Below are 72,089 nucleotides of genomic sequence, written 5' to 3'. Positions count from 1 at the left end.
TGTAGATTATAATGTTATAGATGTCCCTAGGTGTTAAATGGGGCCCAGGGAGGCAGTTGGGCCTGCTGATTGTATACTTGGCTCCTCGCTATACATCAGCGGCCCTGCCCGAGCTCCTCGAGCTGATCTCAGAGATGGCAGTTGAGATCCCCAGGCTTATGGTCATGGGTGACTTCAACCTGCCGTCGACGGGAGCAGCATCTGAGGTGGCTCGGGAGTTCATGGCTTCCATGACAGCCATGAGCCTGACCCAACTAATTCAGGGCCCCACACATGAGGGTGGTCACACACTGGACCTTGTTTTTGTATCTGAACAGTGGACGAGTGATCTGGGAATAGGGGACCTAGTTATTACTCCCCTGTCATGGTCAGATCACTCATGTCTCTGGCTCGACTTCCCTGTCGCTACCCCTCACCGCGAGGAGGCGGAGCCAGCTCATCCAAGCTGGTACCGCCCCAAGCACCTGATGGAACCGGAGAGGTTCCAGACGGAGCTTGGGCCGCTACCTGTAGCCCTGACCCGCGCTCGGTCGGAGGACCTAGTGGCCGCCTGGAATACGGCGGTGGCTGGGGCCTTGGACCGGGTTGCGCCTTTGCGACCTCTCCTGCGGCAGCGATCCGCCCGAGCCCCTTGGTATACCGAGGAGCTGAGGGCGATGAAGCGCCATAGGAGACGTCTAGAGAGCAGGTGGAGGTCCTCACGCTCCGAGTCTGATCGAACACAGGTAAGATCCTATTTACGGACCTACCTTGTGGCATTGAGAGCGGCCAAACATAGACATTGTGCCGCTCTTATTGCGTCCGCGGATAACCGCCCTGCCACCCTGTTTAGGGTGACCCGCTCCCTCCTATCACAGGGGGCGCGGGTGGCGCCCTTGCAGGGTAGAGCAGAGGAGTTTGGGGAATATCTGCAGGACAAAGTCGCTCAGATCCGGAGCGGATGGGCCCCCTCCAGTGGCACGGACGAGCCGTCAACAGTGAGTCTTGTAAGACCACTCTGGGAGGAGTTTGACTCTGTTGCCCCCGAGGATTTGGACAGGTTGCGTGGACGGCTGCGGCCCACCACATGTTTAATGGACCCGTGCCCCTCCCGGCTGGTACTGGCATCCTGGGAGTTGACACGAGGTTGGCTTCTGGGCCTGGTGAACGCTTCATTGGGTGAGGGATCCTTACCAACTGCCTTGAAAGAGGCGGTGGTGAGGCCCTTACTCAAGAGGCCTTCACTGGACCCAATGGAGCTGGCTAATTATCGTCCAGTCTCCAACCTTCCTTTTTTAGCGAAGGTTGTTGAGAATGTGGTGGCGCAGCAATTTCCACGACACCTTGACAAATCCGAATATCTAGACCCGCGCCAGTCCGGTTTCCGACCCGGACACGGCACAGAGACAGCCTTGGTCGCGCTGGTTGATGATCTCTGGAGGGCCAGAGATAGAGGTTGCTCCTCTATCCTGGTCCTATTAGACCTCTCAGCGGCTTTTGATACCATCGACCATGGTATCCTATTGCGCCGGCTGGAGGGGATGGGAGTCGGAGGCACCGTTTTACGGTGGTTCGGCTCCTACCTCTCCGACCGGTCGCAATGTGTGTTGACGGGGGGGCAGAGGTCGACCCTGAGGCCACTCACTTGTGGGGTGCCACAGGGGTTGGTCCTCTCGCCCCTCCTGTTCAACACATATGTGAAGCCGCTGGGTGAGATCATCCGTGGTTTTGGGGTTGAGTACCACCTCTACGCTGATGATACTCAGCTGTACGTTTCAACCCCAAACCACCCCAGTGAGGCTGTCGAAGTGATGTCCCGGTGTTTGGAAGCTGTCGGGGTCTGGATGGGGGACAACAGACTTAAACTCAACCCCTCCAAGACTGAGTGGCTGTGGCTACCGACACCTCGGTTCAGCCAGCTGATTCCATCACTGGCCATAGGGGGCGAACAATTGCCCCCTGTGGAACGGGCGCGCAATTTGGGCGTCCTCCTTGATGCCCGGCTGTCAATGGATGACCATGTGGCAGCCGTGGCGAGGGGGGCGTTCCACCAGGTTCGCCTGGTGCGCCAATTGCGCCCCCTCCTGGACCGGGATGCCCTACGCACGGTCACTCATGCACTGGTGACGTCTCGCCTGGACTACTGTAACGCTCTCTACATGGGGCTTCCCTTGGGACGCGCCCGAAGACTGCAGCTAGTCCAGAACGCAGCCGCGCGGGCGGTCATGGGGAGTACCAGGTACTCCCATGTGACACCGCTCCTGCGTGAGCTGCACTGGCTGCCTGTGGTCTTTCGGGTGCGTTTCAAGGTTTTGACCACCATCTTTAAAGCGCTCCATGGCATAGGGCCCAGTTACCTGCGGGATCGCATCCTCCCACATACATCCCAGCGGCCAATTCGCTCTCACAGAGAGGGGCTTCTCCTGGTGCCGTCTGCTAGGCAATGCCAGCGGGCGACGCCAAGGAGTAGGGCCTTCTCTGTGATGGGCCCAACCCTCTGGAATGACCTCCCCCCCGACATCAGAACCACCACCGACTTCCGCTCCTTCCGGCAGAAACTAAAGACTCACCTGTTTCGACTGGCTGGCCTGTCATAATTTTAACGCCTATCTCCTGGCATTTATATTCTACTGGTTTTTAAGGGTATTATTCTATAGTCTTAATTTTATTGGGTATTGGGATCTTAATGTCTGTTTATTTTAATTATTTATTAGCAATACAGTCCTGCACATCTTTTATCCTCCTCTTATGCATCTATCCATTTTATATTTGTATATATATATTTTCCATGTAGTAATTTTAATTGTTTTAATTTTGTTCTTTGACATGGACTGTACACCGCCCCGAGTCCCTTTCGGGAGAGGGGGCGGTCTATAAGCGCTAATAAATTGAAATTGAAATTGAAATTTTTGCAATAATTTTGTGATACATGTGATGTAACTTCCCCCGTATAATTCTTATTAGCTTTCATTTGTTTTAATTTTATCAATTTTATCAATTAATTGAAATTATATATAAGCTCTCCTCTTTATCAACTGAGCCAGGGAAATAGGTATGTATTGTGTCACAACCCCTGGTATGCCCAAATATGGGAGGGAACACACTGCTTCCCTTTTCTGTCTTTTGGCTCACTCCAGGAGACCATCCAGGCAGAAAACCATATTTTTTATGTTGCCTTTGTTACATTTGTGTTGCATTTGTGCTGATAAATAAATAAAGGGTGACTAGTATAGATCTATTTCAAGCTATTTAGCTCTCATCAACTAGCCATACCCTTACTGGGAATCGAACCCGGGCTGTATTACATATTAGGCGGTGTATTAGCCACTAAGCCACAGGCTCTCCTCCTTATCAGTTGAGCCAGGGAAATAGGTATATATCTGTCTCTTTGCTTGTGAGAAATATTCCCCCATGATCATTTGGTCCAATTGATTGCTGCACATCTCTCTGCCCTTTAGCCATTGTTAGAAGAGAAACTGAGACTGGAAAAAGGAAATCTCAGCAACATGGCATAAGTGAAAAATTTCTGTAAAGCTGTGGAAATGGTCTAAGTGAGCATTGGTCTAAAATCTCTATACTACTTCATAATCTAATGACAATGTAACCATAAAACCCTTTAAAGCAACCTATTAGATTGTGTTGAGAAAAATAAGGGAAGGAAGAGAAAGAGAATGATCATCCACAGATAAATATTAGAAGAGCAGGGACAGCCAACCATTTCCAATTGATATTTAAAAGTAGCCCTGACCCAATGGAAGAATTGTTTATAGCAGAGGTGTCAAACTCAAGGCCTGTGGGCTGGTTGTGGCCCACGATGTGGTTGGATCTGGCCTGTGAGGCCATCCTGGAAAATATAAGGGGCCGCCCTGTGTTGCTTTGGCCCAGTCTACCGGTGTCACTTCGGCCCAGTCTATCCATGTCACTTCGGCCTGGTTTACCCAATGCAAAGAGGAAACATCAGGCCAGCATGGCTTTGGCCCGGTCTACCCAATGGGAAGAGGAAACATGCTAGCAGTTTGGGGAGTGGCATCAAGCTGGCCATGCCCACCCAGTCAGCCACATCCGGTGAGTGGTGCTATGTTCACCCAGTCGGCCACCTGTGCCTGGCCCCCTGAGGTCAACCACAACCTCATGAATGAAGAAATTGAGTTTGACACCCCTGGTCTATAGAGATAAATGGAGACAACCAAGAGATTTGTTTAATTGTGACCGGATATCCATGTCTTCTCCAGTTTTAACCACCAAACCTTGCAAAGATATTACTGCAGACAAATAGTACTTATTTTACACATCATCATAGTGAAATTTTCTTTTGGGTTTTTGACTAACTCATTATAAGTGATGCAAATGCATTTAAGCATTTTATGTGCTGTTTGCAGTTGACTATTCTTATACTATAGGTATAAGATATAGTAGTAATAAAAGGTGGTTTAGAATCTTTTAATCCTATTTTATTATTCCTAAATTCTTTAATGGCAGATTAGAAAGCAGGATCCTACACTGTTATAAAATGGTACAAAATGGGACATGATTCACTTAGCAACCGCCTTGCTTAGCAACAGAAAAGTTGGGATCAATTGTGGTCAAGGATTACCTGTATTTTCAACATTGGTGGGAACTGCAGATGTAATGGCTTGTCTTTTTTTTATTATTACTCTTGTACCAGTTAGCCTTGAAAACAGATGATGGACATTATCTAGCTGTAAAAGATAAATTGAGTTTATTGTTATATAATTAAATCAAGCATTAGGAATTGAATCCCTGACTTCAAACAAGTCAGGGGTTTAAAACTTGTAATTTTTAAATTGTTGAATCAGATAAAACTCACGGCTTAGTGTTGCAAGAAACCTCATTGGAAAAAAATTGAAAAGAGTAGTTGAAGAATTTTTTATAAGCACACAGGAAGCGCATTAACATATATGCTAATTATTTAAAAAATGCTTTCATGATTTCTGAATATCAGATATCCTTTGCAGACTGAAAAGCAATTTTAGTTACCATGCTTATCATAATTCTGTAATATGGTGTTCATTATTTTGTCTGAAATCCTTCTCTCATCCTGCTGTCAGGATTACTATTGAAAAGGCAAAAGAAAAAGAGTTTGAAAAGGAAGAGGAGAATAAACTCTCAGGCACTCGTTCTTATTTATGCAGTTAATATAACTAGCTAGAATGCATACCTTGTTCTTAGGGAGGAGACAGAGGCACTGGCCCAAGGTCACCCAGTTGAGTTTGTGCCTAAAATGGGATAGGAATTCATGATCTCCTAAATTCTAAGCTGATATCTTCACTACTATCCTTTGTATTCCCACTAAACTTGATCCGTTCCAACATGTATCACTTTCCTTTGTTGTTATTTCTCTTAATCCTTCTCCCAATTTGCTAGAATGATCTGATATGCTAAAATCATCCAAACTTTTATGGCTGATAATGAATAACTTTTCCAATCATTCCTGGAAACTGTCCAGATAGAGAATTTGCAACGACCGAAAGCAAATGGTTCCTTTGTTTTTCTTTGCTTTGTCTTTTTCCTTCTTTAATCTTTTCTCTTCATCCCAGCAACTGGACCAGGAAGATGTCTATGGAGATTCTAAGTCATCCAGGTCACGGTTCTCCCAATGGTGCTTTTTCAAAAGGCAACTGGACTTTCTTTGTTTTTGCTTGAAGATGTTTCGCTTCTCATCCAAGAAGTTTCTTCAGTTCTGAATATAAATCCTTCTATCCTCCACCCTCCAGTCGGAACTAAAGAACCTTCTTGGATGAGAAGCAGAACATCTTCAAGGAAAAGCAAGAAAGTCCAGTTACCTTTTGAAAAAGCATCTGTGTGCCAGGAAGATTGTTTGAGCATGTAGAAGGAAATAGTGCAGAGTTTCCTTGAACATATACAACAGAAGTTAGCACGGTTAAAAAACTAGAGAATCATTGGTTTAAGTTGTTTCAGGCACAACACTAAATGAAGTTTACTTGGTTAATAGCAAAATGAAATTTGTTCAGAGTGGTTTGTGAAATTCTTGGACCTCTCCTTTTAGTATCTTCCTTTTCCACAGGTTTTCACTGATTATCACGTTTGGTAGAAGTTTTTGGGTGAACGTGAGTAAGAGCTGAAAACAGTAATGCCTTGGCAGCCCAATTTCACATTGGAATTGTACAGAAGTTGAAGCCCTTATGTTTCAAGCAAGTTACAATAGAATAACAGAGTTGGAAGGGACCTTGGAGGTATTCTAGTCCAACTCCCTGCTCATGCAGGAAACCCTAGATTTCTTTCTCCTTCTCCTCCTTCTTCTCTTCTTTTTCTCTTTTTACAATGTATGTTTTGAAGACTTTTAAGCACCACCACCAGGGTTTAGTTGTTGATGATTATGCTTTGCATTCCTCTGTGCATTGGCATTTGTAAAACCTGATGTCATTTTAGAGCAGATATAAAATGTGAATTTACAGCATTGGGAAAGAGCTGTGATTTAAATGAAACCAGGCCTGGCAGAATTCATTGAAAATACTCCCCAGTCTTTATACACACAATATTCTGAGTTTATTTGAAATGTCCTCTGAACAAAACAAAAATTACAATGATTTGCACCAGGGACACAATCCATCAAGAAGAACTGTTCAAACCGTACTGGGATGAATGTTTGTGCAAATCCCAATCATTACAGCACAGAATAACATCCCAGGGGATCCTCACAGAATGATTGCTTTGATGCTAGCATAGCCTTCCGCAATTTAATGTTTTCTAGATGTGTTGGACTTAACACCCATAATCCTCCATCCAGCCTGGGGATTTAGGGGATTTAAAGTCCAATGCTCCTGAAAGGCAAGTTACAGAATATTATGCAGGGTTTATGCTAGCAGTAGTATACTCTCTTAGCCACAATGATTATGCTGAACCACAAAGTAAGCATATTTAGAATGGATTGATACCGACAATGGCAATGGAAGTTTGGGAGGGATGGAGATTAGTCCCTATGGGCACAAATGATGATAACCATGGCATATGAAAGGTTGCATAGATGCAAAAGAAAGGAAAGAGAAAGAAATAAAAAGAAAGAAAGGAAGAGAATGAAAGAAAGAAAGAAGAAAGAAAGAAAAGCAGTTATATTGTACAGTATGTCTAAAACTAAGAAAAGAAAGTGGTAATAGATCTGAATGAAGATTGTCTGATATTATGGAGTGGAGCAGAAAGTGTAGGCTTCCTGACATTAAACATTAGTATTTTTAACCTGTAACTGCCATTGAAGAACTAGATTCATCATGGGAATAATGTCTAACCAAAACAAGAATTAAAAGTGGGCAGACACATAATATATGCACCTATTTTAATTCAATTGTACTGCATTCTCAGCACAAAATCAATGAGTTGACTTTTTTTTAAAAAACACAATCTCTTTGAAGTCTAATTGGCAGTTCTTGATTAACTTAGTTCACATCCCTTCACCACTCACATGTGATCATCTAATTATCCCAGATCTATGTTGCTGGCATTTGTCACTTGCTCATCTTCTTACTTTCATAACTTTTTCTCTACATTGCATATACAAAAAGAACTTTTTAAATATGCAATTTACATAATTTAAAACTCTTAAGCATCTTTCCAAGCATTATTTCTTTCAACTGAACATTAGTAATCAATGTTGCAAAATTTTAAGTTTTTCATTGGCCATTTACTCTGTCTACAGTTTGAAATTAATGATGATGACATTATCCAATCAGTTGTGTTTGACTCTTGGCAATTCCTTTGGCCAGGTCTCTCCACATTTTCTGATCTTGCACTATTTCTTTGAGTTTTTCTATGCTCTGGCTGGTATCAGCTTTGATGGTGTCAATCCACCGTGTTCTTTGATGGCCTGATTTCCTTAGTCTTCTAAACCTAATTGTTTTCTCTAGTCAATTTCTCTGCATGAAATGACCAAAGTAAGTAAGACATAGTTTCGTGAGTCTGTCTTCCAATAACATCTCTGGTGTTATGCTCTTCAGTATTAGTTGTTTATCATCTTTTCTGTCCAAGAAATATGCAGGAGCTGTCTCCATCACCACAGCTCAAGCCAGTCAATTTTCTTCGTGCCTTGCTTTTTTAAGATCCAACTTTCTCAACCATAGGTAGCCAAGGGGAACAGAAAGAGAGGACTAATCTATGTTTGGTTGCCAGGCTGACATCCTTTCTTTTCCATATTTGCTCATGTTCATTATTACTGTGTGACCCAGTGGAATATGATGTTTTATTTCTGTGCTGCTTTGAGCTATCTGGGATGCCTAGGAAGTGATTTTTTCACGCTTTCTATCTCATCATCATCAATTTCTATCTTGATGTTTCCATTCTATCTCTTCACCATCACCTTCAGTTTCTATCTTGATGTTTCCATTCCTTGCAACTCGATCTTTTTGATGTTCTGAAAGAGATCAAAATTCTCTTTCTTCTTTGATTTTCTTGATCAGATGTTCCAGACCTTTCATTTCTGAGAGAAGAGTTGTAGCAGCAAATCAAAGATTGTTGATGTTTAGTTCACCAAATTTTATGCTGATTTTTTTTATTCTTCAGGTCTGAGGTTAAGGAATCTTATGACACCTGTCGCATCTAACCTGAATAAGTATCCATTGAGTATGTTTCTATAGGATTGATTCTGTATGAGGTATGAGAAGAAGAATGCCTTCTTCCCAAGTTCTTTTCTTTTAATTCTGCTACAGGGACTTAATATACTCTACATATAAGGGCCAAGGCTAAAGTGTGCGTGTGTGTGTGCATGCATGTATATACATGTGTGTGTACATTTTCTTTCATTCAATTGTATCTGATTTTCTGAAAATGCTTAGACACATCCTTGCAGTTTTCTTGACAAGGTTTTTGAAGTGGATTATAATTGCATCCTTTCTAGTGTGAGAGCAAGTGACTGGCTCAAGGTCATCCACCTGACTTCATACAAAAGTCAGGACTAGAACTCAAGGTCTCTCAGTTTCTAGCTGATGTCTTAAACATTCCACCAAACTAGCTCTCAGTCCAGTACTACAGTCTTCCAAAATTAAGCTATAATCTCCAAACATACTGCAGATACACTCCAAATACAGCTAATATGAATTCCATCATTTTATTGTTTCAAAGTTTCCATGTTAAGGAAGGCATTGCAAAACTTTGATGGAGTGAGTTGATGATGATTCTACCACAACAAAACAATATTCAAAGTGATATGTGTCCCTCTTATATCCAAAAACAAAACAAAGCTGCCTCTTTGCTTTATTTTGTATTATATCACAGCTTCCCCTGACCACATATAATTGTGAATAATTGTGGATTAAAATGCTTTGTGTTAACTCTTTGCCTTGGCAAGAAAAACAAAGTGTTACATCTTTAGTGCAAAACACCTTGTCAAAAGAAATCTAAACCACTCTACCATTATCAAATTAAATGATTTACTTTTCATTATCTGTTAATGGAGCAGCATGGCTCAAATGGTTAGGACACTGGGTTGACAATTTGCAAGCCCACTTTCAAAGCCTGAGTGCTGCTGTGTCAGGGTGAGCTCCCATCATTCGCTCCAGCTCCTGACGACCTAACAGTTCAAAAGTGTACAAATGCAAGTAGATAAACAGGTACCACTTTGGTTGACTCATTACTGGGACATGAAAGGTGCCGCCAATTGAGTGTTCCACGGGGAATGGCGATGTCACTTGTGGCAGAACATTCTGTGCCTGTATTGGCCTTACCAGCCACCTGCGGACACACTGTGGACAGCCTACAATCTGTTAGATGTCAAGGTCCTCTTCGAAAATGATGCACGAACATCTTTACATTCCCTATTGGAGAAAATTGATGTAGCCCCCCAGTTTCTTTGAAACTACAAAGCTACAGAGAAATATACATTAGCTCATTCGTCATCCAGAATTGAGGCCTGCTGGTATTTCACATACATCTTTCTTCCTTTGTTCAGTAGTATACAACACCATCCTCCATTTTCTGATCCTATAAATCTTTTAAATGTTCCTCTAGCTGTTTAGGATTTAATAGACTACTAAAAAGGCTTATTATCTAGTATGTATAGTTTGAGTATAATTGTTTCATAAGAAGACTCCTGAACCTTTAATTTCTAAGCCATGCGTCCTGGAAATATGTATTATGAGGAAATCTTCTAAATAATGTTTTGCCTGGTTTGTAAGAACAAGTCTGAAGTTTTCTATTTATGATGGTTGCTTAGGTGTTAACATAGCACTAGGCTAGGAGAAAAAGAAAATATGTATTAAAAAAGGAATTGGAAATTTATTTGTAACTGCAACTTTAGAAATAATCACTATACACTATACAAGAACGAACCTTTGATTTCTTATGATAGTGGGAAATACTATAATCTCAAAACCTTACTTTTGCCTTTTTCAGTTTTAAACTAGATTTAGATTGGACAATCCATTAAAAACAGCTTTTTAATAATTCTTGGTGTAGAAGACAGTCCTCTGTAATCTTTATGTACCTTGCCTTACTCAATTGCTTGACTACTTTAAAAAAGCATGTAATCCTAAACCAATTCAACTAAATGTGAATTTTGATCAGGGAAATGCTCCCCCTGGAGCCATCAGCCTAAGGAAGATGGGAGAAAAGCAGCATTCTAAATTGATGAAAAAATTCAATTAGTGTTGAACTACCATTTGTTGTTTTGATCTGCCTTGTGCCTATTTTTAATTAAGTTGTTCTGATCTATTTTCTTTATGCAAATTTAAGAAGAACAATAATAGATTAGACCAATCGCCAAGTGGATACTTTTGGAAAGCTGACAAGTGATACTTGAACAACATATTATCCTCCCTCCTGGATTTTCTGGAACTATTTTTGTGAGATCTACTAGCCAAAAATAGCCTTATCTTCCATAAGTTTTAAAATCATCCCTTGTATGTTAAAGATTTGCAAATTGCATTATCTGCATTAAATAACAAGTGAGGTGATGCTTCATAGCAAGTGATAAACAAAGTAATGAAGGAAAAGGGTTGTAAGTTGTAGAAAAGTAGTCAATGATAACAACAACAACAAAAATTCTGTTCAGGACCATAGAGAGCAATTATCTAGCTAAACAACAGAGAAATTATTCCAGCACTAGAATGAGGCAACTGACCAATATAATGCCATGTGGACTCAATCTTCTCAGCTGTTGAAGCTGGCTATAAAATGTCTGACATCTGTTTTCTAATTGCCTTTCCTGGAGATTAACATCTGAATACATTTTAAGTAAATTGGAGGATTTTTTTCTTCCTTCCTTCCTTCCTTCCTTCCTTCCTTCCTTCCTTCCTTCTCTCTCTCTTTCTTTTGTTCATTCCCTCCATCCCCCACTTTCCTTCCTTCCTCTTTTTTTTTAAAAAAATTCACATTTGCTTATTACAATAAATGTTGGTGACTGCTTATTTAGATAACATAGATACTTTCTATTGCTTTTTGGTACATTTATAAATATATTCCTATTCTGCTTCTATCAAGACCCATATTCATGTTATTTGTAAATGCAATAAAAGTGTCATAAATTAAATTTTCCATTTTGTTTTATTTTTTTCTGAGTCCCAGAGAAATTTCTTTTTCCAAGATGTGATCAGCATCTGTACATGGCATATCTTCTCCTATGGCCAAGTATTTAAAATACAATATTTCTTAATGATTTGGAATGGGTGGTCCTGTAGCCAGAATTAATTACAATTACTTTTCAGGAGAGAATTAGATAATCTTTTGATATAATGTTTGTTAGGTAGCTTCATATTAATATTATGTGAAGCTGCCCAATTATGTTTGTTCACATTATGAGGCCTGATTTAAATGTATATCCATCCTTCAGTATGGAAGCTGAGGAGGTCATCATGCTGTCATTCTCTCAAAAAACTCTTCCCATATGCCTCTTTCCTGTTAGTTTGAAAGAAATGGCATACCGAGTCTCTGTTTCTAGAATGATACTTGAATTTGGCCAAAATTAAATAGCTGCTTGAAATAAGGCAATCCTTCCTCATTCCTTATACAGAAGCTATATGGAATTGCATGCTTCATGTCTCTATCTACTACTGCAAACTAATTTAGTGTCCATATTGCAGGATTTATACAGGCATCTCAGTGCCCCAACAGAAGGAAACTTTGGGGAATTCTAGAGAAACATTCAGAATTTGCCATCATGTCCCTTCAGCATTTCTCCTAAGGGCCTCCTATGAGTGTCTATCCAGATAGTTATAAATAATTATCCATGAATGTGCTGTCACTGCCTGTTGCTATATGTACAAAATTACTCCAGCTCTATTCCTACAACTTGGTGAGGCAGCTGCAACATTACATATATAATTTCTCTTGCCATGGTCAATTGGGAAAAGAGTACAAGCTTTCTACTTCCTCCCTGTGAAATACTAATCCCACAGTGCTATGCAGTGAATAAAATGTCAGCTGTCTCTATATAAGCTTCCTGCAACTTGATGCTTTCTAAACTTGGACTTCAGTTAGGCATTTGACAAAGTAGACCAGTGCCTACTTTTTGGTAAAAAAGAAAAATGTGGATAGACAGCATCACCACCAGATGGATTTGTAACTGGCTGCATCAACAGGAGGATAGAATCAAGATTACATAAATAATTGTTTTTATATGTAAATTTAAAATGTATGTACATGAAGCCCAATATATTACCCACTTAAAAGGAGTAAAAATGAGAAATAAGCTCTTTGTTATCATAAATGGCAAATAAAAGATGAATGGTAGAAACATGATGACAGATCTACTTCTAGTCCTGAAAGGCTCATCAGTGACCAGCAAAGCCAAGAGTCCCAAATGAAATATTTTCTGAAATTAACATAAATAAAATAGAAGGAAAATCAAAAGATAGAATTTGTTTTCTGGACAAAAAGACATTCCCAGTTTTAGACTTGTTAAATATTGCTATTTCTTATTGTACTAAAAGCCATTAAATAGCTAGCCATTTCAACTGAAGGTTTTGATAACCTTTAAAGATGGTTGCTTTAGGCTTAGAGGGTTGAAAGAATGTGGAAAGAATAAATGAATGACCTTAATACCATAGCCGACACACTGGAAAAAAATATGTGAATAAGGCTGCTTAAAATGAAGATGGTTCCATTTTAAACTGATGGGCCCTATTCAATCAACTGATTATTTTAGCAGATAGTCGGGTAGCTAGAAAGTTTGAAGTACAAACCACTGAAAATGCAATTCCTAAGGTTTTTGCAACCAGTGTTTCATGGCTGTCCTTGAGTCCAAAGAGGTCATTTTTATGAAAGCAAGAATAAGAGTAATAAATTCTTTGTAACTTTTCGGAGGTGCAAAATCTTAATGGGGCTGATAAAAAAATCCTTTTTGAGTCTTCTTCTAAAGTATTTCATCTAAAATTGTCTGAAAATTCAACACCAAGCTCATATTTAATCACATCAATGGAAAGAACTTGTACACTGCTTTTACTTCTCAAATAACCATCTTTTCAGAAAATGAGAAAGTAAATCGTAACACCAAATCTTTTAAAAACTCACCTTTTCTGTCTCTTCATCTTGGAAGAGGTTCATGAGGGCATTAGTATAAGTTCTTGGAAATTTTTGGAAACCACTGTGTGGCAAGGACCTGAATAAAACTCAAGTTTCTACAAAAAAAGATTTTCGTTTTCCTTCATAATGATATTCTTAAATCCAGGATGAAAGAGTTCTTGCTTGAGATGTTTTGCAGCTGAGTCAGTAAGAGGTAGACTCAAAATAAGAGAGAGAAAAAGAGGTAGGATCTGGTTAACAGCAGCAGTGCTACTTTGATCTCAGTAATTGGAGATAAAGTGAAATAATCTATTATAATTTTTTGGGATCCTCAAAAGATCATCATTATGACCCAAATTGGATGCATGAAATGCATTTCAACAATATATGGGTTTTTAAAAATCTTTTGCTCACAGGAATGCAAATTTGTATTTTTGTCCAGTGTCCAGAGAACTCGTCAATGGAACTGTCAACCCATTAAATTACATCATGGTGTATGAGAATGATATCTGTTTATTTTTTGGTTTGATCCTTGAACAATTAAAAATCCACAAATATTAAAGGCCCATGCTTGAATGTAAGTTGTTCTTACATAGCAGCTCCTTGAGGTAGACTAAGCCAAGAACAGACACAAGAAATATATCAACTCTACTTTGTTGACATAGATTATAACAACTGAATCTTAAAAGGCTGTTGGGGGTTTCTCTTTTCCTCCCTCTTATATTAAAGACAGTCAAGGTAGGTCCTGACAATAACCCAGCACAGCCTCAGAGGTGAAGAGAGGCTACAGTGAGATTATCAGCCTGAGGGGATTCATTTGGAAGATTCACAAGCAGGGGAAAGAGCATTGCTAGTAACCAGGAGAGGCAGTGTTTTCTGGTCTCAGAAGATGAAGAGACAGTGCTAACATGTTCCCCCCTCCCCCCATGCAAGTATCTGGTGTGAAGAAAGGTGGGCTGAACAAAGGCACTCAGGAAGACTATTAGCTAGAAGGAACCCTCCCCTGCCAAAGGGACCAATCAGGATCAGGTCATCCTTATATAAGATCAGCTGCACCCACAGATCAACAACTCTCCACTTACTTCATCATAGTATTTGTCAACTACATAGCCTATATTCTCAAGCAGTGAACCTGGACATACATACCACATTTATTTGACCTTCTAGTACAGTCAAACTTGCAACCCACCAACCGGATGCCTCACATGCTGACCACGCCCATGTCCAGTTTAGCGTAGGTGAAAAAAGTCACAATATGTCACGTGATGATGCCATGATGGTGCGAGTTTGACACCCCTGTTCTAGTACTTTATGATTTAACTAGATGAAATCTAATCTGGTTGACTTTTTGAGGGCTGAGTATTTTGGGTGTGAGGGCTGTTGATTGCTTGGTCAAACATTTTTGCTATTAGAATTCTGTTTAAAAAAATATAAGGCTTAATCATGTGTCTGATTTTTGTGGACCGGGACAGTACAGGTATCTTATTTCTCACCATTTCTTGTTTTTATGGATTGAGTTCCTATTTTCTTAAAGACTGTGACATATTTTATTTAAGGTTATTAATTGAAATAATTTAATTTGTTGTCTTTGGGTACTACTATATCTTTGTTAGCCTTACTAGGTTTCCAGACAGGAGACATGACCAGATGAGCTAATTCTACATTATTATAAAGCTACTTTAATCTTGCAAATCTGAAAGTATTATTTCCTCCCAGTCCATACACCAGTCTGAGAAAAGAGGGAACTTCTGAGCCTCTTCTCCTACCCACTATCCATCTTTTATCTGACTGTTTTCTAGGCAGTGTCTTTGGCCCCAATTTTCCAGGTTCTTTTTCCCATATCATTACAATCTATAGCTTCTTGTGAGTCATTAGGATTTATATAGATTCTATTCAATACTTGAGCTTTCTTAAAGTTTATCATAATTTATTGAATTAACATTGTCCAATGTACAGATGCAATTTCAACAGATATCTTAATATTTAAAATTCCTATTAAGTCTCAAGGGTAAGATTAATGTTATTAAAATGAATATTACATTAAGATTAATGTATATCTTTAGGGGGCTTCCAAATTAATCCGTATTAGATATTTCACACAGATAGATAAGTTAATGAGATTTTTTTTAATGGCACCCTAAAGCCTTAGAATATTTTTGGCAACACGGTTATCTTATGAGAATGGTGGCTTTAGTTTGCCAGATGTTCAGTTATATCACTAGATTTTCATTTTAGTGTCTATATTTTTCCTGAACGAAACTTATCATGGTTTCTTTCCCCTTTGAACCATTTGGAGAGCAAATACTGTATGTTACACTTTTGAAATTTTGGTAACTTTTACTTATTCTAAACTCGGTTCTTCATCTCTTACTTTCAAAGTTGGTGCACATATTTGTTATGTGTTCTAAGGATTAGAAGATACATTGTGATATGGTTTTAATGATAAGCCTAATGAATGAATGAATGAATGAATTCCACACAGATATTTATAAAGTATTTATTATATGGATATTTCTGTTGAATTTGCTTTGGAATGTTTATTTTTTTTTCACTATATAATCACTAATTAGTGTAAATTCTTTTCCTTAGTATTTCACTGCTTTAAAAAGAACTACAAAAAGTTATCCATTTTGAAAGAAAAGGGGGAGAAATTTCTTCAGGGCATTTGATGTAATTCCATGCAGCCTCCAATCTGTTTTCATTTCCAGTGCTCTTTTATCTGTCAGAAGGCTGACAAGCTTCCTGACATGGGAGATACAAGCATATTATCCCAGCAATCCAACTACTGGTAAAACCCCAATTAATTGCAAAGGGTGAGATATTTCTTAAAAAGTTCTGCTTGAACAGTTTAGTCCAATGCTTTTGGTGTCTTGAGTTTTAAAGTCTTTTTTTAATAAGCTAAATCTACCCACCACAAGTTTGCACCAACCTCAGTGTGAAGACAGAGGGTGAGGGAATATAATGAACCTCACAGAAAATCTGATGGCTTCCTAGGGTGATATTCATGATATGAAGAATTGTGGACTAGGAAGCTTGCCATTTCTCAGTTGGAGCTTTGCCTTTCCTGGCTCTTTTGAGAGATTGAGAGATTGACTGTATCAGAGAGCTCATCAATATCTCTTTGGAAGAGCAGAGGGTATTGTCTGCATTGAAAGAAACAGTGATATACTTCTTCTTGAAGATACTTTCCTTGGGTCTGTCCCAGTAATTCCCAAAAATGTATGCTATAGAAAGAGTGGTGGGTCTTCAGTTGCAACTGCCATAGAAGAAGTGAATTATACTATCATTTTTATTCAAGTTTTAAGTGTGGGAATGGGATAAAAATAAGATGGTTTCACCATTGTCTGATGCAGCAAGAATTGCATATAAGGAGTGTGCACCTTTTTGCCCTGTTAATTTTCTCAGTAGCATTGATATAACAATTTTACCCTGTACCCTTAGGCTACAGTGAAGGGAGGATTTGGAGGTCCTGGAAGTCCTGTTTTACATTAGATCTACTTCTGTCTATGTAGTTTCAGATGTTTGTAGTAGGGAATGGGGGAATTTGGAGTGTAGATCACTCCAAAAAAGATGGAGCAAGCTGTTCTTCAAAGCACCTGAGGGCAGGACAAGAAGCAAGGTATGGAAACTGTTGTGGCCCAGCAGGCGCCGTTGCCGCTGCCACCAGACTCCGAGAGTGAGGGTCCCTATGAGTCAGCTCCAGAGGAGGTGGGGGACCCTGGACAGGGTTCCAATGCTGAGCAGGGATCGGAGAGTCTGGTCGGCCACCAGGAGGCGCCTGAGGCATGGAGCAGCGGTGAGAGCCAGAGGAGGGGGGCTCCCAATGCCATGGCTTGGAGCAGCGGGGAGGAGTCACGAGACAGTGAGTCAGAACTGAGCAGGGAGTTCCTGGATGCTCATTACTGCCACGCCCATAGACGCAAGGAGTGTGGGCGTAATTATTGGCGATAAGAGCTCTCAGCTGCTGATCAGGAGGCTCCTCTCCAGGTTATAAAAAGGATTGACTATGCATACGCCCTTTGCAGCAGTCAACAGATGACTTATGCCAGAAGTTCTAGTCTGGAATTCTAGCAAGCTGGATAGCTGCTTTCGTGTTTTGTTTTTGTGAGTTTTGTCTTGGTGGTTTACTGCCACGGAACCTTCTGTTTATTTGTGCAATAAACCTTGTTCCCTTGTACTGTTCCGGAGTGCGTTCTATGTGGGCAAAGGAGGAAGGGGGGGTCAGAACAGGAAACTAACCAAGGAGAGAAGCAACCTAGAACTAAGAAGAAATTTCCTGACTGTTAGAACAATTAATCAGTGGAACAACTTGCCTCCAGAAGTTGTGAATGCTTCAGTATTGGAAGTTTTTAAGAGGAGATTGGACAACCATTTCCTGCCTGAGCAGGGAGTTGGACTAGAAGACCTCCAAGGTCCCTTCCAGCTCTATTATTCGATTCTATTCTGTTCTGTTCTGTTCTGCTCTGCTCTATCCTATTCTAATGTAATGATGGGCACCATAGAGTTCTTTTCTTTCTCCCCAGCTAACATAAAGCTGTTGGGTGCAGGTGTATATCCAGAAACCATCTAGTGCATATGCATTCCAATAATAGTTCTGAATGGAGTAGCATGCCATATGAAGATCTATCACTCAGGATACTCCTAGATTCATAACAATTGCTTGTAATGCAGACCATGGTTAATGGAGAATTTATGTAATTTCAGCTGGTGTGCCAGTTGTGACCCTATTTGGCAGAGGCAGAAGGTGAGTGGCCACACAACTCAAATGAATGAATAAATAATATGCATACGTATGTTGTGCAAATCATCTAGAGGTAAAACTGGATTCTTTCAACTCATTTAAAAGCCCATATGTTCTTCATTCCCTCTATGTGCCGTGCTGACTGTAAAAGACCATTGGTCTGATTTAATATAAGGCAGCTTCCTAAATTCTATAAAAGTGCACAGACGTGTTTGACTTATACATGCTGAGTTCTAGATAAATTCAAATAGTTTTTCCAGTACTTTATCTTCATTATGGCTTCTACCCCCACTACTTGTGGCTCCTGGGTTCTTTTCTTCATCATTAAAACAAAACTAAAGTGTTTTCCCTCATAAATGTTTTAATCATTTAAAGAAATCCCTTAAGAGACCAAACCAATATTTCATCCAATATAATTCACTGTTTCTCATTCTGTCTGTCTCCCACACATGCCATCTAATACATTAATCTATAATTCATTATTTCAGACTTGGAAAATAATAAAGCAAACACCCCAATCCCATTCTTGAAAGGTAAACAAAATAATTAAAAGCTATATTTGGTGTTTCTAACCCTAGTCTTAATTTATGTATACCTCGTCAAAAATACAGCTAATGTCAAAAGATGCAGAATTAATGGCTTAATACAATTTGGGGAGGCCAATCTGATCAATTAAAATGCAACAATTTTCCCTGCAGAGAAGAGTAGATTATGCTATTGGCCAATTAAAAACTGATCACTCCTACTTTGCAATTGTTGGTCACTTAAGGTCTCAGCTCTTCCATAAGGATGCAATACAACAGTTATTTGTTATCGGAGAATGTATATTGTTTCAAGCAGAGTATAATTAACTGTGACTTGTTGAACTTGGATGAAAAATTGGCCTTATCATTTACACCAGGGGTGTAAAAAGGTTGAGGACCACTAATTTAAACCAAGTTCCACTCATTGTTCAAAGCTAACATGAAACTTTTTAGCTCTATATTTGAAGGATATTTTTTGTCCACAGTTGCTTTAATATTCTACTTATATTTCTTCTAAAGAGCACCACTTGATGCTTCCTTACAATCATTTCAATGAAGATAAGCAGAGGAAGAGTAACCAGATTCTAATAAAGCTGTAAATTTCATAGCCATGGGAATTATTCGGAATCCCACAACTACTTATTACATAATACTGGTTCAGTGAAAGCATCTGTTCAGAACATGGGTGTCAAACTTGCTGGGTCACATTGCCATCATATGATGTATCATGACTTTTTTCCTCCTGTGAAACTGGGGTGGGAGTGGCCTGCACATGATGTATCTGGTCCATGGGCCACCAGTTTGACACCCCTGGTTTAGAAGAACCTGACATTGCTTCAATTCATCCTCTATTTGGTGGAACTGATAGTAGCACACCCCATTGCTGGTATCAGGAACAGAGGGTGAAGGGTATGAAGAGGAAGACAGTCAATAATCAGAGATGATTTTGAAAATGCCAAAGAATCCATGGGCAATGGGACCCAAGATAGCAGATTTGATAGTAAGGTGCACGTGGAATGCTCTTACATCAGTGTGTAATAGTATTCTGAAGGAGGGGTGATACCAGAAAGGCTGTTGCTGGGCATCATGGAAAGGTCCTATTACAAGATAAAAAGAATGAATGAAAGCAGAATTAGAAAGGCAAAATTATATAAAATATGATCAATAAGTACAATAATAATAAATAGAATTTTATTACAGTTTTTAAAACAAGATAAAAAAACAATGCAAACTGATATAAAGTAAGACAAAAATAAATAAAGTAAAACATTTTATGGGAAGATTAGGTATCAAGGTGTTAATATCAAATCATTATCTGCTGGCAGATTCCACTGTTTTGTTTGCATTAACCATAGTTTTTGATGATGGACACCTATTCCCAACTGTGGCAAACCCTGGAAAAGGGAAAAATTAATACCTGCCCCCTCAACAATTTTTTTAGGAAGGACGTGAGGGAAATTGAATGTGTCCATAAAATTTAACTACTGCTATATTGACACAAGAAAATAAAGCTTTCGATGTTCAAGGTATCTGATTTAAAGGATAGATAAATGTTTTAGGGCACTGGACAGTTTAGGAATTTTAAATATATATGCTATTAGTACCCTTTAAAAATTACTGCATTAATTCTTCCTCAAATGTCTGTCATAATCAGGATGGCTTGTTACAAAATCATGATACAGTAAAATGTGAATTGTAATCTTTTGTCTGGTCAACTGGAGTTATTTTCAAACATAGCACTGGACTACAGCAATCCTCATGTCTATTGTCCAGTGACGTGCGGTGAGCTTTATGGCTGGTGAGGCTGGTGACGTCATCAGCGTGAGCCACGGTCCCCTTCATGTTGACTCAGGAAGGAGGGGAATGGGACCACATCAGCCTCCCTCCTGCGCACGTCCCATTCCCCGCCTTCCTAAGTCAACATGAAAGGGACCACGGAGCGTGCTCCGCGGGACAGCGGCTCACGCTCCGCGATCCCCTTCATGTTAACTTAGGAAGGTGGGGAATGGGACGTGCACAGAAGGGAGGCTGAGGCTAGAGGAGCCTCCTGCACACGTGGTCCCATTCCCCTCCTTCCTGACTCCTGAGTCAACATGAAGGGGACCACGGAGCGCTCCAATTCCCGACCACGTGAGCAGAAGGCTCCTCAGCGCCTTTTCCCTTTTCCTTTTTCCCTTTTTTTAATTTTCATGATGAGAGCGGTGCGACTCTGCCTCCCCTGCCTCCCCTGACCGCACGTCCCTGCTATTGTCTAAGCATACTTGTTGGTTATGTGGGAACACAAGGGCTTTCTTGGAAATAGGATTGGTGCCAGAAAACAACAATTTACATTGCAGGAGGTCAACTTTCTGTTAATTTATTTATCATTAAGTTTTGAAATTAAAGTTAAAGGTGTGTACACAGAATCTAGTAGACATCAAAGATGAAGCTGCCAGCCCATTAGCATCTGGGTGGGTTGAAGTCAGGCCTAAATTAAATAGTGGTTTTCATGAAAAATTGACTCTGGGGTAATATTATTTTAAAATGGCAGAAAAACTTTGGGGTTGGGTGGGATGGGTGGGTTTAAAACTAGTTAAAAAGGTGAAAATGCTTTAGAGCAGGGGTCTCCAACCTTGGCAACTTTAAGATTTATGGATGTCAACTGCAAGAATCCCTCAGTCGCTGGCTGAAGAGCTCTGGGAGTTGAAATCCACAAGTCTTAAAGTTGTCAAGGTTGGAGGCCCGTGCTTTGGAACATCTTAGTGCCAGTTACCATATTTTTCGGAGTATAAGACACACCCTTTTCCCTCAAAAAAGAGGCTGAAAATCAGGGTGGGTCTTATACACTGAATACAGCATTTTTTTTGCCTCCCAAAACCCCACCCCTTCACCAAAATGGCTGTGCATAGCTTGTAGGAGGCTTTCAGGGATCTTCTGGGGACTAGGGAGGGCATAAATGAGCAATTATGCCCCCCCAGCCCCCAGGAGCACTCTATAAGCTTCCTAATGCCCTTTTTTTGGACAAAAATCAGGCTCGTTTTTGCAAAAAACGGGCCATTTTTTGCTGGTCCCTCCCCCCAGGAACATTCTACAAGCCTCCTAAGGGCTATTCATGCCCCCCCCCTTTAAAAAAACAAACGGGCACGTTGTTGTGAAAAACAGGGCATTTTTGGGGAGGTTTGCAGAATGCAAAAACTTTTTTAAAAAATTTGCCTTTCAAAACCTTGATGCGTCTTATACTCCGGTGTGTCTTATACTCCGAAAAATACAGTACATATTTACACATTTTGAGAGGCTATAAAATAATATACCGTGGTTCAAATCTCAGAAAAGTCAGTCAGAATATTTGTAAACTTCTGAACTTGGACCTAATTCATAGGAAATATTATTCAGGTCTTCCTAGACATAAAAGTGAGGATCCTTCAAAAGGAGCGGCTATCTATATTTCTAAGCAAAATTACTCATATATTGGAATAATAATAAATTAGACAGCATATTAACATTTATGATTTTTTAAAATAAGAAATGTATTAGTTTTTTTACAAACATAAAAAAGGGTAAGTAGGTATACAAAATTTTTTGACAGCTACATCGTGCGAAAGGTAGAAATCTCCCCAAATCTCACAACTTTTACAAAAGAAAAAACCAAAAAGTAAAAGATAAACATTAACAGCTTTTTGTTTTACATTGTATCAACCAAATATTCAATCATCTCATATGTCACTTCCAACAATTACATTATATCAACAATTGCAATAATGTTTCAAATATACTTATTTTTGTGACCTGAGTCTTTTCAATATTGCTTCCTCCTGCCTGTCTTCTGGCAGAGCCACGGCCCCTCCCTCCCTCATGTCTTGTGTACTGTCCCCTGTTCCATCTAGGAGAGCACTGTGTTTTTTAATGAAGGCCTCCACCTCCGCAACTGTGTTGATTCTAATTCTGCTGCCCTCCCAGAAAAACAACATTCCTTCTGGCAATAACCATCTAAACCAAACTCCTTTATTATATAATTTCTTTGATAAAGAGGAATATTTCTTCCTCTTATCTCTTACTTTTTTTGGAATTTGTTTAAGAATGGTTATTTCTTTATCTTTATATTTTAATGGTCCCCCCAACATTTATGATTTTAACATTTCCACTTGTGGCTGAATATTGGTTTAATGTTCTTAATACAATGAAGGGTTAGATAAGAGAATAAACATCACAATCAAAGGCACCAGTGGATTTTTAACTGTAACCTACCAATTTATAAATAACTTTGTATTTATACCACTTGGATTGTCACAAAGGGATTATAGGTTTTTTTTTTAAAAGAGGGATCAGAGGTGGTTGTCTGCCAGTTTGCACCAGTTCGGGTGAACCAGTAGTGGCGGTGCCGCCAGGCTCCACCCACCCACCCAGACATTATCACGGACCTTCTGCGCATGCCCAGAAGATTCTGCACATGCCCAAAGTGCTGCATGTAAGCACAGCATGTGCGCTAGCATGCACATTCCCACTACCAAACCAGTAGTGAAGAAAAGAGGATACCATTACTGCCCTGGATGTTAATGGCTGATTTGAAGAAACATATGCGCCTTCATCTTTTAAACTGGCTGTCTATCAAACAACGACGTGGCTAAAATGTTTGAGTCAACATAGTTAAGCTTTGCTTTGTTGATTAAAATGGAATATTTCTTAAAATCTATAATTGTTGGTTGATGTGAAGCCTTAATGGACATGCTTTAGGTGGGAAGTGGTTGGTACATTGACAAAGAAAGCGCCACACTGCTGTGTTTGAGCTTTTGCCTTTTAGTCTTTATTTAATTCTTTTATTGTTCTTATATTTATAATTCTTTTTATATTTGTATTTTTATTACACAGTAAGTCACCGAGTCACACAGAGTCACTTCTGATATCAAAGTGGCCAATATATAAAACCAATAAATAAAAAATAAATTGCCCGTTTATTGTATTTTGTTTTCTATTTTTTTAAAAAAAATCTGTCTAATTTTATGTTTTTGCATTTTTGCACTTTGTATATCTTTACTTGGTATTATTGATTAGTACATTTGGAGAGTGTTTCATTTCATAGAACGGCTTTTGTAAATTACAATTGAATCGAGAAAACCACACTTACCTTTGGCTTTGGGACTGAAATAAAGCCAGCTTTTGTCTGAGGCTGCAGGCCTGCAAAATTGCTAAATCGTTCATGTTTCCTCCACTTTGCTCGTTGGTTCTGGAACCAAATCTATGTAAATGAAAGAATCAAAATATTAATGATCACTACTACTATTGCTATTGCTTCTATTTGTTAGGAGAAATGTTTACAGAAAGCAATAATTTCTGATATGCCCTAAGATACCAGAAATATAAAAATAGGTATTTTACAGTATCTGACAGTTGGCTTATAATATATTTTCAATAATTTGTATGTTATATAATTTTTATATTAAACATACTGACATCCAATCAAAACCTGGTGCTTTGAATCCCCATTTCAAATTTTAATTGGAATTTGGAATTCTGAGATTGAAATTTAAATATTCCAAGGAATAGGACTTCCCCGCCTTACTTGTGTCAGCAGGAAGGGCAGGATGCAGAGCCCATTGGTCAAGGAATTTTGGCTGGTAGAGTCCAGGTGAAGAGCCTTTTCTTCTGTGGCTTCTGCCCTTTAGAACATTGGTGAGGACACACCCATTCACCTGATCTTCCATAAGGGCCTGAAGATCTGGCTCTACCTGGCCTTGGGCTCCAACAGGAATGGACTGGTTCCCCCGAACTGGTAGTGCTGGCTCCAAACAGAGAGTGAAGCAGTTCTCTGTTTTACTTAAAAGAGGGCCCACCCACCCGTCCTGGTGCTATACTTATCTTTATTCTAGCTTCTGAAGCCCAGCTGATCTGGAACAACAGCTTGAATTGCTGCTCCTCAGCTGTTTTCCCTTTTTCCTGACTAATTTTTGCTTAATTTCGCATGCACTCACAGCAGGCTGGTGTGTATGCTTAGCAAACCAATAGTAAACCAATTAGGAACCCATCACTCGTGTGGAGGTGGCTATAGGATTAAGATAAGACCTTTCCTCTCGCATGCTGTATCTCATGCTTCCTTCTCACCATTTTTCAATAGTAAATTATTATTATTATTATTATTATTATTATTATTATTATTATTATTATTATTATTATTATTATTATTATTATTATTATTATTATTATTATTATTATTATTATTATTATTATTATCCATTTTAATGTTCACTGTTTTTTAATGTTTGTAAGCTTTTCACAGTTGCCTCTAGATGAGATGGGCAGCACACAAACCAAATTAAAAAATATCTTTTAATTCAGAGCAAATTAATTAATTCACATGTTAAATTTATTTCATTCTTGAGGAATTTTGTGGGTGAAGCTTAGAATGAGTGCATATAAACAGCTAAAAATGTACACAAGATTAAATATGATTAAACAATGGTGTTTACCAATCAACAACTTTCCTACATTTTATACTACTACTTTGGCTTATCTGACCCGTTAACAAAGACCAAAAGATGTATTTTTAAAATCTGATTTAAGAACTTACAAATCAATAACTGTGCAATATGTTTTTTACTTTGCTTTGCTTTCAGTATCTGTAAAATTGGGATTAGTTTGGCATGTTAACAATTTTCTGAGGAAATTCTATGTGGTTACATTTCCAGACTCATCTAAAAGTAGAAAACATAGTTATTTTATGAGGTTCATTGCTTTGCAACTAAATAAAACCTCACTTCAAGGGAATGAATTCAGTTACAAATACACAAAAGTGGCAATTGTTTATTGGGAAATCAATTTTTGTTACAGATAATTTATTTTTCAAGCTTCAATAGCAACAAAAATAGAGTTCTCTGATGTATGATAACTGGTTTATGTTTAATTTGTTGACATTACTGCATACAAGTATCTTCAGAATCTTTCATAAACCAAAAACTCTTTTCTAGATTAGTGACAGGGAAATATATATTGTGTTATAAAGTTTGTTGTAATCTGACTGGTACTTATCAGTTTTACACTTTTTGTTAATTTATCAATATCAATAACTAATCAGCATCCAGCTGCATTTGTTCTACACTAGAAGGAACCAGAAGTTACCTGAATTCTGGTTTCTGGAAGATTAATTTTGGCTGCCAGCTGGTTGCGGATGTTGATATCTGGATAGTGTGTAGCTTGGAAGATTCTCTCCAATTCCTTGAGCTGCTCTGCTGTGAATGTGGTCCTAATTCTACGCTTCACTTTCTTGTCATCTGTACAAAAAACACCACAGATTTTAAAAGAAAAAAAAATCCCTTAATACAGAGAGGAAATCTAAAGGATGCAGAAGAACCAGGTATATTTCAAGTATTTTTGATAGATTTACCGTAGCTGCCTCCCATTCTGTTTCAGAATGCCTGCACAAATCCTGAGAATTTAATTTTGTAGGTGAGACTGAGAAATAAATCCAGGCCTAAACAATGCTGCCATCAGGCCTAACCCATCGTATTATGATGAATGCAAAGAGGTTTCTATGCATGATCAATTGTTCATCATAAACAAGTTGTTATTCCTCTCTATTTTGGATTGGTCAGACAGCAACCAAAATATTGCTTCCAGATCTGGGCGCAATATTTAATAAGGACATTGGCAGACTAGAAACTGATCAGAGTAGAGTAACTGAGTGACCTAGATAAGAAAAAAAATTAGGAGAAGTGATTTGAGGCATTATTGATTAATCTAGAGAAGACTGGTGAGGCCTGATAGTGATCTTCAAGTGCATGAAGGCTAACATGTAGAACATCTGCAGAGCTATTTAAAGCTGTTATTTAAAGAAAGTAGGGTTTGCATTACAGGGAATTAGGGCAATTTCAAGATGGCTAGACTCCTTGACTGGTCTGGGCTGCTTACAAATGAAAAGAAAAACAAGTAGAATGGTGGTAAAAGCTATCCAACAATAGGACCAACTCCTTTAGTGTATCCCCCATTGGAAGTATTGATGGCCTAGTGCAGAAATGTATTTCTGCACAAGGTAGAGAGTTGGAGAAGACAATTTCCAAGATACTGTCCAAACTGTACATTCTATGCTTCAAGAAGGTCCATAAGATTGAGATCTAGAATAATTGTAAATTGCAAAGCACAAGTAGCTGTATTTGCTCCAATTTGTTTTGGAAAAGCTTATACTTCATTCAAAGATTTTGGGGAAGTAGGCAATGGGACAAATAGTGCAGTTGGAGTTGTTTCGACTGTGACCTCACTCTAGCTTTCACACATAGTCCTAGAATAGGGAGAAAGTTTGAATAATGTTAACCCGAAATTATTGCATTCAGTCAGACACTAAACATTCGTAATGGCAGTTTTATTTGGTTGCATATACCGTAGTTTTTGGAGTATAAGATGCACCAAGATTTTGAAGAGGCAAATTAAAAAAAAAAGTTTTTGCACTCTGCAGGGCTCCCCAAAACAGCCCGTTTTTTGTAAAAAAAAAAAGGGGGGGGCATGCATAGCCTTTAGGAGGCTTGTAGAGTGCTCCTGGGGGCTGGTGTGTGTGTGAAAAGCAAGCAAAAAATGCTTGGTGTTTCACAAAAAATGGCCCGTTTGTGTCAAAAAAGGACATGTATAGCCTTTAGGAGGCTTATAGAGTGCTTCTGGGGGCTGGAGGGCAAAAACAAGCAAAAAACAGCCCATTATTCGCTCATTTTAGCCCTCCCCAGCCCCCAGGAGCACTCTGGAAACCTCCTAAAGGCTATGCACAGCCATTTTTGCAAAGGGGGTGGGGTTTTGGGAGGCAAAAGTGCTGCATTCAGTGTATAAGTTGCACCCAGATTTTCACTCTCTTTTTTGAGGAAAAAAGGTGCATCTTATACTCTGAAAAATACGGTATATTTATTTTATACTGTTTCAGTTGTTTTAATTGTGTATATGATGTACATTGCCCAAGTTGCTTAGGTATAGGTATAGAAATCGAAGGCATAAATAAATGGAAGAAATGACATAAAGCTCTGTAAGAAGCCAGGGACCGTTTTGGAAGATCAGTTCAGGGAAGCAGGCAGACCATGTAGCTGGTCTACAACCTGTTAGAAAAGAATGTATTTCATTTGTTTTGTAATGACTCCTAAGATGAATTTAACTTTTAATCATTTTGTCAGATACACTTTCATAAATCTTTCATAGATCTATCTTCATTTATCTGATTATTAAGATAAAAAGTGGTATCTACAGTTATCTGGTATGCATGACTACAAAATAACAGGCTTCAAAACAAACAGTCTTGATATGATGCATTGTGATAATACAGAATTGAAGATAATTGGTGACAACAATCTTTCCAGCATAGGATTCAATATATAATCACTTGGGTAGAAAGAGGTACATCTTTCTTGATCTATGCTGTCATTACGATCTTAGCAAAGAATAAAGAGTCAGATTGATTGATTGATTGAATGAATGAATAAATACAACTCATTACTAGGAAGCTTCATCTCAAAGCCTTGAACCTTTAGTATATCAAAGTGCAAGTCATTAGATACTTCTCCCCTGACAACTTCCAAGACTGTCAGTCATGAGTGTCAGTCATGCTGAGTCTTGCTAGCATTATGACAGCATTTAACAGCTCCCCCACCCTTCTAGCCCATGTCCTGCCTTTTTACTGAGGGCTGGGATAGGATTGTCTAGTTAGATAATATAGAAGGAGGGCGATAGAGCCTGCTATGGGGAATTCCAGAGTTTTGTTTAATTGTCTTTTATTTATTGTTTTCTGATTTTACTGTTTTATTATTGTTTGATATATCAAATTTATATCGGTTTTATACCAGTTTTTAGAGATACTGAGATTGAGGCAGAATTGAGCAGCTATACAAATATTTTTTTAAGAAAGAAAGAAAATAATGCAGTGATTCAGAACTGAGCAAATGTTCCTTTTGTACACATTAAAAGCAATAATCCTGAAGCTGTAATATTATTGAAAGAAATTGTTTTAGAAGAAGAGCTTAATCTATATCATCTAACTGATACAGGGGTAGGTTGCTCCTGGCATTACTGCCGGTTCAGTGTGCACAAAACTTTTGCACATGCTTGCATGCCAAACGTGCACTCTGCATGCGTGCATATTTGCTCCCAAATGGGTATGCGCATTCGCAAAATGTTAAAAAAAGAAAAAAAAATTGTGCAATTCAAATTGTTCTGCGCATGCCTAGAACCGAAAATCAAGATGGCACTGCTATAGGAGAACTGGTTCGGGGGCAGGCAGGCCTGGGTCCCTGCCGGTTTCAGTGACCCAGGCTGCCAAATAACTACCGGTTCGCCTGAACCCACCTCTGAACTGATATGCTTCTGTATTGTAGGAAGGAAAGACATTATTGGGTATTCTTATATGGGATCAATAGCAGGAATCCAAGAGATAATTAACTGGTTTTTTTTTTTGGAGATCTATATGAATGCAAATTTGTTCACAGAGAACATATAATTGCCAGTAGTTTTGTGGGGGATAGGCAGTGGTAGGTTTCATTTTTTTTTAGAACCTCTTCTGTAGGTGTGGCCTGTTTTGTGGGAGTGGCTTGCCAGCCATGTGACCAGGTGGGAGTGGCTTGCTAGCCATGTGATGAGTGAGAGTGGCTTGCCAGCCATGTGACTGGGTGGGGGTGGCCAACTTGTAAAATGTGGTGAAACTCACTTAACAACGCTCTTGCTTAGCAACCAAAATGTTGGCACAGAAACTCTGGTATTTGAAGCACGCAAGTCTTAAAGCTGTCAAGTTACAAGACCCTTGCACCCCTAACCATTTAGAAAAATACCCCCAGGGGTGTTCAAACTTGACAGCTTTAAACCTGTGGACTTCAACTTCCAGAATTCCTCCTCTAATCATGTTGGATCAGGAACTCTGGCATTGAAGCACGCAAGTCTTAAAGCTGTCAAGTTACAAGACCCTTGCACCCCTAACCCTTTAGAAAAAAAACCCCAGGGGTGTTCAAACTTGACAGCTTTAAGACTTGTGGACTTCAACTCCCAGAATTCCTCCTCTCGCTCTTCATCTTGATGATGTGCAGACGGGCGGGGGGAAGGAGCTGGAACTGGTTCTAAACGGCACTGTAGATTTGTGGAACCTCTTCTATAGAAGAGGTTAGAACTGGCAGGAACCTACCCCTGGGGATAGGTATGGAGAAAGAGAGGGCTGCCTCCATTTGTCATGTTTACTGTTAACCAAACACCACAAAGACTTCTTTTATTTACCAGCTGCACTCATTCTGAGTAATCAGTTTCAAGCGGCGATGCAGCCATGTCATTTCAGATCAAAACTTTACAGAAATATATGTCCTCAGTACGATGCTTTAAATAACAGATGGCGAAGAACAACAGTGGAAGAGGGAAAGATATTTATATTTTTGACCATATGAACTAGCATCCCAATTCAATGGATTTCTCTTTATTAGCACATGCATTGTTAGCAGAGACATTTCCCACCTATTACCTCTTGTTACTATTCTGGTCACTTTTGACTGGAATAATGATAAGACTTCAGTGCCAAGGTTTTATCCTGCTTGCACCACTTTTCAGTAGCAAAATGAAAGGCTTCAGTTCTCAATGTACTCTGGATGTCATGTAATTTGTTGATGGCTTCAGGGAAGACTCTGGAGGGTTTCTGCAGTTTTATTGGCAAGATTTTTCAGACGTGGTTTGCCAATGCTTCTTTTCCAAGGCTGAGAGAGAGTGACTGGCCCAAGATCATCCAACAGTCTTCATCCCTAACACAGGATTAGAATTCAGGGTCTTCTGATTTCTAGTCTAATGCCTTAATCACTACATAAACCTGGTTCTGAAAAGTGTTAGCAAGGGTGAATCTGGTGTGGAAAATAGAAGGAAAGCCTTTCTATTCTACTTCACTCCTGGCTGCTGGCTAGGAATTTTATCAACTGCCTGGAATATACTAATAGAAAGGCATGATAGGAATTTAGAAATAATTTGCTTGGCTCACCAAAGCTAGAGCAGAACAACAAATATGGTTAGGGGACTGGAGGCTAAAACATACAAAGAACCGCTGCTAGAATTGGGTAAAAGTCTAGTTTAATGAAAAGAAGGACTTGGGGTGACATGATAGCAGTGTTCCAATATCTCAGAGGTTGCCACAGAGAGTAGAGAGTTGAGCTATTCTCCAAAACATCTAAAGACAAGAAGCAATGGATGGAGACTAATCAAGCAGAGAAGCAATCCAGAACTAAGGAGAAATTTCCTGACAGTTAGAACAATTAACCAGTGGAACAACTTGCCTCCAGAAGTTGTGAATGCTCCAACACTGTAGGTTTTAAAGAAGAGATTGGATAGCCATTTGTCTAAAATAGAATAGGGTTTCCTGCCTGAGCAGGAAACTAGACTAGAAGGCCTCAAAGGTCTCTTTCAACTGTTCTGTTCTGTTCTGCGTTGTTCTGTTCTTCCAACTTTGTAACATAAGGGTCAGATTGTTCCATCACTAAACATATCAGAGAACAGATTTGTCTCGAAAATAGTTAGTTCTCCCTGCTCTGTCATAAGCTCTAAAACAATCTTGTCTTCTTATAATACCTTTCCTCATATATTTGATTCTACAAAACATTTTCTAAGTACATGGTCACAGCAGCAACAATATAAGGAATTTGAGTACCTGCCCTGCTGAGCAGGTTTTTTTTTAAAAAAAAAACCTGGATCATTCAGATTATAATAATAAAATAACCTGAGGTCAGCTGTAAATCAACAGAGACTAAATAGACTGGCTTTGATTTCAGCTGTAAATGAAATTGCTGCCGCTGTAGATACCATGAGCTAATCCAGAACATGCTGTTAAGAAAGGGAAAAGGTGTATTTTTATTAAACTTAATCATAAGAATATTTCTACTTCCAGGGAGAGAAAAGGAAGAAGGGAGGAAGGAAGGAAGACGTGTATACTGTTCTGTACAGTGACTGTTAGTATCTGCCTCATGCAGCAATGATAATGACCACCTCGTACACTGACCATTCACAGTTAAGACTGTGATGAACAAGCAATGATGAAAGAAGTAATGGATGGAAGCTAATCAAGAAGAGAAGCAACTTAGAACTAAGGATAAATTTCTTGACAGTTAGAACAATCAGTGGAAAAACTTGGTTCCACAAATTGTGAATGCTCCAACAGTGGAAGTTTTAAAGAAGAGATTGAACAACCATTTGTCTGAAATAGTATAAGGTTTCTTGCCTGAGTTGGGAGTTGGACTAGAAGACTCCCAAGGTCTTTTCCAACTCTGTTATTCTGCTAAAGTAATTTTTCAATCAATCCCTGAATTTATGATCTCCACAAGTCTGTAAAGCAAGGAAAATCTGAAATAAGATTATAAGCACAGTTGCAGTTTTACTTAGTGACGGCTTTGTTTAATGACTAATCCCAACTCGGTAACTAAAAAGGACTACTTGCATGTGAGAAACTGGATTTACAGGGGCAAGTCTCCATTAGTGTTCACCTCTAAAAAGTGACTATTTCTTGCAGCTCCAAATCTTTGCAAGCAACTTTGAGATCTCAAATCTCAAAGATCAACAGCACTCAAAATCATGGTATAATAATGGAAATTATAGGGTTATAAAAATGTTAAGTGCAATGGTGATTTTGCAAATATGGTTCTGGGGAAATTATACTATATTTCTTACTTTAAAAGTTTCTTTATGCAATTACTTAGAATTCTTACTTTCTTTTATAAGATACAAAAAAGAATAAAAACTAAAAACAAAACAAAACCAAGGAGGTCCTTTTAGAAAAAGTGATTGTTAAACTTCTTGCAATGGTTCCAGATTTTTTTTATTAAAAGACATTTTTATTACGCTGTTAAATTTTGAATAGATTCAAAATGAAGAATTAGGGCATGAAGATAACCTTTAGAGATATGGGGAACGAAAATACTATAGTGAACTTGTCATCCACATTATTTCCATTTCTCTAGTGTTTGGTTGCCTCCCAGTATTTTGCTTATGAAAAATAATAAAGTGAGAAGAAGATCAACTCTATCTACAACAAAATCCCTGAAAATCTAGAAAAGGACAATATAAATTGCTGAAGAAGGCCTTCAAGTCCTTCGGGAGAGGGTGCGGCTAAGAAATAAATATTTATTATTATTATTATTATTATTATTATTATTATTATTATTATTATTATTATTATTATTATTATTATTATTATTATTATTCAAAATCATGAAATTATTGACTACGCCTGAGAATGGGCCACTGAGAATTTTCAAGGACAGAAATGCACAATAGACTTCTCACACATAGCTGCTTTGAAAGGTATATATTCCTTTACTATGCATCACAAATAGTAACTTATGATTTGTGCCAGTTCAAGCAGTGCTGCCTAGTTCTCCTGCTGCTCTTCATTTCATTGTAAGCAATCTCTTCCACTCCAACTGGCAAGCAAGGACTGTACAGGAGTGCCTTTTCCCCTCTAGCCATTGGTCATGGCCTCCATGGCCATTTATTATATTTACAAGTTCAACAATGGGATGGTGAAAAGCTGGTTGGGTTTTTTTTGGGGGGGTGAGGGAGGAGAAGGAATTCACTGATGGAACATGTGAAGGGTTTTTTTTTTAATCAAGAGAAATTGACAGTCAGGATTACTAATCACTCTAGTCAAGAACACAGGAAAAATTGTAAAATGTTTCTTCTTGTGTTTACTTTTAGGAGTAAAGTACATAAAAATCAATCATGTTAAATATGGTCTAGTTGGAACACCAGGCCATCAATAAGGTCAAAACAGAACAAAAGGTTGAAATCAGGAAATGGATTTCTTAAATTGGCTTCACTTCATTTCCAGAGCAAAAGTTGAACGCTACAAGGTGGAAAAGCCATAAGCCACCTGTAGATTTTATGTAATTACCTCCTTTCCATTAGAATTATAAGGGAGAGTGCTGGAAAACCCTTCAACTTTTGCTCTGGTGGATCCTCTTGTAGAAAGTCAGCACCTACCCCCTCCTAGAAGAATGAAATATTTTGAGGAATATTAAAAAGGCAGAATATTTCCCTAAATGAGAAATGGAGAAACATGTTTTTTTAGATGCAGGAAGCAGCCCCAGTCTCCTTGGCCCCAAGCAGAAACTGAGGAGGCAGCTTTTAGAAATGCAGATTTGGTAATCCATTCAAGACAGAATATTTTGAAACTCCCTGCAGCAAAGTCTGAACAAAGTAGAATGGTAGGATTAGTCCCTCAAGATCCAAAACAGAATGAAAGCCATTAAGAACTGCCCAATACCTTTTCAGAACACAAGGCCCTTCATTGCACCATCCCAGAGCAGTCCAAACCTCACCTGGGAGCTCAGATAAACAATAAATCAGAGGTTGACCAGATTGGCACAGTCAACCATCTAGGATTTACATTTGTTCTTTTGCCTATAGAGGCAGATATGACCCCTATTTAACCCTTATATGACTCCATAGGAATCTGACAACAGCCAATAGAATACATGTTCTTGCACAGGAAAAGGAAGCTCAAGTGCAAAGCCCCTCAACTCCATTTTGTAAGCTGCCCAGAATCACATGTGCTCGGCAGTTCTGCTTCTTCAATAAATGGACCTTCTTTCCAATCAGCCTCCATCCTCCATTTTATTTCCAGGGCCTTCTTCTCAGAAGTGCTTTCATCCCTGGAACTGAACCAGATGGATATTTCTTCCCACACTCTGATTGGAATAACTTTCAATATCTTTGTGTAAATATAATCTGTAGGATAGCTGTGTGGAGTTTCTGAACTGTTTAACTGTTATGATATTACTTCACTCTTTCAATTAGTTCATTCAGGTTACCTGTGATTATACATCTCCTGAATGTGAGATTTGAAAGTAATTCTCACTAACTACAACAGAGACCTACAACACATTATTAGATGTATGATCTGGCTGTATATAAAAATTATATTATCTCCTGCTGAGTGATTTTAAGTATTTTTAAGAAGAATTTAGTGCAATACTTTTAGCAAGATCCAAAGTCCTTCTTTTATGTAGCCTATGAGTTGAAGGTACTTTTAAGAAGCTCTCTTACTTCACACCATGAGTGCATAGAGTAATTTATTAGTCCTTGATGCCTGTATCTTTAAAACATCTGAAAGTATTCCTCCTCTTATGAGTTGGAACATGCTTGAATTGTATAGATTTTGTTTCTTTTTTTAAAAGTATATGGACAAGATCTAATAGAACAATGCATATTTCAAAATGATTTGAAATAAGTATTTCAGGCATAACATGAAGCCAGCACCTCCCCGCTACTACTTAGAATGGAATAAAATAGAATAGAGTTGGAAGGAGCCTTGGAGATCTTCTAGTCCAACTCCCTGCTTAGGCAGGAAACCCTACACTACTTCAGACAAATGGTTATCCAACATCTTCTTTAAAACTTCCAATGTTGGAGCATTAACAACTTCTGAAGGCAAGTTGTTCCACTGATTAATTGTTCTGTCAGGAAATTTCTCCTCAGTTTTAAGTTACTGCTCTCCTTGATTAGTTTCCACCCATTACTTCTTGTTTTACCCTCAGGTACTTTGGAGAATAGTTTGACTCCCTCTTAGTGTCAGCCCCTGAGATATTGGAATATTGCTATCATGTCTCCCCTAGTCCTTCTTTTCATTAAACTAGACTTACTCAATTCTAGCAAATGTTCTTCATATGTTTTAGCCTCCAGTCCCCTAATCATCCTTGTTGCTCTTTTCTGCACTCTTTCTAGATCAGCTACATCCTTTTTCCAACTTCTATGCAAGCCTGAAAAAATATTCCATTGTTTTAAAAAGGAGACTCTTAAAGCAATGGGACATGTTACAAGAATACATGGAGACATAACAAAATGTGTCTCCTTACTGAATAACAGAGAAGTAATATGCCAATCTGAAATCTGAAGCATTTCTTCCAAATAATTTTCAGATATGCATAGCTCAATAGTCTGTCTCCTCAAAATATATTTAAATTATACTTGGAGATGATCTAAAGCATGAGTGGCATTTGGAGAGATGATGATGATGATGATATTGGTCATTGATTCATGAGTGATGTGGAAAACATCGGGCCTTATGAAAATGTAGGATAGCCTGTTCATTAGAAAAAGAACAAAAGGAGGACATATGGCTTCTCCAACAAACTGAAGAGTGTATTTATTTGATTATGAAGAGACTTGGAATTGAGAATATGGTACAGTAGCTAATTTTTATCAGAGCATCTTCTCAACCCTTATTAAAAGAATTAGTTTAGCTGGGAGAATGGTTCTAATTGGATGCATACAAATGGCTCAGGCTCGAGTCTTCTGCCATTGAAGCATCGCATTTAGCTTCCTGCTGATATCTATTGGGGCACTGCAGAAATGGAGCAGCAGGATGCTGGAATGTTTAAAGGCTCCGTTTAATTTCTTTTAGACCAAAGCCTTTCAGACAAAAGCTGCCTTCACCTAGGCACCAATCACAGACACTTAATTATTGAAGTGGATGGCTGCAATGAAGACTAGGAGAAAAACCTCTGGCATGAAAAACAGGAAAGCTTTACACACTTAAAAAAACAACAACCCCAGTGATTAAAAAAACCCTACAACAAAAGTGAATGATAAAAAATCAGTGTGTGTGTGTGTGTGTGTGTGTGTGTGAGAGAGAGAGAGAGAGAGAGAGAGAGAGAGAGAGAGAGAGAGAGAGAGGGAGGGAGAGAGAGAGCCCTCTTATAATAATAATAATAATAATATATTTATTTCTTAGCCGCACCCTCTCCCGAAGGACTCGGGGCGGCGTACAACAAAACATACGAAATAAATATGTAAACAAAACAAACATAAAGCAAAAACATACACTGAGACATACACAAGGAGGAGGTCGATTGATAAAAACAATTAAAATACAAAATATAAAACCCCTAGAAATTAAATATAATTAAAATACCCGGTTAAAAACCCGTCAGGAGCGATATGGTTAGATCAAAGTTGAGCCAGGCCAGCTGCTTGGAATAGGTGGGTCTTAAGCTTAATACGGAAGGAGCGGAGGTCAGAGGTATTCCTAATATCCGGGGGGAGGTCATTCCACAGGGCTGGGCCCGCCACAGAGAAGGCTCTACTCCTAGGCGCCGCCCCACGACATTGTCTAGCGGACGGCACCTGGAGGAGCCCCTCTCTGTGCGAGCGAATTGGTCGCAGGGATGTATGGGGCAGAATACGATCCCGCAAGTAACTAGGTCCTAAGCCATGGAGCGCTTTAAAGATAGTTATCAAAACCTTGAAACGCACCCGATAGACCACAGGAAGCCAGTGCAGCTCGCGCAGGAGCGGTGTCACATGGGAGTACCTAGTACTCCCCATAATTACCCGCGCGGCTGCATTCTGGACCAACTGAAGCCTCCGGGTGCATTTCAAGGGAAGCCCCATGTAGAGAGCGTTACAGTAGTCCAAGCGAGACGTCACCAGCGCATGAGTGACTGTGCGCAAGGCATCCCGGTCCAGTAGGGGGCGCAATTGGCGCACCAGGCGAACCTGGTGGAACGCCCCCCTTGCCACGGCTGTCACATGGTCATCCATGGACAGCCGGGCATCCAGGAGGACGCCCAAATTGCGCGCCCGCTCCACGGGGGCAAGATGAATGCCCCCAATGGCCAATGATGGAATTAATTGGCTGAACCGGGGGGCTGGTACCCACAGCCACTCCGTCTTGGAAGGGTTGAGCTTGAGTCGGTTGTCATCCATCCAGATCCGTACGGCTTCCACACACCGGGACATCACTTCGATGGCCTCGTTGGGGTGGTTCGGGGTGGAAAAGTACAGCTGAGTATCATCAGCGTACAGATGGTATCCCACCCCGAAACCACGTATGATCTCACCCAGCGGCTTCATATATGTGTTGAACAGGAGTGGCGAGAGGACCGACCCCTGTGGCACCCCACAAGTAAGGGGGCGTAGGGTCGACCTCTCTTCTCCTGTCAACACACGCTGCGTCCGGTCAGAAAGGAAGGAGCCGAACCACCGCAAGACGGTGCCCCGGACCCCCAGCCCCTCGAGCCGGCGCAGCAGGATACCATGGTCGATGGTATCAAAAGCCGCCGAGAGGTCTAATAGGACCAGGATAGAGGAACAACCTCTATCTCTGGCCCTCCAGAGATCATCCACCAACGCGACCAAGGCCGTCTCCGTGCTGTGACCGGGGCGGAAGCCGGACTGGCGCGGGTCTAGATAATCATTTTCCTCCAGATGTCGTGGGAACTGGTAGGCCACCACACTCTCTACAACCTTCGCCAAAAAGGGAAGGTTGGAGACAGGACGATAATTGGCTAGCTCCAAAGGGTCCAGGGAAGGCTTCTTGAGCAAGGGTCTCACTACCGCCTCTTTCAAGGCGGCCGGGAGGGACCCCTCGCCCAACGAAGCATTCACTAGGCCCAGGAGCCAGTCTCGTGTAACCTCCCAGGATGCCAGTACAAGCCAGGAGGGACACGGGTCCAATAAACATGTGGTGGGTCGCAGTCGTCCACGCAATCTGTCCAAATCCTCGATGGCAACCAAGTCAAACTCCTCCCAGATCGAAACCTCAAGACTCGCCGTGGGCGTCTCCACTGGACCACTGACTGGAACCCAGTCTCTCCGGATTTGAGCGATTTTATCCTGCAGATATTTACCAAATTCCTCTGCCCTGCCCTGTAAAGGGGCCTCCCGCGGCCTCTGAAACAAGAGGGAGCGGGACACCTGAAACAGGGCGGCAGGGCGGTTCTCCGCGGACGCAATGAGAGTGGCACAATATTGACGTTTGGCCGCTCTCAATGCCACAAGGTACGTCCTTAAATGGGCTCGTACCTGTGTTCGATCAAATTCGGAGCGAGAGGATCTCCAACGACTCTCTAGACGTCTCTTGCGGCATTTCATCACCCTCAGCTCCTCGGTAAACCAAGGGGCTAGGGTGGATCGTTGCCGCCGGAGAGGCCGCAAAGGCGCCATCCGGTTCAAGGCCCCGGTAGTTGCATTATTCCACGCAACCACCAGGTCCCCTACCCGGGGGCGGGTCAAGGTTACAGGAGGTGGCCCAAGCTCCGTCTGGAACCTATCAGGTTCCATCAGGCGCCTGGGGCGGAACCATCTGGAACTTTCCGGTTCCGCCTCCCCGCGGCGGGAGGTAGCACCAGGGAAGTCAAGACGAAGGAGTGAGTGATCTGACCATGACAGGGGAGTGATGGTTAAGTCCCCTCCTCCCAGATCACTCAGCCACTGGCCAGAGACAAAAACAAGGTCCAGAGTGTGTCCTCCCTCGTGTGTTGGGCCCTGAATCATTTGAGTCAGGTCCATGGCTGTCATGGAAGCCATGAACTCCCGAACCCCCTCCGATGCTTCTCCCACCGACGGCAGGTTAAAATCCCCCATCACTAGAAGTTTGGGGGTCTCAACCGCCACCGATGCGATCAGCTCGAGTAGTTCGGGCAGGGCCGCTGATGTATAGCGAGGAGCCAGGTATACTATCAGCAGGCCCGACTGTCTCCCAGGCCCCCATTTCACAACAAGGGCTTCACATCCGGACGTCTGTGGCACAGTAGACTCCCTCGGCTCTAAGTCCTCCCGAATAATTGCTGCCACCCCACCGCCCCTTCCCTGGGCCCGGGGCTGGTGAAATGCTCGGTATCCTGGTGGGCACATTTCCACGAGGGGAAGACCTCCCTCGTGGCCCAACCAGGTCTCCGTTATTCCCGCGAGGTCCGGCTCCCCCTCTAAAATTAGATCGTGGATGAGGGGGGCCTTATTAACAACGGACCTCGCATTGCATAACAACAGCCTTAGGCCTTGGGTCTGTGACTCTTGACCACCTAGAACGCGGGGGTTGGTACAAGCGACCGGGTGTAACCAGCAACCCCGGTCTCCCAACCGACTGTGAGTTCTTAAACTGTCCTCGTATCTGCCCCTCCCTGCGACTGTTGGTATTAAAGAGCCCTGTATAGGGATGGTATCCTCCCCCTCCTCCTCCCTTCCGCCCCCTCTGCTCGCGACCACACCTAGGGGCCCGGCTCTCGCATCGCTCCTGATCTGACCCACCCGCCCCACAACCCCTAAAACCCCACCCCTACAAATATTTAAAAAGCAACTAACTAAAAACCCCCTGAGTCTCCGCTTCCTCCACCTCTCGGGATTAATAAATCCGTCATCAAGGTGGGCCCTCGAAAGGGCGGAGGGCCACACCTGCGAGAGGGGGGACTCTCGCAGTAGGATAAGGTCTGACCTTGAATACATAAAACGTTAAAAAGTTCGTCGTCGGGGCTTAGGGTCTGTGCTGAAGATGTCATGATCCAATAAAATTTGAAGAACACAATTGCAGCAAAAACAGAATAGTCCGGTCATTAAACTTAGATGGGGGTAATAATAATGAATTGGTTAGATGACAATCAGAAGGTGGGGGCGGTGGGTGGTAGGTGGCAAATGGCAAGGGGTAGTTGGACTGTAATTGGAAATAGGCAGGGAGCAGATGGTCGATCAGCAGTGAATCATATAGGGTAGGCAGAGATCTTCTAGGGCACATGCAGATGGAATCCGGGCAGTTGTTAATAAATAGTCAGCCGGGGGGGTAGGTGGGGTGCAGTCAAATGCACGATAACAAGGGCCTCCTGGCAATCCGCCAATAAAACTCCCCCCCCCCCAGTCTCTATACAGCCTCCTGAATCATAGTCATGGTCCTATTCCTACCCGGTCCTAGGCTTTCAAGGCTTTCAATCCTGCCTTGGCCTGTAACTGCGCATTAGTCCCCCAAAAACCACCATTCCAGGCCCCAACGCCGCTCCCACCGGCCTCTCCTCGGCCTCCAGCTTCCTTCTCCAACTTCCTTCCTCCAGCTTCCTTCCTTCCTTCCTCCAACTCCTTCTCGGTCTATCCATCCAGTCTTTACCGGCCTCAAAAGTCCTGGCCGGTCTCCAATCCTCGCAAATTCAGCCAACATGGATTTTAAACCTTTTCAAACCTCCCATAGCTCCCACAGCTACCTTTCATAATAAGCTGCAGGCCAAGGGATTTGGCCTCCGGCGCTTCCAGCCTTTGCCTCCTCAATCCACAGTCTCTGATGGTCCTAGGTTACCAGCCTCCAGCCTGAAATCCAAATTCGCTGGTATTGGCACGTCTCCTGGCTCTCCGTCCGCCATTTCGAGACCGTCTGCCTCTCCTTCAACAACTCCAAACGCAGACGGTCTCTCTGCGGCTCCTCCGGGCGCCTCCCCCATCGGCTGCATTTTTCGTTCTTCATTCTTCGTTCTTCAAGCCTTTCCCAGGCACCCAGCTACCCTGGAAGACCCGTTCGGGTCATAAACGAAACCAGGGTAGCTGTTTACTGGGGGACCCGACCCCCATGCTGGAAAAGGGGCCGGCAGCACTCCTAAAACCCCGGAACACGCCCCGCAAAACACGGAGCTCTATCGGCCGACCGCCATTCCTCCGGAAGCTCCTCCTCCAATCAACCTCATTTAGAATATCAATCATGAAGGCCAAATTGTTTTCAACAATTTGGCCTTCATGATTGATATTCTAAATGAGATTTCTCTTCTGTCAAATGCCCTTTCGGACTGCGCTGAAACCAGGTGAGGAAAGACAGACGCAACAGCCAGCTCTCCTCCCCTCCACGAAGCGAAGAAGTATTCAACGTTAACTGTGTTTTGAGAGGTTCCTTGCTGAGCTGCCAGTGTAATGAAAGCAAATGAAGCATGGAAGAAAATAATGTAGGAGTCCAAAAAGAGATTGAATGCATTGCAAGCAAAGATTTGATGGTAACTGATATGGAGAAGCTTTATTCAGTTCTGGAGAGATTACAGCAACATGGCTGAAAATAACTTAGTTAACCTTTGTGCATTAGCTGCCTGTAGGGTTTGCTTTCTTGCAGGTTCCACTTCCAGGTTTGACACCTGCTACTATTGTTATTATCCCAGCCATAGAGTGCTCTAAGCATATTTCCTAGAGATCTAGACTTCTGGGGTTCAGAATTCTACTTTATATATTATATTGCCAGGGGACTACTTAATATCTGTTATTGTCTATACCAGGGGTGTAAAAGTCAAGGCCCAGGGGCCAGATCTGGTCCACAAGGTGCTTAGATCTGGCCCACAGGGAAACAGCAAAGAATTGGTCCGCAAAGCACGCACTCAGCGAACTGGTTGTTAGACTGGTTGAATCACACCACTGATGGAGATGTTACTGGGAATAACATGTACATTTCTTAGCTGTGTGGTTCCTGGGCATTGTGATTCCAGCCTTGTCTTGGATTCACTCTGTGCTTTCACTTTGGATTCTGCCTTGAAACTCTGGACTTATCTTGCCTCATATATCCTCTTGTATTGTGGATTTAATTTTGCCTAGTAGATTTATCTTGTTTGGGAAACTTTCAAGTGCCTTGTGGACTCACTGGCCATTGCTCTATGGACTAGCATCAGCCTGCTTTTGTCTCGACTTAATTGGGACACTTGTGGGTTTTTAGTGAAGGGAATTGCTGGGGAATAATAATAAACCCACTAAATCACCATTACATGTGAGTGAATGGGACAGTACGTAGGGTGCCCGAGAAATGTTAGTACTGCTTTATGATGCCTTGGTAAGACCACCGTTGGAATATTGGTTCTAGTTTTGGTTGCCACAATATAAAAAAGATGTTGAGACTCTAGAAAGAGTGCAGAGAAGAGCAGCAAAGATGATTAGGGGACTGGAGGCTAAAACATATGAAGAATGGTTGCAGGAACTGGGTATGTCTAGTTTAATGAAAACAAGGACTAGGGGTGATATAACAGCAGTGTTCCAATATCCTTGTGGATATCACAAAGAAGATGGGGCCAGCCTATTCTCCAAAGCAGCTGAAAGAACCACAAGATGCAATAGATGGAAACTAATCAAGAAGGGAAGAAACCTACAACTAGAAATTTGAGAACAATTAATCAGTGGAACAGCTTTCCTCCAGAAGTTGTGCGTGCTTCACTGGAGATTTTTAAGAAGAGGTTGCACAGTCATTTGTCTGGAATGGTATGGGATCTTCTGCTTAAGCAGGGAGTTGGACTAGAAGCCCTCCAAGGTCCCTTTCAACACTGTTAATCTGCTATGGGGAGAATAATCCAGTAGGCCTAAATCTCATAAAGGGAGGGAGCTTTCTACAAGAAGAAACCAGGCTGGAAAAGGTGCAAGAAGAAAACGGTGATAAATTTTTTTGTAAAAACATTAGCCAAGAAACAGCCATGGTGATCTTTTTAGGTGATTACAAACTTGTGAACATCCAAATACAACTGAATGCAAGCCAAGCATGTGACCTTTTGAGATTTGTGGTCTGGCAATGAAATAAGGAAAGGAAACACATGTAATAATAATTAAACAGAATGACATTTCATTTGGTTGGCTAATGGAACTTTTCTTTTCTTTTTGACAACCATTACTGATTATTTCAGTTAGTTTTAATAATCCATGTAATCTGAAAGTGTCGTTATTCATGCAGTGAAGACAAATGTCATAGCAAAGTAACACATTTTTCATTCTACCTCTCTTCTGGGTCAGTTACTCAGGATAAAACATATGTGTTTACTTAGTTCTCTTTTAAAAAACTAGAGCTAAGGCAAAAATGGGGCTGCCCTACTTTCACTGTCCATTTGCACACAATGGCAATTGGGACAATTATTGTATAGTATAGTATAATGGCAATTATTAATTCTAATAATTATTGGTGGTTGTGCAATAATAAGGCAAATGTTTTCAGCTATAGCTTTCCCTGGGAACATGAGAGCATTCTGAATTTAGTAAAGGGTTAAATTAAGGCAAAGGGTTGGTGTCAGAATGAACATTTTTCATTATGGATGTATTATTAACCAAACAATGATTTTCTTGCCATTTATGGCTTTAATTTTGACCACAGTGTAAAGGACTGAACCATCCAATTCACAAATTATGATACTTGCAAATGTCTCTGATTTTAAGTTTATTACCCCTCCCCTCACTGCACTATAAAAAGGTTAGACAGAAGAGAGAGAAAAGCTGCTCTGCTTCCATTGATTCTTAGTGAATCTAACAAGATGCATTTAAAAGTACAAATGTGGGTAGAACAACAACTGTGGGTAGAAACATTTTCTGTTCACTTTACATCAATGATTTTCAAACTTGGTCACCTTAATATATGTGGACTTCAGCTCCTAGATTTTCCCAGCCAATATCCAAAGTGCAAAGCACCTGAAGTATTAGCGAACCATAATTGTTAATTTAATTCCTCTTAATTTTTAAGAGGAAAATTATTGAATATTGTACATAACTGAAGAATCAAGAGGATTTTTAAAAAAGCAATAATTCAAACCTGTCATTATCCATTATATTTGGGAATACAACCCCAGCATTCAAAAGTCAAGCCCTGTGCAGCATTTGGTCTGTAAAAAATAATAATAAAAAGGGAAGCGGTAGTTCTTGTTTAGCAATCACAATTGGGACCAGCAACTGGATCATGAAGAAAAGGGATCATTACATGAAATTGTGACTGTGCTTATCTTACTTAAGCTTCCCTTTGCTTTACAGACTTGTGACAGTCATAAATGTAAGGATTGGTCATAAAACTACTTTTCCATCATTGCTCTTACTGTGAATAGTCACCAAACAAGATAGTCACTAAAGGAAGACTGGACTACACGTGTGTCAAAAAATTCAAGATGATCATGCAGTCATGGCTTTAATTTTGACCACAGTGTAAAGGACTGAACCATCAAATTCACAAATTATGATACTTGCAAATGTCTCTGATTTTAAGTTTATTACCCCTCCCCTCACTGCACTATAACAAGGTTAGACAGAAGAGAGAGAGAACTGCTCTGCTTCCATTGATTCTTAGTGAATCTAACAAGATGCTCGTTTTAAAAGTACATTCCCTAAGATAAATTAGCCTTTCCTTTTGGGAAATCCAGTATTTCTGTGCACTTAAATGCTTGGCTTCTGAATTTCTGCTTGCCATATATGCACAAAAGATCTATAAAAATGGCAATACTAATGAATTAAAATGACCATGGAATATGCAAATACTCTATAATTTATTCTATATAATCCCCCAATTTTTATCACATTATGAAGATGCCAATCTCCTCAACAGTTTTAGTTGCTTCCTTCTATTGAAAACAACAACAAATAGGAAATTAAGTCTGGTTGAAATTTTTAAAATAACCTCTCTAAGGGAAAGAAGAATAGGTAAAAAACGAGATGTTACGAGTGGGAATATGGTGTTGAAAAAAGGGCTTTGGAGGCAGAATGACATTTTCTTTGGTAAATGTAGCATTTGACTTCCAGTAATGGTGACATTTTAGCTTGGCGCAGGCTGAGGGAAATGTTAATAATCGATTGAGAAATGGCTTCAAGGTTTGGTTCAAACTGCTTCAGCATCTACATATGCAATAAAGTTGCAGAGGGAAAAATATGAATTCACTTTAGGCAAAATTATTTTAAAGAAAGATGAAAGACTGATAGCAGAATGCAAAATGGGGAAGGGGGGCAGAGTAATTCAGTAAAGAATAATAGTAGGCCTTTTAAGATAGAGAACTAAGGTACCCACTCATGAAAATGTAAAGGCTGTTATACGTATTCCAACTCTAAAATGTACATTGAAAATTTTCTGTAGGCCTGCATAATAATATGAATGACAAGCATGTCTTCTAATGTGATAGCGAGCTTGCAAAAGGCTGCAACGAAATCCACATTTCACAGTAATATAGATGTGAAGCTTCTAGCAGAAGAATTCAAATTATTGCTGAAGAGAACTTTGTTCTGATAGCTCATAAATCATCATCCAAAAATTTACTTCATATATTAGGTATAAAATATGAAGGGTAGAACCTAGCCAACCTGGCTGATTTTCTCCAACTAAGGTAAAACCCAGAGTTGTAGATGAAACAGGGAAGTTGAAAAAATATCCAGAAAAAGGCTATGGTAAATACTTTATTGCTGTTGACAGGAAAGTTTCATGGAGGTAGAGTTGAATTTGTCTCAAAGGAGACATTTAGCATTGTTTGATGTCTATAGCTAATGCAACATGTAATTGATTTTGCTTGCCTGATCTTAAAAAATGAAGAAAGTTGAATCCATTCCATAATTGATTGGGAAACTACTGGGGTACTAGCTAGATGTTTTTTAAAAAAATCCTGAAAGACAATATGTTTAGGCATTACTGCCACAAAACTACACATCTACATAGTTATTATGAGTTAACCTTGATTTGAGCATCTTTTTTCTTTTTCTTTTTATAGGGAAATATAAAGTATTTTATATTAGGACCCATAGATCAAAGGTACTCTGCTTTAGGCTAAATTTCAGATAGCCATCTTATTTCCCAAAACATATTGAGATGGTGCTGATGAAATTTAATGGCAGAATTTTAGCCACAAAAAAGTAGAGCCTTTGTTCCACAAAGGATGCTTTGAACAAAACTGCTTTCATCTATAGGAATATAATATGTATGTATGTATGTATGTATGTATGTATGTATGTATGTATGTATGTATACTTATTGCAGTTTGTATGCTATTCAATCCAATAAGACTCAACGAGGTTTCAGATTAAAGTAGTATCAGGATACCTCTTCAGTGACTATTTTATCCTATCATTAAAATACATTACTGAGTAACAGTTGATACCTAAAATGGTTGCATTTATTCTGTTGGTTTTCCTATCTGTTCTTTAGAATATCACTCTGCCAAAAGTCATGTTACCCAAAAATATTTTCATTTTTATCCTACCAGCCTACATCTCTAATACCCCTGCTTCCTATCCCCCCCCCACAGCAACTGCTCTCTGAGGTGGTTTGGGGAGAGGGAGGGAGGGAGGGAGGGAGGGAGGGAGGGAGGAGAGAGAGAGAGAGAGAGAGAGAGAGAGAGAGAGAGAGAGAGAGAGAGAGAGAGAGAGAGAGAGAGAGAGAGAGAGAGAGCTTGGCTCAAAGTGACCCAGTTGGATTTTTCATTGTATGTTATTATCCTGAACTGCAATTTTTTAAGGCTCACCCTAACTTGGGAGCTTACAAAAGTAATGGCAAAAAAGAAAATGTGTTTTGTGAGTAGGCAGGTAAGATTGTAGATCTCATCAGCTCTGATTAAGGAGCATTATTTAGCTAAAGGAGTAAGGCTGTGTTTTTTTTAAATTATCCTAAGCACAACTAGGGGTACAATTAAAAAAGTGTAAACTAATGCTTTTATTTTAATATTTTGCATTCTAAAACCTCTAATGAAGTTTGAGCAGTCTGTAACCAACTAGAAAAAGGCTTTGGATCAGAGGTGGTATTCAGCAGGTTCCCACCAGTTCAGGAGAACTGGTAGTGGGAATTTTGAGTAGTTCGGAGAACCAGTAAATACCACCTCTTACTGGCCCCACCCCATCTATTCTCTGCCTCCTGTGTCCCAGCTGATAGGGAGGAAATGGGGATTTTGCAGTATCCTTCTCCTGGAATGGGGAAGGAATGGAGATATTACAGTATCTTCCCCCTGAAGTGGGATAAGAATGGAGATTTGACAGTATCCTTCCCCTGCCATGCCCACCAAGCCACACCCACAAGCCATGGCCACAGAACCGATAGTAAAAAATTTTGAATCCCACCACTGCTCTGGATCATAATGAATTATGAGTACTCAATAAAGATATCAACATAGAGCACAACAGCAAATTCCATCCTATGGATCAAGGGGAATGAGATGAAAAATACAAAGAACAACAAATCAAGGCTGTATATGCATCTAGAATGCAGTATATCATTCTAGTCATCCTATTTGTGTGTGTGTATATATCTATGACATGGAGATTTTACAGGAATAACTTTTTATCTCTCTTGGACCAATGAAGTTGTCCAATGAAGCTGATAGGAAAGAGATTTAGAAAAGGTAAAAACAAGTAATTCTTAACACACTACGTAATTAACCTTTGGAATTCATTACCCATGAGAAATGTTGGCAATCATGAGCTCAGGTAGTTTTAAAAAGGAAGTGGGATAAATTCATGGAGGATAGGCCTATCAAAGGATATTAACCTTGGATTCTCAATGACCTATCCAAGGTTGAGAAAGCATGCTTCTATACACCAGCTGCAAAGGAATAATAACTGGCAAGGGGGCATGTTCCTAGTGTTTTCTTGTTAGCAGCAGAAGGTTACTTTGAGAAACCAAATGCTGGACTAAGTTAGGACTGTTCAAATACCTATGACAATGGATGTTATCAGTAATTAAATACTACTACTTTGGTTTGTGTTTAGAAAAGATGATAAGTGTATAATGAATATAAAATTAAGTAAATAATTGGATAAAATTGCCCATGAGTATTTCTTAATGACTATGGGTGTTTTTCTTCCCTTGGACATTCTTCAACTATGTGATCTCCCAGAAATCCTCAGCCACACCAGCCACTGCTGAAAATCCTGGGCACTGAAATCTACATATCTAGAAGGATCCCAGTTCTCCACCTTATGGAGTAGGATGGTGCATGTTTCACACATTTCTTCCATTTTTAGACTCTAATCGTATTCAACAATTTCAAAGTATGTGAGGAGGGGTTGTTGGAGGAAGGAGCTATTGCAGCCTAATTTAAATAACAGGGAAAAACACTTTAAAATTTAAAACACTTCATTTTCAAAATGTTTGAAGAGATTTTACAATGGGCTTCAAATGGACTACTCCAATTGACATCTTTCTAAAATACTGGAATGCGGAATTATCATGACCACATAATGCATCTGTTGGGAAAGAGATTTTTGTCTGTTACCCATTCCCATTTGTATCTGTAAACAAAGCACATTTTGCACGAAGGTAATTCACAATGTTGCCTTAACAGTGCAAGCTTTTATATAGCAATTGGGTGTTTGAGGACTCAGGTTTACTTTCATAATAAAATTGGCATTTCATAGCTTGTTTAACCAGCAGTGTAGACGAATGCTTTGTGCACATGAACTAGCACAGCAGATTCAAGGACAATTTCAGTCCTGGAGATTAGTACAGACTTTCCATTTTAGTAGCTGCTACAATGTTTATCCATCATCACTTAAAGCATGTGCATTGCAACTGCTTCTCTACGTGTGCCTGTTTCCTATGGGCTCTTCAATAGACTAACACTTGTGCAATTTCCACATGACATGAAGTGGTTTAAAGTTTCAGATTTCAAACCAGCCCATAATGAGAAGATACACTGTCAGACTTCATCTCCTCCTGTTTTCTACTCCTTCATATTTAATCATGTGGAAACTGAGCATGCTTTGCTTAGAATAATGTAGGGGAAGTTCATGATGGCACTCTTGAAATTCCTAGAAAGATGTCAGCTGAAGAATGTCAACATCTATTCTCAATTGTCCCAGAACATAGGAATATTGGACTTAAACTTCAGGAAGAATATAACCATGGAACCAATTGTCCAGAAAGGTGGTGGATATATAAAAAAAGCTGGACAGCCATTTATTGAAGAAGTATTTTAATATATATGTACTTTAAGTGTCAAGCATTTAGTAATTATTAAATATTTTAATATATATGTACATCTATTTTTTTGTATTATCTTTTGTATTATCTGCTAGGTAGTTGCTTCATTTCGGTTCTCATACTACATAATGAAAAGCATGGCCTTTTCAGGCTATGTCCTTTATCTTTATCAGAATCTATATAATTGATAATTTTTCCCCATTAATACTAATTCAATAACATTTCTTCCACAAACCTATTAGATGTTCCTTACGGATTTTCTCCCCCATTTATAAGGCAACTGCATATTGGACATTAATACAATTGAGAGAGTCCAGAGATATTTCATGAGAAAAGTCCTCCACTCCTCTGCTCGCATCAGAATACCTTATGCCGCCAAGCTTGAAATTTTGGACAGACAACTTAGAATTACGTTGCCTTCGGTCTGACCTAAGTGTATTACATAAAATTATCGGCTACGATGTTATACCTGTCAATGACTGCTTCAGCTTCAACCACAACAATACATGAGCACACAATAGATACAAACTTAAGGTAAACAGCTCCAAATTTGATTGCAGAAAATGTGACCAACAGAGTGGTCAATGCCTGAAATGCTCTACCTGACTCTGTGGTTTCTTCCCCAAACCCCCAAAACTTTAACCTTAGACTGTCTTTTGTTGACCTCACCCCATTCCTAAGAGGTCTGTAAGGGACATGCACGAGCACACCAATGTGTCTACCGTCTCTGTCCTAATGTTCCCTTTTATTCGTATCCATTTCATGTATTCAAAATCATGTTTATACCTATATATGTTATCTAATACATGCTTGATGAAATAAATAAATAATAAAAATATGTTTAAAGTTCTGGGTGTGACCTTAGGACATACAATTTTAAAGAAAAGATATCCTTAAACAATTTGTTTAAATTTAGTCTAGATAAAAAAGACACATACCCAAAAAGCTTTGAATTTTTACCCTACTTTAAAGCACACACAAACATAGTTTGGATTAAAAACAACACTTAATGAATACATGCATAAGTGGTCTTATTAAGTGTATAATATATCTATCTATTAAAATGTAAAAGAAAACAAGAAAACTAGGAAAGTAAATCTGGCAATTTATGGTGCCATTTTGTAACCTGGAAAATAAACTTTAATTTAAAATGTTATATGTCATATTCTTAATGTACCATAAAACACGATCAAAATTTCCATAGATGCCACAAGGACATTAACAATTATGCTGAACTATGAATTCAACACACTTCAAGTGTTTCTTTTAAATCAATTTGAAAATCATGCAAAGGGGTAAGAATGGTCATATGTTTCACAAACTAGAACAAATTTCCTACCTTTATACCTGTCCAAAAGTGGCTTAGAACTGAACTTTTGAGCCACTTCACTTTGGCTATTGCAGATCACCGTATTGTGGAGGCTAGCCTCAATAGATGGGGTTTTTAAGATTGCTTCTATAGAAAAAGACAAAGTAGGCTTCTCCTTCTTGTCACATTCCTTGGAGCAGCTCATCTTCATTCCACAACAGTAAAATATTCTTGGTATATGTCATATTCTCTTGGTTGTTCATTTTATGTAAGGAAAAGGCAAGTAGAAATTGATTTTCTCTCCTTCCTGAGTTCTATTCTTATGTTCAAAAGAGCAAATAAGAAGAAAAATGTCCATTTCCCTCTTATAAATTCTCCACAAAATTTAGAAATCTTAATTCATGAACAATAATTTTATTCTGAATTGATATGTGTTCAGCCTTATCTATACTAAAATCTATACCTCCTTTTAACAGTTTAAAAAGTTTTAAGGATCTTCATATATTCATTTTCTCATTTAGTCTTACTTTGGAGGCACTTCTAGTTTTTCTTTAAATTATTTTCTAAAATATTAGGAGTGATGGACGGCAACCATAACAAAATCAAGTACAACTGAAGGGGGAAAGAAACCTTGCTTTTCCCTAAAAGAACAGATCTGGTTAGGAAGTATCCCAACAAGTAATAATGTTAGAGGTCTATTAGAAAGAACTTGAGAAGTCTACCTTTCCTCCTATTCATTTTAACTGCTCTTCTTACTTTAAATTTAGTTAAGGATGTTTTTTTATAAACCTTTTTTTTTAAAGTAGAAATTCTCTAGGATTTTTTTCTTACCATCAAAGGTTGCCTTTCTAACTCCCTTTCCTTTGCTGCTACTCACTGCTTTATCCTATGATTGTACTGACAATTTCTTGTTTGTCCTATTACCCGACCACTGGTAAATTGATATTCCATCATATGATTCGTTGTAAAGCTCAGGCTGAAATTACTGTGTAACCAGATGGCAATAAAACACACCCGATAAGATGAAAGACGGTTGGCTTTTTCCAAGGACTATGAAGTTATTGTGCAGGAAAAGAAATAAATATATCATTATCCAAGTATAATATAATGCTGTAAAATGCTTTTATGTTTACTCCAAACTATTTCCAATGCATTCAGTGGACTTTATTTATAGTTAGATATGCACAAGATTGCAACCAGACAATGTAATCTTATACTTGTCAGTTCACTGGATCAAAAGAAGCTGCCTTGTGCTGAGTTTGAACCTTGGTTTAGCTTCTTAGCTTTTCTACTGGGTGAATGGACTATTATCCACCAGATGTTGCCCATAGATACTGGGAATTATAGCTCAGCAATATTTGGCTTTCTATCTCGGGACTGTAAAAATTAGAAGCAAAGGACTTGCATAATTCTATGTGGAAATGCCAAACACTGATTTGGGGGGGGGGGGGAAATAGAAATGTGCTTTGCCATGTGTTCCCTCCTGAAGCCTGCAATCCTATATAGCCCCTATGTCTAAGTCTGTCTTTACCATGTAGCCTTATCAAAACTCTTCTTGAGAGTCTGGTTTAAACAGAAAAGTACAGTGAGGGAGAACTGAAACCAATACTTGGTGGTAATATCTGGAGAACAACTGGTTGAGGGTCTATGATAATTTGCCATAGTCAACTTGCTGTGGCCAATATGCAAAGTAATCTTTATTCAGCCAAACCTTTCATAAGAAAAGATGCCGAGATGGCTGAGATTTTCCTCCCCCTACTCTATAAGATTTATAATCTATATTTACTCACATTTGTAGTACATATTTAGTCTTTTTTATGATTCTTGACCTTTAGCAAATGGCCAGGGATAATAAGCATACAGTTGAGAGTCTTTTGTTTATCTGTATCAATGCTTCTTTTGATGTGCACCATGCTGCTTTTATCACATTCCTTTGGGAGGCAAAAGTAACACAGCCTTAATTATAGGTAACTTAAAGTGACTGTACTGAAATCTTAGTTCACAAGACAATGTCTGTGCTAAATTGCAACATGGGTTAGATTTGCTAATGAAATGTTCAACCTGACAGAGTAGAACTGCTCCAGAAGACAGGACAGGAAATTACAAGGCAATAGATCTCATTTAGACATAGGAAAAAAAATCCTAATAGTTAGTGTCATTCAGCTGTGGAACAATCTGCTCCCAGAGATGGACTTTCTTCTGCTGAACATGTTTAAATAAAGGCTCGATGACCATGTGTTAGGGACAATACAATCACTGCATTAGTGAGGAGGTTGGATTAGATGATCTTTAAGATCCTCCAGATGTTATATTCTGATTCTATTAGAATCGGAAGTAACCTTAGAAGCCATCTCCTGCTCAAAGATAAATGGGATCTGTAATGCAGAATGAATTAACAGCAGCTCTGACCAATGGCCAGTTTTTACACAAACATCTGTAGCAAAGCTATTGTTACTTCATGTAGTTGAACTCATCTTGCAATTAAAGTCCTTCATTACAATCCTTTCTGTTCCTTATTCTAAGAAGAAGTCATCTATATATAACAGAGGGATAGAATCAAGATCACGTGAAGTGTTAATATCATTTTATAATGCCTTGGTAAGTTTTGGTTGCCACGATGTAAAAAAACATGTTGAGACTCTAGAAAGTGTGCAGAGAACAGCAACAAAGATGATTAGGGGACTGGAGGCTAAAACATATGAAGAACGATTGCAGGAACTGAGTATGTCTAGCTTAATGAAAAGAAGGAATAGAGGAAACATGACAGCAGTGTTCCAATATCTCAGGGGCTGACACAAAGAAGAGGGAATCAAACTATTCTCCAAAGCACCTGAGGATAGGACAAGAAGCAATGGATAGAAACTAATCAAGGAGAGAAGTAACCTAGAACTAAGGATAAATTTCCTGACAATTAGAACAATTAATCAGTGGAATAGCTTGGCTTCAGAAGTTGTGAATGCTCCAACACTGGAAGTTTTAAAGAAGAGATTGAACAACCATTTATCTGACATGGTATAGGGTTTCCTGCCTGAGCAGGGAGTTGGACTAGAAGATGTCCAAGGTCCCTTCCAACTCTGTTATACTTTATTCTATATTTCCTTCCACATTACCATCCTTTTTAAAGAAAAGAATCACATCTCTCCTTAGTATTTATTTATTTATATTTCTTAGACTTCCAGAAAATGGCACATTTGTATAGAGGTTGAACAGTATGTATCTGGAGGATGCCCAATGATTTATATTTAAGAAAATGAAGGAAGCCCTTTCTCTATAACACTTTCCCAGTTGCTTTTCATTGGCACTGAAAAGGGAAAAGCCATTCACTTTATGATTCATAGATTTATTAAAAAATGACCATCCATTGTTAAGAAAGCTAAGCTTGGTTGCTTATCAGTTTATAGGAGAAATGGCCGTCCTATATTTCCATCGAATCCAAGAAGCTAGCTGTTTTCTCAGCTTAAAATAAATGCAGAAAGAAAGCACTGCAATTCTTCTCTTAAGTGTGAAATATTTCTGCTGTATACAACCTGAGTGGTATCCAGAGGGTGTTTTTTTTTTAAAAAATAAATGCTTTGTGAATTATAGGAATTTAATGGGTGGCAATTCTTTGAAGAAAGGAAAACAGACAGATACTTTTTTTTCAGTAAGCACAGGCTTTGATGAATGACAAGCATGCTAAATTTAATCAAATTTTCTAAAGACGAGCAAGTTTTCTTTAATGAAATACCTCTTCTGAATGATTCCTTGAGTTTTACTTTCTCATCGTTCTACTTGAAAATAATGAATTGCAGAAATTCCTCCAAATATTCTGTATTTTATATTGTGATGATGATTAACTTTGTTGCAGATACCATGTTCCTATTAGTCTTAGAACTCATAGATAGGCAAGTCATTATGGGCTTTGCAAAATATGAGACCAAGCTAATTACACCAATGTCATTGACCCTTGAAGTACCATACAAAACAAATAAACTTGGAGTAAAGAAGATAAAATTATATGAGAAATTGGAGACTCCTATGGTAAAATATATTAAAACCTGTTCATAAAATAAGAAGATAGAATTCCAGTTTTGGAATTTCCATGTCATATGTAATTTGACATTTTGATAACTGCATGGTCTTATCCTTCTGGCTTTAATGTGGCACCGAGGGCCATTTCTTTGAACTTTCACAAGTTTAAGAATTAGGAAAAAGCACATTCAGCCTTCCTTGGGAATTTATTACTTTCATTGTCTCTGTTAATGTGCCTGTGATTTAAAAATATTAATAGAATGCCATAGTGGGTTTAAACCTATAATATTTATCATGCTCTTTATGGAATAATTATTATCCATTGACATTAAAGACAGACATGTAATCCATTGAGGTGACACAGCCTATGAACTTATTGCTTCGAGATAAAATAATAATTTTGTGGAAAGATAAAAAAGAATGGGAAAGGGGTGGGGGAAGGAGAAAAAAATCGATAGTTCAACTCTAACTTGCATTGATTGTGCAATATTGACAATCAGTTTCGTAACAGCATCAGTTGATGGCAGACAGAGTTTACCGTATTTTTCAGAGTATAAGACACACCTTTTTCCCTCAAAAAAGAGGCTGAAAACCTGAGTGCGTCTTATACACTGAATGCAGCATTTTTGCCTCCTGAAACCCCGCCCCTTCACCAAAATGGCTGTGCATAGCTTTTAGGAGGCTTTCAGAGAGCTCCTGGGAGCCAGGGAGTGCAGAAATGAGCAAAAACTAGGCACTTTTTTGCTCAATTTTGTCCGCCCAGCCCCCAGGAGCACTCTATAGCCCCCTAAAGGCTATCCATGCCTTTTTTTGACAAAAATGGGCCATTTGTTTGCTCACTTTTGCCCCCCCACCCCCTAGGAGCATTCAACAAGCCCCTTAAGGGCTATTCATGCCCTTTTTTTGAAAAAAAATGGACCTGTTTTTATGAAAAATGGGCTGGTTTTGGGAGGTTTGCAGAGTGCAAAAGCGTTTTTTTTAAAATTTGCCTCTTCAAAACCTTGGTGTGTCTTATACTCTGGTGTGTCTTATACTCTAAAAATATGGGTAATTTATAGTTGGGAATGGTGGCAAAAATGGTGTTTTGTTATATTTGCTTTTTTGCAAAGAGTAAATAGAGAGCGAATCCATTTCACTCAATCCTATATATAAAATGCCACTTGCTGTAACATACTTATAAGAGGCATTCTTTCATAATCAGTCCTGGTTCTACTGATGGAATGTATGTTAACATACATTGTTATCTTGTTCAACTTCGGAACATATTTGTTGAAATGGAAAGGATTCTGAACTCTCTGCGGCTAGATATATTTTTGAGTACATTCTCCCCTGCATGCAGTGCACCCATCTTCAGATAATAAATTCAAGGTCTATTGATTCATTTCCCACAGAGGCTCTTTACTCCTTCTCTAACAATCTAAAGTAGAAAGAGCATATGCTTGACAATTGCACTGGGTAGTGTGCCAGTGCTTGAAACATTGTAAACACTTGAGCTCCAGGAAATTTTCTTGAGAATTTGTATAAGCTCTTATTTAAATAACTATTCATTTGGAAAGTTTTTTCAGACTACTGTAAATCTTCATTCTTGTTTTATTTTTAAGTGCTGTTAGGAGAAAGTTATGCTAATGCCATCAGGGCTTATCCTTGATGAGGTACTTGATTAAGAAGGGACCCGAACCCAAAGCTTTTCCATTCCATGGAAGAAAGCAGGTGGTTTGTCTGCCAGCATTTCTGATGGAACATTGAATACAAATGCTTAAAATTCTAGACAGCCACAATCTGGCAGTGGTGACAATACCAAGACCAATGGGCCAAAAGAAAGAAGGCACCTGCTTGTACTTCAACCACTTCGATATAACACTTTTGAGTAGGTACCTGTATTTTTCAGAGTATAAGATGCATCTTTTTCCCTCAGAAAAGAGGGTGAAAATCTGGGTGCATCTTATACACTGAATACAGCATTTTTGATCTCCTGAAACCCCGCCCCTTCACCAAAATGGCTGTGCATAGACTTTAGAAGGCTTCCAGAGTGCTCCTGGAAGCTTGGAAGGGGAAAAAACGACCAAAAAATGTGCCATTTTTGTCCCTGCAGGAGTACTCTACAAGCCTCCTAAACGCCATGCATGCCCCAAAATGGGCCCGTTTTTGTGAAAAACGGGCCATTTTTGGGTAGTCTACAGAGTGGGAAAACTTTTTTTAAAATTTGCCTCTTCAAAATCTCGGTGCGTCTTATACTCTGAAAAATGCAGTATTAAAAAAAATATGGATTGGGCGCATGATAGCCAACCATCTCCAATCACATCTGCCATGAATCTCAGTTTTTTCCACATTTGGTTAGGGAATGCTATTCTAGAAATCACAACTGGTTTTTCAGGAACAGCAAATTATATCATGCATAATTAAAGATGGTAATTGCTACCACAAGATATAGAGATGATCACCAGTTTAGGCAGTTTTAAAATTAGACCAGGTTTTGTGAATTGGACTGTCAAAGGCTGCTAATTGATAAAAATATACAGGTAGCTTACTTTATTACCCCCTGCTCATATTTGGGACATTCCTGAATGCATTTTGTTGTCCCCTGCATGACAGAGAATGGTGGCCATAGTTGACTTGAGGAAGGAGGGGATCTTCTTATGTTCTTAAAGAGCACAGAGACTATACGTATACGTCTTTATTCTTGTCTATGTTTTGTCCATATTTGTATTTTATATGTTTTTATTGTACGCCGCCCCGAGTCCTTCGGGAGAGGGTGCGGCTAACAAATAAATTATTATTATTATTATTATTATTATTATTATTATTATTATTATTATTATTATTATTATTATTATTATTATTATTATTATTAAGCATAGTCACTCTACTGGATTAGTTTTTGTCACTAAAGTGTTAACACCTTCTTATTGACTGATTTATTAAGAGATAGAGTCAAAGTAGCTGGAGCAAGAATGCTTGCCTCCTCAGCATAAAGGCTCCTAAATTATTGTTTTACATATGCAGTATTCTGTAAATTGTAGCTATTAAAGCTAAGTTCAGGTACAGTAGAGAATGCTATAGTCCATTAGTTCAAATCTAATGATTTTAGAGCATTTGAAAACCTTCAAATAGAAAGGGATGGTGCACATATTATAGAGTTTCAATAGAATGTGGATGTTTCCTTCATAGTTTTGAAAATCAGTAAGGTGCCATGGATCAAGGACGCTCTTTGGGCATGGAGATTCTAAATTCAGGCAATATGTACTTGTTACCTATGGGTAAGCACTATGTATTGACCTTATTCTCCTCACATGCTCTATACAGCATAGTTGTGCAATGAGAAATGGGGTTTATGCTTTGGGGTAACCATGTACGTCTGCAGTAGCGATACAAATGAAAGGTCTTAAGGAACACAAAAGTGGTGGCTATATGTTTATACCATAAGCTTTCAGACTTCAGCTCATTTCAAAGTTATTCTAAGCAAGGGAGAAGATATAGAACCCAGAAGAGCCACTGTTAAATGGAAAAGGTGGGGGAAGAAGGGGAAAACAGAAAAGAAAATATTAAATATATAAGTATACAGCCAAAAGCGACATATAAAGGGGAGGAAAATGTAGCTAGGATAGATTAGCGAAGGTAATAAGAAATTATATCGAATTATATTTGGGTCTGCGGAAATACCATCCCAAGGAAATATAAACTGAGGCTGGAAAGAGACACCTACAATAATAGAAAAGAAAGAGAGAAAGAAAGAAGGAGAACACAAAAGGAAGATGGGGGAAAGAAGAAAAAGGCAAGGAGAGGTGGATGTAAGGGAGAGGATGAGAAGGAGAGAGGGTAGGAAGGGGAAGAGGAAGAGCGGGAGGCAAGGGAAGAAGGAAGGGGAAGGAGAGGAAGAAGGAAGAAAGTAGAGAAGGGAGGGAGGGAGAAAAGAAAGGGAAAATGAGGTGGTGTAAGAAGGGATGATAAATAAAGCCACCCAAATTTTATATTATAACCCATTAAATGAAATATTAAATGCATAAGGATGATAAATGTATAGAAGAATAACAACTATGTGAATGTATACTTAAATGCTATGTACGAGAATAAAAAATAAAATAAAAATTCTCCCCCCCCCAAAATTATTCTAAGCTGACTGTGGTACAGGTAGTCCTCAATTAACAACAGTTCACTTAGTGACCATTCAAAGTTGTTATGGCACTGAAAAAAATGACACAGCCATTTTTCACACTTACGGCCATTACAGCATCCCTGTGGGCACATGATTTAGATGGTTGCAGTGTCCTTGGTCATGTGATCACCTTTTGCAAGCAAGGTCAATGGAGAAACCATATTCTCTTAACAACTGGATTACTAATTTAACAACTCCAGTGATTCACTTAACAAACGTGGTAAGAAAAGTTGTAAAATGGGGGAGAAACTCACTTAACAAATTTCTCACTTAGCAACATAAATTTTGGGCTCAATTGTGGTCATACGTTAAGGTCTTCCTGTACATGCGTTCAGCTGTACAGTGGAAAAGGTAGCAAGTGGAGTGGTATCATTATGGATTTATGCAACATTGAATATGTGATTATTTCATTGAGACATAATCAAAATTTTAAGTGCAAATCTACTCCAATTGCAACTGGAATAATTGGAGGGTACAACCTATGGAAGATTAATAACACTTGTAATGGACAGGGTAATTTTGTTTCTACTTAAGCCTAAATAGATATAATCGGGGTTGAGCAGTTCCGCATGAAGTCTTACTCTAAGCAGGATTTTTAAGGAAGGTCTTGTTCACACTGTGATTGAGGTTATAATCTTTCCTATAGTTTATTTTGGGGTGGCAGGTGTTTCATTTTCAAATTTAGTAAACATATCGGCATTTATACCTTGTGCCAAGTGGTGTCTTGTACACCAACCTGGTGGAGCTGTCCATAAAACAAATCAAAACATCACCAGTCCATTGATCTCTGGCAAAACATGTGTGAGGAATGCAAGTACTGAAGCCTAAATCAAAGCAATTAGTATCACAAAAATTGCTGTCCACAGCATCAGCTATTAAGTCTTACTTTCTTCTGCTGTTGAGGCTTTCTTACTGCATGGTAGGCTTCCTCCTTATGGCATGATTATCAGATGAAGACTGCAGTGTTCTTGACTCTATGGACCCAATTGTTTTGCTTACTTTTCAATGGTGCCAGTTGGATCTCGATTTAATACTCTTGAAGGGGAAGGCTGCTTTATTGAGCCCCTTCTGCTGGCAGCACAAAACGAATTATATCCTTTGTCATTATTTCATGTTTGTGGTATCCCTTGGGGAACTATTAATCAGCTTCCTTGCCTTTGCTTTCCAGAGATAATCTGAAAGCTACTGGAATAGGAAAGAGGGAGCAAGTTCCAAGATTATTGCCTTTCCAGATGTCCTCCAAATGCTGAGAACTTGATTCCAAAGGACAAAAGGAAAACAAATACTGTATATCATTAGAGGAATGTAGTGAATGAAATTTGAGTAGTTCCCAATCTGATTTACAGCTGTATTGCTATTATCCTTCTCATCTTTCCTATGATTTTCTCCTATTGGTATCTAATGATTTATCACTTTGTTGTTTCTATCTGATTATTTATGATTGTATCTTGTGATTTACAATTTACGATTTATCACTTTGTTGTTTGTATGTACACTGAAAGCTTATGTTTGTATACACACTGTATGGTTGTTTGTACTGTATGGTTGTAAGTCCACTGAGAGTTTATCCACCAGAGACAACTTCCTTGTGTGTCCAATCACTCTTAGCCAATTAAGAATCTTCCTCTCCTGAACTGTGTTTCAGAATTGCATTTTTTATGGAAAGGAGCAGTGGTGGGCTGCAAGCTGTACGCCCTGGTACTGGTGTACCAGAGCCTGCCCGGAGCACCAGATACCATTCCGTTCCGGTGCTCCGGATGTCCCTCCCCCCGCCCGAGCTCCTTACCAGTCTTTTAAGTCTTCAGCACTTCCATGCACTCACAAGGCGCATACAGCGCCTGTGCAACCTTCCACTGAACAGCGGAGCTGGAGCATCGCGGAGGCTCAAGGAGGCTTGCAGAAGCATTAAGATGCATGCGTGCACTGCACGCGTCCATATGGGATCCAGAACCCACCACTGGAAAGGAGATACAATATGTGATGCTGACTTGCTGCATTTCCTCAACTGGCTTCCCATTTCATGTGTAGAGATGAGAATCTTAGGATTCTCAGTCTGTACATCTGAAAAAAGACACAGGTCGGACAAGGCTGATTTGTACAGACACTGTTTAGCTTTTGAAGCCAGAGGAGAAGGACAAGACAAGGATGAGATCTCAGCTGAAAGCCAGTAGTTGTCAAAGTAGAGATGTCAGTTTGGTCAGCAATCAACAGCTGCTCATTTTCAAGATTCTGAAATGCAGAAGAAAGAGTCAATTAAACATGAGAGCTATGATGAAAAATCAGTAAGTTTAAACTGCTATGGGCGTAAGAGGGAATGCACCTTCACATTGACAGAGGTTAAGCAACTGCTCTAGATAACAAATATTCTTATCATGCTGTATTATATGGAATATCTGAGAGACTTCTGCCAAGTTCCAGCCTAGCAGCCTAATTAAATGATATGAAGGTAGACACTGTGATTTATAACTAACTCCTGGTGTGGGGAGCCTGATCACTTAGCACATGCTTTTTTTTTTTTTACTCCTATCAAACTTGGTTTATTTAAAGTAACTGAAGAAGTCATATTGGATCTAGGGAATGAAGGATACATTTCTGAATAGTAAAGTGGCGCCAACAATTTTAAAGCAGGCAATAGGCTATCTGGATCCAGACAATTATAGCAACTCGGTGCTTAAGAAGATGGTATTTTTCCACTTGAGATATATTTGGAAGACACCAATGGCCTTGATCTTTTTCAGTCTGGCAATATTCATGATTTAGGATAATATCCAACCCAATCAACTGGATAGATGATTTTTTGTGGGGGACAGAGAGACAGGAGTATGACTTTATTGATCCTGCATAATCTCTCAGTAGATTTTGGTATCATCAAACATGATATTTTCCTGAACTGACATGACGTATCTGTTCTAATAAACCGAAATTGTATCTTGAAAAGACAGAGAACCAGTGGGTGAATAGTTAATTCCTAATTATAGAAATTGTTTCTGGCTCATCATTGTCATTGGAGATCCAGGTGAACTTTGTGGTTGATTGTCAGCTTCAGTTGCTATAGCAACTACTTCCCTTTCCAGACAAGACTAACCTAATTACAGTTATTCAACTATTGATTATGATGAAAATGTGGTCTGTAGGATGCTGCCCCTCCATCTAAATCTGAAAATAGTAGCTGGAGCAGAAGAGTTGTAGTCAGGTTGCCAAGTGAAGCACTTGAACATTAGTAATCTCTGCTGATGCAAATGTATTGGCTGTCAGCTGACTGCATATCCAGTTTCAATATTTTACTTTTGATATATAAGCCTCTAATAACTTGGGACCAAAAAACTTGACAAAGTCCCTATAGGTTGCAGACCTGGAGAGTCACTGAATTCTTCAGAGGACATATTGCTCTATATAGAGAGACGGAGACTAAAAGAATGAATGCTTCATATGGTAATTTATACAAATTAAAAATGTAGCCCCATAACATATAACCCCTTGTGACAAAGGATGAACAAAAATCTCACTCACAGCAGGGGGAAAAAACACCAGCAAGGCTCACCTAACCCTGGCCCAAATTCCTTAGGAAGCAGCCACTTCTTCAATACTTTAGAAAACACTAAGAGGCTGGGGTCTTCCGAATCCCTGTGACATTATTTGCCAACCCCAGCAACTTTAAGACGTGTGAACTTCAATACTTAGAATTCTCCAGCTAGCATCTTAAATGGATAAGCTTAAGAAACACTGCTTCAGGAGACGCTGTTTTCATAGGGCAGATGAGAAGGCATAACTCTAGGTTTCAACTAGATAACATTGTGTGATAGGAAGGACCTGGAGCATGCTCTGATCTGCTGGGCTAAGGAGAAACAATGGGAATTAGATTGATCCAGTGAGTATCCTTTTAGCTGCCTGTTGAAAGTTTATCTCTTTGCTCAGATCTTCCCTGAATGAATACTTCTGTTTTATCAGTGGCTTTCCATTCCAACCTTTTAAATAAATCACTTTTTACATATTGGTTGTCTTCATTATTTTAGTATAAACCTTTTGAGATGTCAAAACAGTGTAGAGATATATAAATAATGTCAATCCTTCTCTAGCCTCAATCTGGATGAAAAATAGAGACTCGCAGTTCAGAAGAAAATAATCCACAAGTACCTAACCCTCTTCACATACTCTTGCTCTCGCCAATCACATTTGGTATAGTTCTCAAAGTATTGTCCCAAAGATGCTTTTTCAGGAGGCAACTGGACTTTCTTGTTTTTTTTCCTTGGAAGATGTTTCTCTTCTCATCCAAGAAGCTTCTTCAGCTCTGACAGGATAGTGGGGAATGGAAGGATTTATATTCCTTGCAGACAGCTGGTCATTTGCATCCTTTTAGAGGGTCATTGAAGCACTTGGAGACTTATCTGTGCCCTCAGGGTCACCTGAGTAGTGCTTTGCAATTTTTCCTCTGGAAATCCATTCCTACTCCCACCCCATTCGATGGGTGTTCATCTCAAATTGTATAGCTAAAAGTCTTTAGAGATTCTCAGTCATCCAGGTCATGGTTGTCCCAAAGGTGCTTTTTCGGGACTTTTCTTGTTTTTTGTTTGAAAAAGGAAAACCAATTGGGATGAACACACTTTGAATGGACTGGGAGTAGGAATGGATTTCCAGAGAAAACATTGCAGACTACAGGAACCAGGAGAATTTATAACATTGTTATAATTATAGTATCTCTTTGAATGAGTCTCTGCACCACAGGCAAAATCCTTCTGGCAAAATCCTAAATCATGTTGGCCGGAGATGATGGTAGTGGAAACTTTCTTCAGGCAAAGCAAGTATGTGATTCCACAGTGTATCCTCATCTACAAATTAAGCTCACCTCTCTCATTTCCACTTGGCATATCAATGTTTGATAAATCCACAATTTTTATACCTTGCATTGGAATGGAGCAATTAGGAAATATGCATGCTTTTCTTGACAATCACCCAGAAATACATTTAGAATAATGAGGCTAGGTAGTAATTGACTGTGCATTATAAGGATATTGTGTTCTGGCTTTTGCCCAGATTTGTCTGTCCAGTTGCATAGCATCTGAGCCAAATGGCTCTGTCCTGAATGGGACAACAGTTGAAGACAACTTGATTAAGTTTGCAGCTGCTGTACTTCAAAGTTGGTGCCTTCACAACTGAGCATGTGGCTTAGAATCTAGTTAATTGGCTTTCTTGACAGCTAAGTAAATTCCAAGCAGGGATGCACGTCTCTCTGCCAACTTTGTTTAAGAGATGGAGTGCCTAGAATTAGTTCTTACTGTACACAGCAGCAGCCTCAGCTGGAGAAGTTTCCCATCACAGTTCTGGAGATCCTTAAGCTAAAACAATATTTTCCCCTGCAGTCTGACAAAATAACAATGCAATGAAGTTTTGTTTATGTCCCCAGCTGTGCTTCTCCCAAGGATGCTTTGTGCATTTTTGCACTATACACACATACACACACACACACACACACACACACACACATATATATACACACACACATATACACATACACACACACGTCTTGTACATATACTCATTAAAAGATGAGACTACATTTTAAAGTATTGGGGGTGGGAGACAAAGCATGGCATTCTAGAATTATTAAAATGAATGGTATGACAGCAGCCTTCCTCTACCTGCAGCTTTCCAGGGACATAGATTTTCAACTCCTGCTATTTCAATTTAAACAGCCATTCCCGCTGAGAAAGAAGAGACCGGTAGAACAATGTACCGTACCTTGGTTACAATTCCAATAGAGTCTTTAATCAGCTCATCTCAGTCTATTAGATATTGCAGCTGGTCGAGGTAAATGTAGAATGTGAAAGATAAGTTGGTTGCATAGGAAGATCACATTCATTGTTAGAAAAAAACAATGAATTGCACTGAAGGAAGGGATGTGACAGTGATGTCCTTACAAATGTACCTGAACTAAATGTCCTAAAGTTTCTCTTGACTGATCAAGCTGACATAGGTAGTTAGGAAGGCAGCCAGTTGAGATGGGATAGAAAGAACTAGCCTTTATTTCCCACAAGATTACTGTATAAATGCTATATTTTGCAATTCTCTATTGCTCTCCAATGTTGTTTTAATTGTGTTCAGAGAATACATGAAGTCAAAGTGTGCTAAGTATGGTTTACTGAATAAGCCCCAACGTACTGGGTTCATCACATTTATTTGCTAAGACAAAAGCAAACTACAGTAACCACATTTTATCTTAGTGTGTGGTCTGAACTCAATTATAGTCATACAATTTTGAACCCCAAGAAATGCTGTGCTGGTAATGTGAATGCGGAATGACAAAGAACCTACTATTTATAGACCTTAGAGATCATTTAGACTTTCAGATGTAAGTTCCAGAATGATAAAGGGAATGTGATAAACAGTGCATCTTATCTGTGCATGATTATTAGAAGAATGTCTGTGTTAAAATTATAATCCTAGGCAACAGTATCACTTAAAAATTTATAATAATAGACACTAGATTATACTTCTGGAAATAAAAATTTATTCTAAATTTTTGAACACTGTTCTGAATATTTTTACGTTATCAATGAGAATTAGGAAGAAAAATAGAGGATTCGACATTGGTTTCAAAACCACATCGTCTATAATGAAGAATGGCATGCACAGAAAAGTTTCACTCTTCTTTATTTCATATTATACATCTCAATTTGCAGCATATATGAATATTCCAAAATCTGATTTCCCACTTGCTGCTTCAAGGATGACATTCAGCAAAATCCTTACTGTTTCATTCTCTTGAAGAAATTCTTCACTGTACAATTTCTTATGGAGCTTAAGTCAACATTCTGAGAGACACTTAGGGATATTTTCCATCTGGAGGAGGGAATGCTTATGTGATGGATCCCTAGCTTGCTTGACATACTGAAGAGATATTGAGAGATAACAGATATTTTTTTCCGTTATGCCAGGGAGTTCTGATATTACTTTTTCTTTTAATCTTTTTTAGATTTCTTGAATTGCTGATATGCTTATTTTAGATGCCCTCTGCATCCATAAAACTGCCTTACTTTCTCTCCTGTTCCATCTCTGTTGCTCAAATCAATTTTTCAAGGGGAAGAAAAAACAAGGCACCATTCCCTCATGCAGCAGATGGCAAGTTGAACTAGCATCATTTTGCAAGCCAGAAACAGAAAACTGAAAGTGGGGAACAGGTAAGCAGCTTTTCCTCAGAGGAAAACATCTCTCTCTCTCTCTCTCTCTCTCTTTCTCTCCAAAGACATGTGAGGTTAAATGAATCTTAACACACATGCAGATTGCTCAAAATGAAAATCACATCAAATGTGGTAAACTGATAATTAGTGGAGAGATCAAAGCAAGCCTATGGTGGAGGGAATGTAATATTTCCTGCTAGGTTGCAATTATGAGGAAAATTGTTCCTCTGAAGCTGTTCTTGTACAGTATTGGGGAAAGAATTCCCCTGTATGTGTTTTGGGGTTTTTAATATCCAAAGTGCAAACCTAGCATAAGGAGAAGGATTTTCGTCAGAATTTGTAGCAAAGAAGAAGGGGTTAAGCTCCAGTGGTGGGATTCAAATTTTTTTTACTACCAGTTCTGTGAGTGTGGCTTTGTGGGTGTGGCAGGGGAAGGATACTGCAAAATCCCCATTCCCTCCCCATTCCACTAACCTGCTTTCCAGCTCCATTCTCCTGTTCAGGGCAACAGAAGAAGATCAGCTGAGAGGCTGGGAGAGGCTGGGAGGAAGTAGCCTATTTGCCGCTTCTCCAAACTACTCAAAATTTCCGCTACCGGTTTTTCTAGAACCTGTCAAAACTGGCTGAATATCACCTCTGTTAAGCTCCCTTTTCCATATGCCAGTTGTGTTCTTCAGAAAGGCCAGTCTCTTTCATTGATAGTATTTCTGTGTCTAAAAAAATAAAGGCACAATAACGGCAAAAATGCATTTAGCATCGCATATTATTTGGCCCCTAGGATTGGCAGTCCACACACACCTTTCTGACCAACAAAGTTAATTATTTATGAGTCATCACTCATTCCAGCACCCCATCCTCCTCTATCCACTTCCTCCTTGGTGGTTCATTTAGTGTTCAATCTGTGATTAATTAAAACAGAATTTAATGAATATGCTGATACAAATTCATTTAGTCTACCCCCATGAGTTTGCCCTGAGAGAGGATGGATGGATGTGCTAGCACATAATAACATCCGTAGGAGCCACTGGAGGGAGCTGTGCACATAGTCTCCAATGCCAACTTGCTCCATTTCAAGAATCAGGAATAGGCAAAGACAGTGGAGGAATCACAAATTGTGTATCCATCTATCTAACTCCTGTTTCATAGTTATTTAAAATGTTGCTCGCTTGTTCTGTGCTCTTTGATGGAAAAATAAATGAACAAATGAATGCTCACCCATGTATGAAACATGGATGACATAATTAAGATGATGGGGCTAGTGGTTTGGAAACATAGCTTTGAGCTTTGAATATGCTGTCTTCTCTAAGAGTTCCAGGCTCCACCATTGGCAAGCAAGCTATTGGGCAGCTGCTGTGATAACTGGACTGTAGCATTAAGGTACAGTGTGTTGTCTTACAGTGCGATATCTTGGGGCCCTGGGGTAGCGATGGCAGGAAGTCACCCGGGTCCTATGGAGCATTACTATCTAAGGGGGATTGGGATCACGTAGGCAGCTAATGCTGCCTACATACACATAGTATTTTTGCTGTCTGAAATGGCCCAAAACTACTAGCTTTCTATGCGGCGCCCCAGATGGCCAAAAAATGACACAAGAATCAAAGACTTGTGTATTATTATAAAATGCATTGTGCCTGAACCTGAGAGGTATTAAAAGAACAAATTCTAAATCAGTTATCTTCATACAAGAAAACCCAATTGTATTGACAGAGACTACATCATTTTCTGATTAAACTTTTCATTTAATGATGAGACCCACATATGGAACGGCAAAAACTGGAGCAACTAGAAAACTGCTTATGTTTAGCATCTACTTGTGTGTTCATCAACCTTATGGGATCAAAACTATATTTATTTTTAGGTCCATTGCACTCTTGGGATATCCCTTTCATTTAATAAAATAGGTAAGGTTTTATGTTGCTTTAACTTATAAATCTTCCCTGCAAAAATACAGGAATTGTTGTTTGTTGGTGGAAGACATGGAACATTAACATTTCTATTTCTTTTCACAGAGTTTAGGGTATGCATGCTTATACTTGTTAGTTGTAAAGATGTGTATGTCTCAAGATTCACAGGTGCTGACATTATTTGAGGTAAATACAATACAATAGTAGAGTTAGAAGGGACACTGGAGGTCTTCTAGTCCAACCCCCTGCCTAGGCAGGAAACCCTATACCATTTCAGACAAATGGCTATCCAAGATCTTCTTAAAGACTTCCAGTGTTGGGGCATTCACAACTTCTGGAGGCAAGTTGCTCCACTGATTAATTGTTCTAACTGTCAGGAAATTTCTCCTCAGTTCTAAGTTCCTCCTCTCCTTGATCAGTTTCCACCCATTGCTTCTTGTTCTGCCCTCAGGTGACTTGGAGAATAGTTTGACTCCCTCTTCTTTGTGGCAACACCTGAGATATTGGAACACTGCTATCATGTCTCCTGAACATAATACTCAACATTAAACAATTTTTTTGTATTGTAGAGAAACATTTGTCCTTCTATGATTACTTTTCACAACCAGAGCCCCTTTAGATGCCTTTGAACTGTAATGGACATGATCTCTAGGCAAGTGATTGTGGTTATAAGGATTTGTAGACAAAGAATTTAGATGGCAGTCATATTTATGATATCTATATCTAAACAAGGTTTAGGTTGATTAGGTTGATCTACACAATCAAAGCTGACACCAGCCAGAAAAGAATCTCAAAAAAAATAATGCAAGATCTGAAGATGTGGATAGACCTGGCCCATAGAATCGCCAAGGGTCAGGCATGACTGAATCGAAACAACATCATCAAATTAGGCTGACATAATGCTTCACCAAACCACTGATACAGAAGATGCCATAATTTGACAAGAGTTGCCAACAATGATGAATGCTTATATCTTAATGCTGTATTAATAGCATCGTCCCAATAGTTTGATTCTCGAAATACACATATGCCTCAAAAAAGCATTTAATATGCAATACAGATTCTGCAGTGCAATTATATAATATCTACCCTTGGTTTCTGTGCAATATCTCACAGTAACCCATATACAACTTAACAAACCCTCATGTACTATAGTTATTTGCTCCATGTATGTTAATCTGTGAGTTGTGTAAGATTGCAGACTGAAATAATGAAAAAATATTATAAACTTCAGGTGCCTTTGCCCTAATGCTATTGTCTTCCATCCTTATGTCATTACTCATATTAAATTCTTCCCTTCCTTGAAGATGAGATAAGTTTTAAATTTTAAGTATAAAAATACAGGCCATTGAAGAGGAATAGGAAATGTAGTGCCTATAGGCATATTTTACATTATGATGCCTATAAATACACAAAATACACACCACCATCTGAAGAGTCATGTGTCATTCCATCTCTGGCCTAAAATTGGAAAGCAAAAAAATCCCAACCACTATACTAATATAGGGCAAGACAGGAATTAATGCAACACATGGTTACACGTGGAAAACACAAAAAGAAAACAATGAGGGTAGCATATAAATCATGTTTTGAAAAGAGTTTCCAGAGCAAGGTGTCATAGCTGAAAACGCACCTGTCTCCTAGTACCACCTGTTTAATATCAATTAATGAGAAGACTTAGAACTGGGATTCAGAGGTTTATTTTATTTTAATGCTTTTATTTATTTGGAGTATTTGCACACCATCTACTCCCTTAATGATTAAAGAAGCTAATTGATTTTGAAAGCCAAGCAAGTTCATATGTGCCATGATTCCCAGAGCTTTCTCCCTCTTTCTTTGAAAAACACAATAGCATCTATCCTAGGACAGATCCAACCACATTCTTGCATTGATTTATGTCACCGATAATTTTAAGTATGAGTCTGCTTTAATCACAGTGCCACGTAGAATACTAGGCGACAACAGTGCCTGTGTTTCATACTGTCTGCTTTAATCTTTAGTGCATTGTCATACATTTGCCATATGCAGGGCATCGTGAATAAAGAAATTGGTGAATTTTCAAGAATGTCATGTTTTTTATGAAGCAACTTGAGTTTGCAAGACCAGAAAAAATGTGCTGGATTAGTAGGAAGTCAGCTGATGAGCAGTCTGTGAAACTACCTCTCCCATTTAAAAAAACCGAACAAACTAATATTTCTCCCAATTTAAAAGATTGCTTGATGATATCCATGTGTGTCAAGCAGCTAATTTCCTTTGTATTTTAGCAGCTTGAAGATCCTCATAAAATTCCAGTCAAAGGGCAATCATGACTTTAGGGCAGGCCTGTCAAACTCCTGGACCATGCGCTGGCCACGCCCGTGTCCAGTTTAGTGAAGGGGGGAAAAAAGTCCCAATACATCACGTGATACTGCCATGACGACATGAGTTTGACACCCCTAATCAGTGGTTATACTGATTTTGATAATTATGCAGACTCCGGTTTTCTTTGCAGAATCTTTCCTGGGATTGTGGCTATGTTTCATAACTTTGGAAACCAAAGGAAAGGACTAATCCTGTAATCACTGAGGGTTAGTCTTGCTTGATGCTTGTTTCCTGCCTGGAACTGCAAAATGATAGGCATTGTGAGATAGAGCTTGTGAGGAAATTGTTCTTCATCGGCTGCCTTTGATAGCTCCTTTTGATGTGCATTTGGTAATTGTTACAAAAATGCAAAACTTGAAATATCCCACCATGTTTATATCTGATTAGGATTGTTTTATAAATTGCACATGGGGTAGTCCAGGGGTGGGTTTCAACTGGTACAGACCGGTAGGGCCGTACCGGATGGTGAAATTTAGTGTGCTTTCCTGTACCCGTTGGTCAGGAGGCCCTGTACCGGAACGCTCCCTCGTTCGCTCTTTCACTTGCCCTGCCCATCGTCACCATGCTGCCAAAAAGTTCTCAGAAGAAGAACCAGAAGAAGAAAGAACTGATGAGTTGCTCACAGCCTGTGCACACACACACACACACACTTCCAGCCCCTCTGCCTCTTCCCTCTTCCTGGATTCATTCAGATGTTTTTAAAACTCACAGCCTGTGCACATGCACACACTCTTCCACTCTTTTAAAAAGTCTGAGTGAAGCCAAGAAGAGGGAAGAGGCAGAGGGGCTGAAGTGTGTGTGCTGTGCACAGGCTGTGAGTTTTAAAAACGCCTGAGTGAATCCAGGAAGAGGGAAGAGGCAGAGGGGATGGAAGTGTGTGTGTAAGGTGGTCAGTAATGTTGAAGACCGGCAATGACAGCCATATTTCCTCTGTAAGTAGATGTTTTATTGTTTTGTGCATTTATTTTATTCTTATTTAAGTAGTAAGTGTACAAAATAATAAATTTCCTTTTTTTATATCTTCTTTTTGTAGGTCATTCTTTGGGGCAAAGAATTCAGTAACATCGACTTGGCCACTCCAAGCTACTCCCACCCGGTCACATAACTGCCCAGCCACTTCTACTTAGTCACATGACTACCAAGCTACTCCCACCCGGTCACATGACCACCAAGCCACTCCCACAAAACAGACCACACCTACAGGATAGATTCTAAAAAAAATTGAAACCCACCGCTGGGGCAGTCCCTAAAAGTATTTGGTAACTTTCGCAAGTCCAGAAGTTATAGGGATTTAGAGATCTATAATTTTGGTATAAAATTTAGACTGCTTTACTCTCTAAAATAAAAGAACAATGTTTTGGTCTTTATGAAATATTAGAAAAAGCATGTTCAAAACTTTCCCAAATATCTGGAATGTTTACCTATTATTATTTTTCTGGCCTACATAATTGCTACTGTAGTGTATAGCATTTGTAATTGAATTACAAATTACTCCTATGCTATTCTTCATTACATGCATTTTGCTGCTGCTGATTTATTAAATACTATTTTTGTGAGGTTATGCAATCTTTGTTTGAACTTCCTCTTTTCACTCATAAATCTTAGAAATAAAGGTTCTTTTCTTTTTCTTTTTAGACTCATCTTTCATTAATACATTTTTTTTCTGGATTTTTGACCAGCGCAAGATGGATGTTCATATACGTACTTGCTTTAAGGTAGCAATCCATATGATGGCAAAGTCTTAAAATCTGGAAGTCAGATTTATAAAGCATTAATGGTAATAATAACATGCAAATAGGATTGACAAAGCTGCTATCTTACAATATAGCCGCAGTCACATCACTCTCTACAAAGATCACAACTGGTGAGAAAATATGTGATGCTTCATTTGGTATGATGGAGATTCAATGGAAGCAATTTCATCTTGCAAAACAACATCACTGATTGTTAATACAATGCTTTTTTAAATTGTAAATACGTCTCACATATCACACAGTTCTAAACCAAACTCAGTTATACTGCACTTGTTTCTGCTATATTCATCTCTAACAATTTGCTGGACAGCTCTCATGTTAAGAAAAGTAAAGGTTAGATGGGAACATCAGCT

The 72,089-nt window shown here is 39.3% G+C and overlaps 1 protein-coding gene across 2 annotated transcripts; it reads right to left on the bottom strand.

The window, feature by feature from the left end:
* Positions 1–18,580: 18,580 nt before the first annotated feature.
* Positions 18,581–51,281, bottom strand: ISX (intestine specific homeobox). 2 transcript variants are annotated; one of them, XM_081958712.1, is made up of 5 exons: positions 51,210–51,281; positions 50,409–50,697; positions 25,798–25,949; positions 23,810–23,920; positions 18,581–19,805 (listed from the first exon to the last, which is right to left on the bottom strand). In XM_081958712.1, exons 2-5 carry the CDS (start codon positions 50,587–50,589, stop codon positions 19,731–19,733), a joined length of 519 nt encoding a protein of 172 aa, XP_081814838.1. In that variant the 5' UTR covers positions 50,590–50,697; positions 51,210–51,281; the 3' UTR covers positions 18,581–19,730. The 2 variants fall into 2 exon arrangements, with proteins under 2 accessions (XP_081814838.1, XP_081814839.1); XM_081958713.1 differs by having other exon boundaries at positions 50,409–50,692; positions 51,210–51,258.
* Positions 51,282–72,089: the final 20,808 nt, after the last annotated feature.

Source organism: Natrix helvetica, assembly GCF_964273705.1.
Source record: "Natrix helvetica genome assembly, chromosome: 6".
NCBI lineage: Eukaryota > Metazoa > Chordata > Lepidosauria > Squamata > Natricidae > Natrix > Natrix helvetica.
Note: the sequence above shows the minus strand (reverse complement) of the source record. Positions and strands in the feature narration are given on the sequence as shown.

Excerpts from the sequence above, each read along its gene's own strand:
- ISX (XM_081958712.1), bottom strand. The coding sequence starts at position 50,589 with ATGAAGATGAGCTGCTCCAAGGAATGTGACAAGAAGGAGAAGCCTACT. Across the intron at positions 25,950-50,408 it reads ACTTTTGGACAGGTATAAAG|ATGACAAGAAAGTGAAGCGT; the intron begins GTAGGAAATTTG and ends TTTTTTGTACAG. Across the intron at positions 23,921-25,797 it reads TTCCAGAAACCAGAATTCAG|ATTTGGTTCCAGAACCAACG; the intron begins GTAACTTCTGGT and ends TCATTTACATAG.